Source organism: Lathyrus oleraceus, chromosome 3, assembly GCF_024323335.1.
Source record: "Lathyrus oleraceus cultivar Zhongwan6 chromosome 3, CAAS_Psat_ZW6_1.0, whole genome shotgun sequence".
Taxonomy (NCBI): Eukaryota; Viridiplantae; Streptophyta; class Magnoliopsida; order Fabales; family Fabaceae; genus Lathyrus; species Lathyrus oleraceus.
In genome coordinates, this window is record NC_066581.1 from 192,562,434 (window position 1) to 192,634,522 (window position 72,089).

General features: G+C 35.2%; 1 protein-coding gene across 2 annotated transcripts; it reads left to right on the forward strand.

Annotated features, from left to right (window-relative positions):
* Positions 1 to 25,843: 25,843 nt before the first annotated feature.
* LOC127126202 (uncharacterized) lies at positions 25,844 to 35,596 on the forward strand. Of its 2 annotated transcripts, none has more exons than XM_051055088.1 (12): positions 25,844 to 25,984; positions 26,068 to 26,293; positions 26,449 to 26,708; positions 28,120 to 28,273; positions 28,525 to 28,634; positions 28,731 to 28,818; positions 29,442 to 29,768; positions 29,845 to 29,919; positions 30,682 to 31,220; positions 34,063 to 34,171; positions 34,261 to 34,440; positions 35,162 to 35,596. In XM_051055088.1, exons 2-12 carry the CDS (start codon positions 26,126 to 26,128, stop codon positions 35,336 to 35,338), a joined length of 2,187 nt encoding a protein of 728 aa, XP_050911045.1. In that variant the 5' UTR covers positions 25,844 to 25,984; positions 26,068 to 26,125; the 3' UTR covers positions 35,339 to 35,596. The 2 variants fall into 2 exon arrangements, with proteins under 2 accessions (XP_050911045.1, XP_050911046.1); XM_051055089.1 differs by having other exon boundaries at positions 26,079 to 26,293.
* The last annotated feature ends 36,493 nt before the right edge of the window (positions 35,597 to 72,089 follow it).

Genomic DNA, 72,089 nt, shown 5'->3' on the forward strand with positions numbered 1-72,089 from the left:
CAGGCATGGGCCGTGGTGGATTCAGGTGTTGCTCCCGGTTGGGGGCGTCTGTTGGAATTACCAGTGAAAGAAGATAAGTTCGGGATTGGGTATCAGCCAGCTCTAACTTCTACAACTTCAACACTTCAGACTCATCAGGGGCCGATCACTTTCTCCAGTGCTGGCATCATTCAGTATGGTCAAGTCTCTGCAGTCAACGAAGAAGAGGGGGATAGTGATTGTGACATTGACAATTGGGTGCGTCCGAGGATCCCGGATGAAGTCATCAACAATTGGTCTTCTGAAGAGATTATCCAAGTCACTCTTCTTGAAGAGTAATTTTCTTTGTTTATTCATGCATATCCAAGTCTTACGTTCCGCCCAGGGCGTAATGACTCATTGTAGGGCCCACCTATGTGACACTTGCATTTTTTATCATAAATAAAGGACGTCTTTTTGCATTCAAATATTTCGTTCCCTGTCTTTCTATTTTTGCAGTTTTTCAAAATAAAAAATGGCAATGTTTTGTTTAGTTTTCACTTCTTGTTCACACTCATAAGCACATACCATCACTCATGCAGATGCACAACACCGGATCCTATTGATAACGGTTCTGCTATGGCTCGTTTCGACTTTGAAAATCCAATCTTTCAAGCTGAAGAAGAGGGTGATGAAGACTGTGAACTCCCTGAAGAGCTTACCAGGTTATTAAAACAAGAGGAAAGGGTTATTCAACCGCATCAAGAGTCTGTTGAAGTGATTAATCTCGGCACCGAGGACGCCAAGAGAGAAATCAAGATAGGGGCTGCTTTGGGAGGTGATGTGAAGAAAGGGCTGATTGAATTGCTGCAAGAATACGTTGACATCTTCGCCTGGTCTTATCAGGACATGCCTGGGCTGGACACAGACATCGTGGTGCACCGCTTGCCTCTCAAAGAAGGTTGTCCTCCGGTCAAGCAGAAGCTCAGAAGAACAAGACCAGAGATGGCTGTCAAGATAAAGGAAGAAGTGCAAAAGCAGTTGGATGCAGGGTTTCTAGCAGTCACCAATTATCCGCCATGGGTTGCGAACATCGTCCCAGTACCTAAGAAGGACGGAAAGGTACGGATGTGTGTCGACTACCGGGATCTGAACAGAGCTAGCCCTAAAGATGATTTCCCATTACCTCACATCGACGTTTTGGTGGATAATACAGCTCAGTTCTCGGTATTCTCCTTCATGGATGGCTTTTATGGCTATAACCAAATCAAGATGGCACCAGAAGACATGGAAAAGACAACTTTCATAACCCCATGGGGCACCTTCTGCTACAAGGTGATGCCGTTTGGTCTGAAAAATGCCGGAGCAACATATCAGCGAGCGATGGTGACTTTGTTCCATGATATGATTCATCATGAAATCGAGGTTTATGTGGATGATATGATTGCCAAATCTCAGACAGAAGAAGAACATTTGGTGAATTTGCAGAAACTGTTTGAGCGTTTGAGGAAATTCAAACTGAGACTTAATCCGAACAAGTGCACTTTCGGAGTGAGATCGGGAAAATTGTTGGGTTTTATTGTTAGCGAAAAAGGGATTGAGGTGGATCCTGACAAAGTAAAAGCGATACAGGAAATGCCAGAGCCAAGAACAGAGAAGCAAGTTCGTAGTTTCTTAGGGAGGTTGAACTACATTGCAAGGTTCATCTCTCACCTAACAACCACGTGTGAGCCAATTTTCAAATTGCTGAGGAAGGATCAGGCTATCAGGTGGAATGAAGATTGTCAAAGGGCTTTCGAGAAGATAAAAGAGTATCTACAGAAACCTCCGATCCTTATACCTCCAGTTCCTGGGAGACCTCTGATAATGTACCTATCAGTGACCGAGAACTCGATGGGGTGTGTATTGGGACAGCATGACGAGTCTGGTCGAAAAGAGCATGCCATATACTACCTTAGCAAAAAGTTTACCGACTGTGAAATCAAATATTCGCAGCCTGAGAAAACTTGCTGTGCTTTGGCCTGGGCTGCTCGCCGACTGAGACAGTATATGTTGAACCATACTACCTTGTTGATTTCTAAGATGGATCCAGTGAAATACATATTCGAGAAGCCAGCTCTCACCGGAAGGGTCGCTCGTTGGCAAATGATTTTAACAGAGTATGATATTCAGTACACGTCACAGAAGGCCATCAAAGGGAGTATTTTGTCAGACTACCTTGCCGAGCAACCGATTGATGATTATGAGCCGATGAAGTTTGAATTCCCTGATGAAGACATCATGTTCCTCAAGATGAAAGACTGTGAAGAGCCAGTTGTTAAGGAGGGACCTGATCCAAATGAAAAGTGGACTTTGTTGTTTGATGGGGCTGTCAATGCTAGAGGTAGTGGAATTGGCGCTGTCATTACTACTCCGAAGGGTGCCCACATGCCTTTCACCGCTCGTTTGACTTTTGAGTGCACAAATAATGAAGCTGAGTACGAGGCCTGTATCTTGGGTATTGAGCAAGCCATTGATCTGAGAATCAAGACTCTGGACATCTTCGGAGATTCAGCTCTGGTGATCAATCAAGTGAATGGTGATTGGAATACTCTCCAGCCCACTCTGGTCCCCTACAGATATTACACGAGAAGACTTTTGACTTTCTTCACAATGGTAAAATTGTATCATATACCTCGTGATGAGAACCAGATGGCAGACGCACTTGCTACTCTATCCTCCATGATCAAGGTAATTCGTTGGAACCATGCTCCCAGGATCGATGTGATGCGCCTTGACAGGGCCGCGTATGTGTTTGCTGCTGAACTGGTAGTCGATGACAAGCCCTGGTATCACGATATCAAGTGCTTTCTGAAGAATCAAGAGTACCCTACAGGGGCATCCAACAATGACAGAAAGACTTTGAGAAGATTGGCAGGCAGTTTCTTCTTGAACAAAGACGATGTGTTGTATAAGAGGAACTTCGACATGGTTTTGCTCAGATGCGTGGACAGACATGAGGCGGACATGTTAATGCAGGAAGTTCATGAAGGTTCCTTCGGTACTCATGCCGGTGGACATGCAATGGCTAAGAAATTGTTGAGAGCGGGTTATTATTGGATGACCATGGAATCAGATTGTTTCAAGTATGCTCGGAAGTGTCATAAATGCCAGATTTATGCTGATAAGGTGCATGTACCGCCGAATCCTCTGAATGTGATGTCTTCGCCGTGGCCGTTTGCCATGTGGGGCATTGACATGATTGGAAAGATTGAGCCGACTGCTTCCAATGGGCATCGCTTCATCCTTGTTGCCATCGACTATTTCACCAAGTGGATCGAGGCAGCGTCGTTCGCGAATGTCACCAGACATGTGGTTGCCCGTTTCATCAAGAAAGAAATCATTTGTCGCTATGGGATTCCCGAAAGAATCATTACTGATAATGGTTCTAATCTCAACAACAAAATGATGAAGGAGTTGTGTCAGAACTTCAACATTCAGCATCACAATTCTTCCCCTTACCGCCCTAAGATGAACGGCGCTGTTGAGGCGGCAAATAAGAACATAAAGAAGATTGTGCAGAAGATGGTCGTCACGTACAGAGATTGGCATGAGATGCTACCTTTCGCCTTGCATGGGTACCGCACTTCAGTACGTACATCGACCGGGGCAACCCCTTACTCCCTTGTGTATGGTATGGAAGCAGTCCTACCTGTTGAAGTGGAGATTCCTTCCCTAAGAGTCTTGTTGGATGTCAAGCTAGACGAAGCTGAATGGATTCGGACAAGGTTCAATGAGTTGAGTCTTATCGAAGAGAAGCGAATGGCAGCCATTTGTCATGGGCAGTTGTATCAGAGTCGGATGAAGAGAGCCTTTGATCAGAAAGTGCGTCCTCGTTGTTTCCAAGTCGGAGATTTAGTTTTGAAAAGGATCCTTCCTCCTCAGACAGATCGCAGGGACAAGTGGACTCCTAACTATGATGGACCGTATATCGTCACCAAGGTTTTTGATGGTGGGGCTTTAATGCTTGCAACTATGGATGGTGAAAACTTCACTTCCCCTGTGAACTCAGACGCAGTTAAAAAATACTTCGCATAAAATAGACCCGCTGGACAGTAAAAAGAATAGTCCAGGCAAAAAATGGGCATCCCGGCGAACCAAGAAAATGAAAAGGTTCGGGCAAAAATTAGGGACAAAAATAAAAAAAAAAAAGATCGTACACCCGGTAAGTTGAAAACCTGAAAAGGCAACTTAGGCAAAAATGGGTATCCCGGTGGATTGAAAACCCGAAAAGGGCGATCCAGGCAAAAGTTAGGGATTAAGCGAATGACTGCGTTCTGAGTAGTTCTAAATCTCATCTCGTGCCAATGACTGAAAATTTTTGAAGGATAGGAAACAGTCCAATCACTCTTTCAGAAGGCTGATTATCTGGAGGATCTTGAAGACGAGCAAGTCATAGCAGAATTGGAACCCAATAGAAATCCATTTCACATTGCCATTAGATTAATTTCTGTTTTTATCTATTGTGCGATTACCTCTTTCCAGGGATTGCTTCCTAATGTAAATGCCTATTCAGAGGCCATTCAATCAATAAAATCATGTTATTCAGTATATCTCTGTTTTCATTTTCATTTTACTGTTTTGTTTGCAAAAATGACGTTCGAATTTTTGATAAACATTGCATCATGACACATAAGGGCTTTACAGGTACAGGCTTAATAAACATTTAAAATTGCTGTAAATTTTAAGTGCTTTGGATCGTCTATTCAGAACAGATACCCTTGGGGCATTTCCTTAAAATCCCCTGCAGATGATCGTGAATATCTTCCCCAGTGAAGTCGCCAACAGACAAATTCGGTGTCTTATCCCTGCAGAGCTGATCAGAGCGTTGGATTCCCCAATCCCCAGCAGGTTCTCACCATTGTACTTCCTCAAGCGTTTGTTTCAAGACATACACTCCCCAGTAGAGTTGACAGTGTCAGACTATATATCCCCAGCGGAGTTGACAGTGCCAGACTGTATCTTCCCAGCAGAAGTGACTGCTCCTTAGAGTTCGATGCCAGATCGATAATCCCAATGCCAGATCCATGGTTTCTTTCCTTGAAGCAGAACCTCGGTACCGTATCAGTGTTTGCTCCCCCTGCTGAGTCATCTCTCGCAAATCGTGGTTGCCAGAACCATTGTAGCTTTCCTCAGCAGCAGGCTTCCAATGCCATTCTTTCCCCGATCAGAGTCTCGGTATGGCCAGAACACCGCATGGCTAGTCATCTCCCCACAGAGTTCTTTGCGCTGTGCATCTACAACAGCCTTGCCAGGGTCCAGAAGATGGTGATCATTTCTCCAGCAGATCCCTTGCCTCAGCTTGGCATTCTACCCAACATTTCGCATCCCTGCATATAGAATCATATTGCATTGCATCCTTCCAAATCGCGTAGCATTTCCATTTTCATGGAGCATTACGCCATTGAAAAATTCAAACATACGCATGTAAGCATAAAACATTCTCGGTATCCCAAGTGATAAGCTAGAAGTTGTTTCCAGTACTCAGACTGAAGATTGTTCATGACTTACCTTTGTTATCCTCAGCAAGTGTCATTGGCCCATGCGCCGCCTCTATTATCATTCCCTATTTCTGCCAATGCTGACAGGCATGAAGTTTTCCGGTATCCAGACCGAAGTGGCATTCAGGCCAGTTTTCCGGTATCCAGACCGAAGTGGCATTCAGGCCAGTGTTCCGATGTTCAGATCGAAGAAGTTTCCGACGTTCAGGTCGATGCAACTTATGGCATTCAGACCAGTTTTCCGGTATCCAGACCGAAGTGGCATTCAGGCCAGTTTTCCGGTATCCAGACCGAAGTGGCATTCAGGCCAGTGTTTCGATGTTCAGATCGAAGAAGTTTCCGACGTTCAGGTCGATGCAACTTGTGGCATTCAGGCCAGTTTTCCGGTATTCAGATCGAAGTGGCATTCAGGTCAATTTTCCGATATTCAGATCGAAGTGGCATTCAGGCCAATTTTCCGATGTTCAGATCGAAGAAGGTTCCGACGTTCAGGTCGATGCGACTTGTGGCATTCAGGCCCATTTTCCGATGTTCAGATCGAAATCCTTTCCAGTATTCAGACTGATGAGCGGCATTCAAGCCATGGTTATTTCTGTGTTACCATTTATTTTGGTATCCAGTTTAACATTCTTTTTCGATATTCAAACTGACTCTCACCGTACCAGATGAATTCTTCTTTCAAGACCACCTCTTTGCTGATTCTGACAGACATTGTTACTTCACTTCACTTCAGTGCAAATTTTTGGGCTTTTATTGTATTCAATCCCTTGATACCTCGAAAGTACGAAAGCAACTGCCATCTTCTTTCCGGGTCTCCAGTTGATTGAATAGGGGCAGCTGTAATACCCCAAAATTTACCCTTTATTTTTCCTAAAAAAAACGAAAACAAACGAAAAAAAAAACGAAAAAAAAAATAAATAATAATAATAATTTAATTAATTAATTAATTAATTAATTAAATAAATAAATAAAATATAACAAATTATTTTGGACTTGGGTCTCCCTCATTTGAGCCCATTACCCATGAAAATCAGTCTATAAATACTGAAGTTTCAGTAGAGGAAAACACACTTGGAGTTACACTTGGAGTTACACTGGGAGATTCACTGGAGAAAGAAGGAAGAGAAGCAAAACCCTGAGGAAAAGATAGTGAGAGAAAAGCCAACAGAGTTCAGAGCAACCTCCAAACCCTGAAAGGAACTCAACTTATAAACCTCACGGGCGCAACTCAATCAAGCTCTCCAATCAGGTTTGCCCTATATCCATCATCTTTATGCCTTTTATTTGAATGCTCTAAATGTATGAGGTATTATGGGTGAATTTGATACCTTTTTGTGAGCCTTTTGTGAATTTTGATGGAATTATTCATGTGGTTACATTTTGATTTAGGGGCAACTCTGGGTTACCCTATTTTGTTTATTCTAACCTGTCTTGTGTTTCCATGGCATTGTTTTCTCTTGATTTCATCCTACTACTCTAACCCTTTGTCGAGTTTTGTGAGGGCTCACATGGCTTTCGCAGAGACACTCGCGTGGTTTCCCACTTTATTTGTGGGATACCCCCTGGAGTTTTATTCTGATTATTCGTGTTGACTGATTTCCTTTGACGGTCCAGCTGGAGACATTTCAGGGTTTCTTACCCCTTTAACTGCTATAGCTTCGGATCTTTATCCGTGTGGTAATTTTTTCCCTTTCTCATACTTTATCGCTTTCTTAGCTGGAAGACCTCGATAGGAGGCAATGTTTGAGCCCCTTGGTGGCATTTTACTTTGAGATACATGTTTTGTGTTTTGTATTCATATCCCTGCAGGTAGCGCGGTTCCTTCGTCAAGGACTGCCTTTTTGCCCTCGAGCATCCCAAACCCTAAAACCCAAAGCAACACGTTTACTCCTTCTACTACAGGCGAGTAAGTCTCCAAAGGTCGAGCATCCGGTAGATTGCGTAGTAACGTTGTTCGTCCAAAACCCAATCCATAACCCCGTAGTTAGCCGAACTACGGCTTGCTCTTATTCTCATTCCAGATGAGATACGTAGGCATAAGACGCGATGTCTTAGCGAGCACACATCCCCCAACCCATAGGTCAGCCGAGCTACGAAGACTTTGATTCTCATATTCAAATGAGATACGTATGCAGTGGATGCAACATCCGCGCGAGTCATTTTCATTTAACCCCTTTTTTGTTTTTTTTGGCAAACAGCATAAGATAAACCCACACCCTTTAGACGAAAACTACAAAAGTGGATCCCGTAGAGTACTACGGATGCGTAGGGGTGCTAATACCTTCCCTTCGCATAACCGACTCCCGAACCCAAGATTTGGTTGCGAGACCTTGTCTTTTCCTTTCCTTTTTCAGGTTTACTTCGAGCGTTTCCTTTCCCTCCTTTGGGATGAATAACGCACGGTGGCGACTCTTCTGTCATTCTCTTTCGCCGGTTGTTTTTTTCGCACACTGTATTTTTCAGGTTGCGACATGGTCCCCCTGTTATAATGATGTGTGTTCTGGATGCTTGGATGCTTGGATGTTTTGGGTGCTTTGATGTTTACTGTTTGTTGTTTGTAGTTTTTTTCTGGCAGTCCTGTTTGATGCCATGATGTAATTTTTGGGCTCTTTATGAGTTCTCTGGATTTCTGATTATCTCAGCTAATGTAGCTGTGTATAATTATGGTAATGTACCTGACATTTCTCCCCCTAAGTCTGTTTATAATTTTGGGCTCTTTATGAGTTCTCTGGATTTCTGATTATCTCAGCTAATGTACCTGACATTTTGTTTTAACATTTTATATGTTATAACATCCTTTGTGACATTCTCTGCTGGACTAATGTACCTGACATTTCATTGTAATTCTTGTTTTATATCATTGTTGTGATTGAGGGGGAGTGAGTAGGGTCTCATATCTAAGAGTTCTTAGGTAGAAGTCACACGGATAGAGATTAGGTGAAAAGACTGTAACTTGAAGTTGTTTACTGAGAGTCTTTGAACTAATTCTATTTAGTGGATTTTCTTCCTGGCTTGGTAGCCCCCAGACGTAGGTGAGTTTGCACCGAACTGGGTTAACAATTGCTTGTGTCTCTTGCATTACTGTTCTTTATCTTTTATCCTGTTTGTATTGTTCAGATATTAGTGTCGTGACGTTACCTTCGACATCTCATATTTGATACCAGAATTTCAATAACTAAGGGTTTTGTAAATATGCCAGCCCATTTATGATCAATATCAATGAATTGAATATCTATTGCACCCTTCTGAACATAATCTCTTACACAATGATGTTTTATTTAAATATGCTTGGTTCTAGAATGTTGAACTGGATTCTTTGTTAGACAAATAGAAACAATATTATCATAAAATATAGGAATAATGTTTCCATAAATATGATAATCCTCTAGTTGATATTTCATCCAGAGTAGTAGTGTACAACATTTTGCAACTGAGATGTTTCTGCTTCTGCTGTAGATAGAGCAATAGTTGTTTGTCTCTTACTAGCCTGAGATATTAGATTTTCACCAATGAATTAACAATTTTCACTAGTAGATTTTCTCTCAATTATATTCCTAACATAATTAGTATCACGGAATCCAACTAGCTTATAAGCTAGGGATTTTTTATAAAGAAGTCTCAAATTTGTTATTCCTTTTAGATACCTTAAGATTCTCTTAACAACAGTTAAATGAGTCTCCCTAGGATCTAATTGAAATCTTGCATACAGGTAGACAATGAACAATATATCAGGCCTATAAGCTATAAGGTAAAGTAATGAACCGATCACACCTCTATATATCTTCTGGTCTACCTTGGTGTTACTTTCCTCTTTGTTCAGACAACATTTTGGATCCATAGGAGTTGACAAATCTTGTAGTCTTCAAGATTAAACTTCTTCAGAAGATCCTTTGTGTACTTGGACTGATGAACATGAGTTCTATTTTTACTTTGGTTGATTTAAATTCCTAAGAAGAACTTCAATTCTCCCATCATGCTCATCTCACTTGTCCCATTAACTCTCCCATTTTTACTTTAGTTTATTTGAATTCCTAAGAATTCCTAATAAATTGTTTGAATATAATAATCTTAGGAATTTACATTCTTGTTTTTTTCATTCTTGTACTCTTGGTAAACATGTTAAATTTCCATTCCTTCCTTCTCATAATCACAATTTGTTGTCATTTGATATTTTACATAGCGATGTGTGGACATCTCCCATTTTAAGCATGTTAGGTGATAAATAATATATTCCATTTTTTGATAATTACTCAAAAAAAAAGTGGACATTTACCATATTAAAAAATCTCAAGTATTCATGTTTTGAAAAGCTTCGCGCTTACATAAACATACAATTTCAATGAGAAATCAAAATCATTCAATGTGACAATGGTAGTGAATATGTAAATAGTAATTTTCAAAAAATAATTGTGAAACCAATGGAATATATATTTGTTTATCTTGCCCTTATACATTTTCTCAAAACAGAAAATTCAAACAAAAAAATACGTTCCATTAAAAATATTATTTAAACATTATTAGTTCATGCATCATTATCACTATCTTTTTGGCACCATGCTCTAGAAATGACCACATATCTTCTAAGCATTTTACCAAGCAGAACCATCAATTTTGAGTCACCTCTTAAAATATTTTATCACAAAGACCCTTCATTTTCCCACTTACGCGTTTTTGGATGTTTATGTATCCTATATTTCCATCCACCAAAATACATAAACTTCAACCTCACTCCACACCATGTGTCTTTCTAGGATACCTATCACATCATAGAGGCTACAAATATCTAGATCTATCCTCGAATAAATGACTTGTCTCCTTACATCATAGACCACATCTTGACTCAAACTTAATTTGGCCCAAATTCAAGTCCATCGGCTCATCAACCACATCGGTCCACCCAACCAAATTCAGATCCATCACAAACTCTCCCAATCCAACACACATCACCAAGGCCACTTACCCCACATTTATGTACACTACATACAAGCACACCTTCCCATGACACACATCTTTCCTACTCCTAATTACACCATCACACCAATAAACAAACCAACAATCTATTTCTCCCATTTTCCAACCCTCTTTATAATTAGACACCAAACTGGTAACAGGAAGTTAATACAATATTTATAAACCCAACCAAAAATATTATGGCTTACACACTCAAGTTACCAAATCGCATCTCCCTAAAAACCTCTTATCTGCACTTGAATACCCAAATTGGAAAATGGTCATGAATGATGAATATTATGCTCTAATTAAAAATAAGATATGGGATTTAGTACCACAACCTCCTAATGTTAATATTATTCATTCTACGTGGATTTTTATCCATAAAGAAAAATTTAACAGCTATTTTTAGATGCATAAAGTTTGCCTTATATGTGATGGTGTAGGTCAACAGGTTGGCATTGCTTGTGGAGAAGCTTTTAGTCCAATTTTTAAGCCAACTACTATTTGAACTGTCCTTAGTATTGTTGTTTCAAAATCATGGAAAATTCATCAGTTGGATGTCAAGAACACTTTTCTACACGGTGAACTAAAATAAACATTATACATGCATCAATCATTAGGATTTAAGGACACGACAAATCCTCATCATGCGTGTCTTCTACGCAAATCTTTATATGGGCTCAAACAAACTCCTCAAACTTGATACAAGCCCTTTGTTGATTATGTTTCTTCCATTGGTTTTTCTCAAAGCAACTGTGATCACTCTTTCTTCATCTAGAATAAAGGAACTGATATAGCATACATCTTATTATATGTTGATGATATTATTCTTACTACTTCTTCAATTACTCTGAGGCAATCTATCATATATCTACTTAGTTCATAATTTTCCATGAAATGTCTAGGACCCCTGAACTTCTTCTTGTGCATTACGGTTACACACCACAAAAAAGGTTTATTTCTCTCATAAAAGAAGTATGCCAAAAAAATCCTTATACTTATTGGTATGTCATCCTACAAACCCATGCCTCACACCAATTGATACAAAATCAAAGGAGAGTGCCACAGATTGCACTCCTTATGAGGATTCATCATTATATCATAGCCTTTCAAGTGTTGTTTAGTATCTCACTTTCACTCGACCATACATCTCATATGAATTACAACAAATATGTCTCTTCATGCACAACCCCATGCAAGCTCACATGCATGCTCTTAGATGCATTTTGCGATATATTCAGGGTACACGTCATTATAGTTTGCATCTTTATCCTTCATCTACTACCTTCTTAATATCTTATATAAGTGATGATTTGGGAGGGTGCCTTGAAACCAGGCATTCTACCTCTGGTTATTATGTGCTTCTTGGTGATAACCTACTCTCTTGATCATCCAAAAAACAACCCACATTATCCTATTCTAGTGTTGAAGCTGAGTACCATGACATCGCCAACATGGTTTCTAAGTCATGATGGTTGTGAAATCTTCTTCTTGAGTTGAACTGCTCAATTCCCAAAGCCATTTTATTTTATTGTGACAACGTCAATGCCATCTATCTCTTTGACAACCCAATTTAACATCAACGAATGAAACACATGGAAATGGATATTCATTTTGTTCATGAAAAAGTTGCTCATGGTTAGGTATGTATTCTTCATGTTCCCTTTATCAAATTGCAAACATCTTCACCAAACATCTTCCTTTGATACTTTTTCAAGACTTCAGAGTCAGTTTCAGTGTCAGTCAAACTCTTGCTTCGACTACGGGGGAGTAATAGACAATAGAGTACAACATACTATGTCTATAATTAGTGTACAATAATTTGATGTAAAATTATAGTTATTATACATTATTAGTTTCCTAAATAGGTTTGGTAAATCACTGTATATGTAGCATATTAATAATATTCAAGGAATCACATTCTTACAATATTCTATTATGTTTATGTGTTTTTGTCAATTGTTTTGCTATAATACCAAATTTTTCACATAAACCATGCATTTTTACCATTTTTTAATTCTTGGTATCAAATTAATACCTAATTTTTTTACATAAACCATGCATTTTAGGAATATTTTATATAATTCAAATTATTATATGCATTTTTAACGTATTTTTCTAAAAATTTGCTATAAACACTATAAGTTTTTACATGATTATTTAAAATAGTCGTTAAAAATGCATATTGCATACCATATATTTACATATTGTTGGTAAAAATTCATGTATCATATCATATATTTTAAAATTTCCGGTAAGTTTATAATTTTAGTTACTGAAGTTTTCAAATTTTCGGTACTAGTATGCTTGTGGTCGATTTTTTTAAAAATTTGGTAGGTCAATAGTGTTTTTTTAATTTAATTTTTTGGTCTTTTTTGTGTGTGTTTAGTGAAGAGAATAGAAAGAGATGGAAAATTCATACCTATATTAAGCGAGATACATGTTATAGACAGCTCTGGTGGAAGTAGCGAAGATGATGAAGACATTCATATGTAGACTAGGGCAGGTAGAGTAGTTCCCACAATTCTCAATGCAGGAGGATATAACAGTCTCATGAACCATGTACTCTCTAGTGTAGAGGAGTTAGATCTGGTCGATCCAGACATCATGGTGATCAATCAAATGTTGCAATTACTGATGATGTTAAGGCAAATATGATTGTTCAGGATCATACGAAGGTGATGATTCAACTGATACAGATGTGCCTCTTCATGTTCATACAAAGGTGTTGATTCAGATTGACACATAGGTGCCTTTTTAGGATGATACATATGAGAGCTTCCCTCGAGGGCCCTCTGACCTTACCTTGCTCACTGACTACTCTGATTATGTGGCATTTAGATTATGACAGGGATATGTATAAATACTTTAATTTAAGTTATTTTTATTTGTCATTGGTTAATTTAAAATAACTGATGATTTATGATTTGTTTTTTATAGGACTACACTCCATTGAAGGTCCCCACCCATGGGGCGAAGTTGAATAAATTCTCGGTATTATAGATGATAAATAAGGTTTTGGCAATTGTTGTTGATGTTGTCATGCTGCAGTTGGTTGATTGTTCGCTCACCATGTTTGATGCTCCCTTGAAATCTGCTTTTGTTAAGCGTTGGAATAAGGAGACATCTTCCTTTCATCTTTCCTTTGGTGAGATGATGATTATCATGGATAATGTCTCCAGCCTCTTTCATCTCACCATTGTTGGTTCCACCCCTCATCCGCTGATGAACCAACAAGTTGCATGTATGGTTGTTGAGAAATACTTGGGGTGATACACAAGGGTTTACATTTCCATCTCTCTTGGCTCCAGGATATTTACGAGTCACTTGTGTTATATTCTATGCATGAGACGACCTTAGGGTATACATAATGCATCGTGTTGGATATTATCAGAAATTGGATCGAACTCTAGTATGGTCGAAGGGTAATGGTTCGATAATCCGACAAGATCATTAGAATGTCGTCAAAGTTTGTTCACATGTTGTAGTCGAAGTTTGCTAGGATTGTTAGCATGTTGAATTGGGTCTGTTTTTTATGCCCAATTGTTTAAGTTAACTTGTTCTCTAAGTTATCTTGTGTAATGAGCCTGCGTGTAAAAGTCCATTAGTTTAGTGTGTTAGTTTTCTTATAAATAGCATACTAATCTCTCATCATTGCATAATATAAATCCTAATTAGGGGGAGAGAGGTTATTTATCATTCTGTAACACTTGTAATCTTGTTTCAAAGAGAAAGTAAAGAATAGTCGTTTATAACCAACTAGTTGTGTTCTTCTTGCTTCTCTTTTTTTCTACCTTTGTGGGTTTCTTACCGATAAAGAAACTGATTATACTTTCTTATTTTAGTATCATTTTCATAACAAATTGGTGCAGTGAGAAAGGAAAAGATGTCGTCAACAAAGTATGAGATTGAAAAGTTCACCGGAGTGAACGATTTTGGTCTGTGGCACTTGAGAATGAAAGCCCTACTAGTTCAACAAGATTGTTTAGAAGCGTTGAAGAGAGTCGAAGCCATGGATGATGCGTTAACGGACAAAGAAAAAATGACTATGGTAGAGAAAGCCCGCAACGTCATCTTATTAAGCCTTGGTGATAAGGTTCTTCGACAGGTTCGAAAGAAACGACGACATCAGAGTTACGGATGAAGCTCAAAAGTTTGTACATGACCAAATCGTTGGCCAATCGCCTCTACCTGAAGCAAGCTCTATATTCATTCAAGATGAGTGAAGACAAAGTTCTGGCTGAGTAGTTGGATATGTGTCGCTACACGTAAACTGAATTAATGACACAGAGTCGCCATCAGATTTTATTTATTCCATAAAAAAGAGAAAAGGGAAATAATCGATAAAACCCTCTAAAGAAAATGAAAATTGGTCTCGTAACCAAATAAGGGTTCGGAAGTCGGTGATGCAAGGGAAAGGTATTAGCATCTCTCACATCCATCGTACTCGATGGGAACCATCTGAGTTATCTATGTGGCATGGGTGTTTATCTATCTTAATGCTTACTTACCGTCTAGAAAAAGGGAAAATGGGAGAATGGTTGGTTTTTTATTATTGTGCTTGCCAAGGATTTGGGCCCTTGGGTCTACGTATCATTCATCGTGAGATGAAGAATCAAAGCTCCATAGTTCGGAGTGGATAATGTTTGTTTGTTGGTTGTTTTTAGTGAACAATGTTAACGTTCACATTATAGCATTTAAACGTTACTTGTATGCTCACGGATGGGAGACTTAAGCATTTATTTGTTTGCGGTAGAACGGAAGAAACATGTCCTTTTGTGAAAAGATTTTTGGAATGATGCCTTAAGGCGTAAAAAGAGTTTGATGAGTTGATGTTGATTTTAAGTTTTGAAAAGAGATAATTTTTTATTAGAATTGCACTATAGATTATGAGCAGAGGTGAATATTTCACACAACCAAGTCAAGCGTCTTGTGTTCAAAATACTCAGAGTAAGGGTAGGAAAGTCGCACTCTTACTCATTATTCATCACTTAAGACTCGTAGCGAACAATTATATTCGTATTTTTATTGTATTTTTAATTTGATTAAGAAAATGCCGCTTGACATTGGATTAATGGTTTATTGTTTATTGGTTTTAAATGGTGAGAGATACACATGGATATTACAAGAGAACAATGCGAGAAATAAAGGGTCTCATTGTAAGGTAGCCCAAGGGAAAGCCTTATGAGTGCAAAATGGCCTAAGCTAACAAGTGGATAATGGGCATAAGAACATGTCTCCTTAGGGTAGTACCATGAATGTCATTCTTGCAATAAAAGATTACAAGTCCAAAGAAACTCCAAGTCAAAGCAATAGGTCAAATATAGTAATCCAAGGTCCAAATGCCAAGGCCCTAATAAGTCATATGAGTCCAATATTAGGTCACAAATGATGCATCTTTTTAGTCTTTTAATTTTATCATGTTTTTGTTCTTTTTGACTATGTAATGCAATAAAGAAAATGAAAGGCATAAAGTAAAGGATGTACGAACAAATGATAATGGGCATGAAAATAAAGTGCTTGAAAATAAATAGCAAGAAAGTAAATTGACAAGAAATAAATGACAATAAGATTAGGTCAACAATTCAATGGTTAGTGACAAAAGATAGTGGTGAGGGGTTAAGTTACAAAAGATGATCACCTAGGGATCATCTATCCATAAATCAAAGAACTCAAAATATGGCACATTAAGGGATAACGTATTATTGACTCAAAGTGTAAAAATTGATTCAATGATCATTTATCAACATGTTTGAATCAAAGAAGATTGAATCGATCGAAACGTTTATCTATCAGTGATTTGAAGTGTGGAAGATTTCATCACCCAAGTAATCACTAATTAAAATCAAAAGATAAAAGTTAAACATCAAATTCCAAATGTTAGTGGTTAATGATCAAAGGAAAGATTTAATTGAGTCGGGATACTTTAGCATTATGTTAAGCAATCGTAAATGGACTTATGTAGAAGTCACACCTATCTGAGGTCGGTCAATAACAATGTATGTGCTAAGCATGTTAGAGGTCTAACACAAAGTTAGCCTCTTGAAAAAATGCAATACAATAAAAAGGAAATGCAAGCTCAAGCAACAAAAAGGTCTCATCTATCATCAAGATATTTAACAATATGATCAACCAAAGACAACATATCAACACCTCAAAGTGTCAAGAATGATCCATTGATCATTCATCAACATGTTTTAAGTATTGAGGGTTTAATCAACCTTAGGATAAAAAATTAATGATATTAAAGATTGTCATCAACCATATAATCATAAACAAAGGGGTAAATAATCCAAAATAAACAAGAAACGATGATAATAATAATAATAATAATAATAATAATAATAGTAATAATAATAATAATAAAGCAAATACACCAAATAAAATTTAATTAAGGTGTGAAAAGAAAAGAAAAGAAAAGAAAAGAAAAAAGTGTGATTAACAATGATAAATGAAAAATAATAATAACAAGAAATCCCAAAAAAGTGCAAATCAAACAAACCCACTTGTCTCAAACTTGATTCAAAACTCTGTCAAAAAACAACCCATGAATAAACACCCAATGTTAAAAACAAAAACAGAACCAAAATGTTAATGAGTTTGAGTTACAATCATTACCAAATGTGTGATGTCAAAACTAGGTTATTATGATGTTGAGTTTGAAAATGAAGCAAGGGATTTGGATGAGGGTGGCTATGGTTGAAACTTAATGGAAGAGGCTGAGTTGTGAGCGTGGAAAATGGAAGTATTAGGAGGAAATGAAATGAGAAAAAAGTTATGGGTGGTTGCTTTAGAAAGGATGAGTTGTATGAGTTTGGGTTTAGGTTTTTAGAGAGGGTTTGAGTGTGTTTTGACAGAATTTCTAGGGGCTCTTGGCTTGTAAAAATAAGGGGGGATGGTGCTCTATTTATAGGGGAAGCAAATTGGTTGAAGTGTGTAAAATGATATTCACTTTGTGTAAAAAAAACAAAATTACTGTTGTTGTTCACGCAGGTGTAACCGGTTACCAGGATTTGGATAACCGGTTACACAAACTGAAAATGGTTTTGGAAGTCTGTGTAGCGCAGTTGTAACCGGTTACATATACATAAAATACCCATGGACGCATGTTTAAAAGAGGGTGTAACCGGTTACCATAATTTGGGTAATCGGTTACACAGAACCAAAATTGAATTTTTGCTATGTTGTGTTTTTTTAGAGTGATTGGAATGTCAATGCTTATGTTGATGAAATGATGAATGTATGCATATGTAGTAGGGTGAATTTTGGGGTATGACAATATGTTCAGCATGCTGATTCTTGATCTTGAAAATATCGATGTCAAGATCAAGGATGAAGATCAAGCATTGTTGTTGTTGTGTGCTTTTCCCAGATCACATGCTCATTTCAAAGAAACTCTCTTATATGGAAGAGAGTCTCTGACCTTTGAATAAGTTCAATTAGCCTTGTATTATAAGGATTTGAACAAATGAAAGGAGCACAAGCCATCTTCGACTGGTGAAATCCTATCGGTTAAGGCGAAATTCACAAAGTGAGATGGCAAGTTTGACAAGAAGAGGGCTAAAAGTCAGCAGAAGTCTTATAGTGGTAATGCATTTAGTATTCGATGTTATCACTGTAAGAAGAAGGGTCATACAAGAAAAGTGTGTCGTGAATGCCTGAAATACCATGGAGGTAAGGATAATGGTAACACAACCATTGTTCAAGATGATTTCAACTCATATAACATTCTTGTGGTTTCAAGCGGAGACTCAAGTAAAGAGTGAATTATGGATTCATGTTGCACTTGGCACATGACGTCAAACAAAGACTTGTTCGAGGAACTATGTGATCAAGATGGTGGGTTTTTATTGCTTAGAAACAATAAAGCTTGCAAGATTGTAGGTGTTGGATCTGTGATATTCAAGCTCTATGATAAGTCAATAAGGTTGTTGATTGAAGTCAGGTACGTACCTGATTTGAAGTGAAATTTGATTTCTGTTGGTGAATTCAATAAGAAAGGATATGTTTTCCAAGGAGAGAAAAGTATTCTAAAGGCCGTGGAGGGGTCGAAGGAAGCCTTAAGAGGGTGAAGAAACAAGACTTGTATATCCTTGAGGCTGAAGTTGTCAGTGGTTCTACAAATGTGGCATCCACGAAACCTTTGTCAAAGACATAAACTTAGCACATGAGATTTGGCCATGTCAGTGAAAGGGGTCTGGTTGAATTGGGGAAACAAAATCTACTTGGTGGAGACAAGGTCTAAAATCTGAAGTTTTGTGAACCCTGTGTACTTGGAAAATATTGCAAAGTGGAGTTCAATAAAGGCAAACAAAGAACACATGGATCCCTTGATTATATCAATGATGATCTTTAGGGGCCTGCAAGGTGTCCATCACATTCAAGAGAAAGGTATTTTCTATCCATAGTTTATGATTATTCCAGAAATTTATGGGTATTCATCCAAAAGATTAAGGATGAAACTTTTGAGAACTTCAAAAGTTAGAAGACTCTGGTCGAAAATTAGACTAAAAGAAAGGTCAAAAGATTGAGAACCGACAATGGCCTTGAATTTTGCAATGAGACGTTCGACAGTTTTTGCGCAACCTCTGGTATTGTAAGGCACAAAACTATTGCAGGTACTCCCCAACAAAATGGTTTGGCTGAAAGGTTTAATCGAACCATTTTGGAAAGAGTTAGATGCATGTTGACTAGTGATGTGTTAAAGAAGGTGTTTTTTTGGCAGAGGCTATTTCGACAAAAACATATATGATAAACAGATGTCCTTCGACTATGTTAGATATGAAAACACCTGAAGAAGTTTGGTCAGGGCACCCATCAGATCTCGTCAAACATAGAGTATTTGGCTGCAGCCTATGCTCATATTAGGCAAGACAAGGTCGAACCTAGAGCTCTGAGATGCATGTCCATAGGACTCTAAAGGATTCAAAGCTTATATGCTATGGTGGCTAGAGCCAGGTCATATGAGGTGTATCATCAGTCGAGATGTAGTTTTCAATGAGGCTGAGATGAATTTCAAGAAAACTGATGACGTTAGTCGAAGTGCACAAATATTTGAAAAAGAGCTAGAACATGAAGAGATTCCTATTGAGGTGGAGCATGTCGATGTTGAATTGTGTATCCCATATCAGGTCAAAGAAGAAGCACAAGATGCTGAAGATATTGAGAAAGTTGAGGAAATTGTCGATGACTACCTATTGGTAAGAGATAGGTCGAGAAGAGTCATCAAGCCACCTTAAAGACTTGGGTATGCAGATCTCATAACTTATGCCTTAATCTCTACAAGTTAGGTTCTAGATGAAGAACCTATGGACTATAAGGAAGTTATAAGGAGTCGAAATAAGACTGAATGACTGAAGGCCATGGATGATGAGATGGAGTCTCTTCATGATAACAACACTTGGGAACTGATCAAGAAACTTGATGGAGCCAGGTTAGTCAGTTGTAAGTGGATTTTCAAAGTTAAGGAAGGAATCAAATGAGTGATATCGAAGAGATACAGGGCAATATTGCTCGCAAGGGGTTTCACTTAGAAATAAGGTGTCAACTTCAATGATCTGTTCTCTCATGTTGCGAAGCATAGCTCCATTCGGATGTTACTTGCCATGGTGGCATAGTTCGACCTAGAGCTTGAACAGATGGATGTGAAAATTGCTTTCTTGTATGGAGATCTAGATGAAACAATCTTGATGAGGCAGCCTAAAGGATATGCATAAAAGGGAAAGGAAGATTATATGTGCAATCTGAATAGATATTTATATGGGCCAAAACAATCTCCTCAATAGTGGAATAAGAGATTCGACAAGTTCATGGCACAAATAGGTTTCATTAAAAGTCAGTTCGACCACTGTGTTTACTTCAGATTTTGACATGGAAATTCATTTGTTATTTTGTTGCTTTATGTGGATGATATTCTCATAGAAAGCAACAATGTCGAGGATGTAATGAAGGTGAAGGCTAAACTCAATAAGAAGTTCAATATAAAGGATCTGGGAGCTGCATCCAGGATTCTTGGGATTGACATCCGAAGAGACAGAAAACAATCAAAATTATGCTTATCAAGAGACATACATATGGAAGATTCTCGACAAATTTAGTATGTAGAATTCAAAGCCTATTGTGACTTTGACAAACCCTCAATTCAAGCTAAGTACAAATCAGTGTCCCAATACTAAGATCGAAAGGGCTTATATGAATAGCATCCCATATGCTAACATAATAGGTTCTTTGATGTATGTTATGACTTGTACTATACCCGAGATGGCATATGCAGTAGGTCTTGTAAGCAGGTACATGGTGAATCCTGGAAAGGCTCATTGGCAAGCATTGAAGTGGATTCTAAGGTACATAAATGGGTCTTTGAGCATAGTTCTGCTTTATGGTGGAACATGTAGTGAAAATAGTAAAGCAGAAATTGAAGGGTATGTCAACTCTGATTATGCAGGTTGTATGGATTCTAGAAAATCTATTTCTCGATATGTGTTCACTATATTTGGCATATCAATTAGTTAGAAAGCAACACTTCAGAAGGTTATTGCCTTATCAACCACTGAATCAGAATATATCGCCCTCACTGAAGTTGTGAAAGAAGCATTATGGCTTGAAGTTTTTTCTAAGAAGCTAAAACTTTAAGGTCGACTTATCACTGTTAAATGTGATAGTCAAAGTGTTATACACCTGTCGAATAATTCATACTATCATGAGGGAACCAAGCACGTCGATGTGAGGCGGCATTTCATCAGAGGGGTAATCGAGCGTAGATAAGTCTAAGTGCTGAAGGTTTCAACATGTCATAATGATGCTCATATGATCACCAAGACATTACCAAGTTGCAAGTTTTTCCACTGTATGCAGCTGATAAAGCTGCATGAAGAAAGCTAGTTTGTTACTTTGATGTTATATAGTTTGTTCCAAGGTGGAGATTTGTGAGATATTGAATCAAACTCTAGTATGGTCGAATGGTAGCTTCTTGGTTCGACAATTCGACAAGATCATTAGCATGTCGTTGAAGTCTGTTCATATGATGTAGTCGAAGTATGCTAGGATTGTTAGCATATCGAATTGGGCATGTTTGTTATGCCCAATTATTTAAGTTAGCTTGTTCTCTAAGTTAGCTTGTGTAATGGGTCTGTCTGTAAAAGTCCATTAGTCTAGTGTGTTAGTCTTTTTATAAATAGCATACTAGTCTCTCATCATTGCATAATGTAATTCTTAATTAGGTTGAGAGAGGTTATTTGTTATTCTGTAACACTTGTAATCTTATTTTAAAGAGAAAGTAAAGAATAAAAATTTATAACCAACTTATTGTGTTCTTCTTGCTTCCCTTTTTTTACCCTTGTGGGTTTCTTGCCGATCAAGAAATCGATTATATTTTGTTATTTCAATATCGTTTTTACAATAGATATAACATTTTGGTGGATAAGTCTCATGTATACATCAATGCAAGTACATAACCCTATTTTTTGACTTTGAGTCTTTTCATTGAGCATGTGGTTGTGCTACTGTGATGATAATATAAGATGCCCTTGAAGAGGTGACTTCCTTTGAGACAAGAGAACTTGTCAGTTACATAAGTATATTTCATGTATGATAATTTCTTATGCTTTATTTATTTTGCGACTATTTATTAAATATATTTAGTGTATCTAATTTGTCAAATACTTATATATATATATATATATATATATATATATATATATATATATATATATAAAATAGTGTTAGATATATGAGCTTTTCGTATCCTTTTATGACATGGGTGATCATGGTCTTATCACATTTTGCTCCCCACGGGCCACCATATGGAGCTTGACGCATTATCATTCAAACGATCCTTATGAGTACATGAGGATGATCGATGCTCTGACCCTGAATGATGTCATATGGACATGCTATACAAACTAGGGATGTCAACTTCCATCCATTAATGGGGATCCCTGCGTGGATTTCTCTATGTGAGACCCAAACGATGGGGAATTTCCCCCCGCGGGGATAGGGAACAAAGTTCCCCCTAAGGCACTTTGAGGACGGGGACGACGAACATATCCTCTGCCCCATGGAGTCTTTGTCCCGCCTAAAATACCATAATATTCTTAATTAATATATATTTTTAAATTTCTATATAAGTTTATTTGTCATTATATATAACTTATTTTATAAACAAATTTAAAAACATATATAATGTTAGTAAAAGAGAGAAATCTAAACGACTATTTTAAAAAAATTTAAGTTTGAAAGTTTGGTCGTCATGACTCTCAAAAGTATAGATTAATTATTGTTAAAATAATATATTTATCATAGATTATTAGTTTCTTAACTTCTTGTGGTTAGCTTTTGAGTTTTTTTCTATTAATTTTCTTAAAAAGAATAAATAAAAAAATATGTTTATGGATCTCCACGTAAACCTAAAAATCCGTGGGGATCCAGGGGACGGGGACGTGGGACAAAAAACCCTATGGCGGGGATTCGAGACGGTGATAGGGAATATATGCGAGAGTGGGGGTTGAGACAAAAATGTATCCCCCGCCCCGTCCTGCCCTATTGACATCCCTAATGGAACCATATAGTGCATCGAGAGTGCGACGCGACTGTCTTTTTTTGGGTTATCTGCGATGATAAAATGTTGTTGTTGCATATTTACTTGAGAGGTGTTTGTGCCAATTTGGATATGTTCAGGGTATTCCTATATCAGTCCTTGTTGTATCATTTGGGGTCATTGATAAATGGTTGGTCTGTGCTATTAGAGAAAATGCAATAAAGGTGTCTTTTCTTGGACAATGTGGATGATTATTTAGAGTGGTACTTAAGAATATCACACTTTAATATCATCCTAACTGTTGAGCCTGAAGATGATAATGGACCTTTGCATATGAAGGACATTCAGATGACATGCCATTACCTCCACCTGGATTGACTGATCAACAACAACAAATGCATATGATAACACTTATTTTTAGTAACCTCGTGAGTTTGATAAACCTATATGGTGAAGTTTATGTCGAGCTATCGCAAATAGAACACAATGCATATGGTGGATAATTTAAATTTTATATGCAATTCATTATTTGTTGTCTCTTACATTATTTTGGGTTGTTATGACTATTTTGTGTTGTACTAAATTATTTTATTTTACTGAGACTTTAACTTAACATTGTATTAAATAAAAATTAATATTACATTACCGCGTCATGAACATAACCTAACATAACATAAAATAACATCAACATAACATGGATATAACTTAACCATTGATAGATTACTCAGAATGCTTCATAATCTTTAGAATATCGTCAGTAGATCTTACAGACTTCACATCCATCTCAATTGGATCCTTTGTTTAGTAATAGTGAAATGTATTCCACATAACTTTTAGATCGTCATATGTCTTCAGCTCAAACTTATTGAATCTAATCTTCCCTTGATTATCAATCGATAGTGAACAATACTCAATCTTAATCGGTCTTCAACTATATATGTAGTGCAAGAGACTATCCAATTTGAATTTCAAATATATAAGAGGAGTGTCCTCTATGACCCTAAATTTAAAAGAAGGACTCACACCGTTGAAGTAAACAAATGCAAAATACCAAAGTTGAGACATTACGAGGTGTTTTGTTAGGAACATATGAGACATATTTATACAAGTTTTAAATCATTATGAACTATATAAAAGTCACCGCAATCATAATCCTATAAAAATATCAGTATAATCACAATCATACAAAAGTATTACTACTAGATTTTTAATGATGGAGAAAATATCTCGTATATACCACATTTTTAAAATTTTCCATACATGGTAATTCAAATAATCCAGTAAAAGCTCATGCCAGATTTTTTTAAAACCTAGTAAAAATCATTTTTTTGGCATCAAATTTTTAACAAGACTATCGAATTTTTTCAATTTTTACTGGTTGGTTTCTTGATAGTAACTTTTTCGTGAAAGTGTAAATTTTGAGAGAAGTAAATAAGAATAGGAGTATTTTGAACATTTTTGAAATATGTGGGGTGCAGGATCTGGTCAATAGGTGCCAGATAGAAATTTTCCATGAATTGGCGGTGATTTCCGGCCCACAGTTGAACTACACCGAAAGGAATAGAAGTCGCAACGCAATACGACTGGTAGGTACTGGAACTCTGCACTCTATGTATTGTAGCTTCTCATTCATTCCCATAGAAAACCAAGATTCGTGATCCGCGATTGATTCTGTTGAAGAACGAATATGAACAATTCTTAACAGTAAGCTTCCATTAACCTCTTCGATTTCTATGCAATTATCATATATATATATATATATGCTGATTTTCGATTCTCGTCGTTTAGTATCAATTTCAATTTCAATTTGAATTATTCTCGCAGCATTATCGGTTCATGCAATTTGTTACGAAGGTTACTTAGGGTTTTTGATAATCATGTTGTTAACCGGTGTGAAAAACTATGTGATTCTAGATTTTCGAAATTAAGCTTTTGTAAGTAGAAATTCAGGATCTCTGGAACTTACAAATGCTAAATTGTTATTTATATTTAAAAAAAATTGTAGATTAGGTTTAATTGTAGCTTTTGTATGTTTTGCAGTGCTATGAACATGAAGGAAAAGAATACTAGCTCTGTTCTCAAGCGTATTTTAGTGAATTGTACTTCTCAGGTTTGTAGAGACGTGCTTTTGGTTTTTGGATGATATATGAAATTTAGTGTCTTGTGTAAAGCCTTTTCATCATATATTCATATTCATAAATCTTTGGTACCTGTAAATGGTTTACTTGATTTTGTCATTTATCACTTGCGATAACTAAGTTTGATTTATTTACTTAGAGGCATTAAACATGCAATTACGATTGAGGTTTCGGGTTGTTGGATAGTGGGGGGAATGTGTTTTATGATATATCTTTCTTTCCATTTAGACTTTCTCATATATTCTGTCTGTCTTATTATGCAAATTGATGTGGCTAATTCTCATTCGATAGGCCAAAGCTTATGGGAGTTGTGTTGCAGCTAAGGTTCCAGACATTGAGCGTGATGTGTGTTTAAAGGAGTTTCTGGTGTTAAAAAGTTGTATGCAAAATACGGTATCATATTCTATAATTATTTTGACATAAAGTTTATGTTTTTACTCTGGCTTGGCATTTCAGTTGTAAAGCTATTTCTTATGTTTTATTATGGGGAAATAGAACCACAAGCAACATTCTAGAAAGACTGAAGTGAAATGTTTTTGTAAACTTCATTTAATTGGATCATGACTTTCGAGATTTACAAACTGTTTCAGATTTTTTTCCATGTTTGTTTCTTTATAAAGTTATTGATCTATTTTGTTGTGTCCATTGTATAGCTGTTACTTTATTTTGGCATATCTATTAAATAACTAATGTTTAAAATTACATATTGCTCCAAACAGCTCAAAAAGAAGGTTTAAGTGAACATCCATCTCCTTCCTTGTTCCGGACCACTGAACAAACACGATTATTTATTGATGGTTATAGAATTTTTCAGTTATCAGTCTAAAAGAGGAAGGTTCTAAAACTTTTTGCGGGCAAAGGTTTAACCTTTAACACTCATATCTCCTGTTAATCATAGATACATTAACCTTTTATTATCCTAGAGTCTAAATAACTTTAGCAGCTTTGCTGCAGTTTGTTTCATATCCCTGGTACTTGTCGTATAAATAAGAACCAGCAAGATGTCTGGAAAAGCAACAACCTCAACGCCTAATATAGGTCTGAGGGGATCTAGTGGTCTTTCACATGCATACATTCAGTATCCACCGCTTCGATGTAATGTTCCTGAATCAAGGGGCTTATTTTATGATGATGGAAATAAGTTGCTACTCTCCCCAACTGCTGACCAGGTAACATGATATGTTTCATATATTTGTTTTGCAGTGAAAAATTATTTGTGTTATGTGCACCTTTTTGATTTTATTAAAACAATGTGTTATCTATCTATTTCTCTATGTAAATAAATGTTCAACTGTCAAATCATATATATTTTTGTAATGTTTAGGTCTTTTCATGGAAAGTCAGTCTCTTTGATCCTCTCATTGGTCCCACCACTGACTCAATAAGTGAAGGCCCTATTATAGCTATTCGGTATTCTTTAGACACAAAGGTTTTAGCAATCCAGCGATCAGGCCATGAGATACAATTTTGGGATAGAGAAACTGCGGAAACGTTTAGCCATAAGTGCACGACAGAATCAGAAAGTATACTTGGATTTTTTTGGACAGACAGTCAACAGTGCGATATTGTTATTGTTAAGACCACGTATGGTTGCCTCTTTTATCATCTCATCATTTATTACAGTTATGTTGGTTAGTAATGCATTTTTTTTAATGTCCTTATGTTAAGTTCAGATGAGATCCAGCAAAAGCTAGTAAGGATGTTTCCAGTATGTAAATTCAGTCCTATAATAAGATTTTAAAGAATTATTAAATAATTTGGAGTCTTATATTATAAGGTTTGTAAGAATCATCATTGGATCAAGCATATTCATTGATCTACTTGGCTGGTGCTTAATTCCGTCTTTAGATATTTATGAAACTCTCGTCATGGACTTGTCACTCTGTAGTGTTCTTTAGTATTTGTGGTAGGGGTCCAGCAACTTCGAGCCAGTCTGGATGCTTTAATTCTTTGAAGAATGCTATTTTTTTTTGCAGTTTTGATGCACATTTTTACTTGCTTATATAAGGAATGCAATAACATAAAATGCTGTTATGCCTTTATTTCCAAAATCATTTTTGAGAAGAAACAATCTGAATCAAACAATTTGAAGAAAGGCATTGCAATTATGGAATTCTTTTCTATAAATATTAAGGGGAAAATGGAAATAATTTTCTACCCCAAGGAACAAACTTAAATAGGAAATACTTATCTTATTAGGTTAAGGTTTTCTTCAGTCATACTTATACACAGCCATGGTGAAATGTGACTTTGAGGCTTTGTTATTTATACAATAGGTATGGGGTGGTTGTTCTTGAATTTATGTTTCATAACTAGAGTTTATATTGTTTTCTGATCATCAGTGTGTTTTATACACCAGAGTGTTTGATATTGACCAACTTCTGTTTTTTCTAGTTCTCTTCTCACATTAATATCTGTGGCACTTGATTCTCTCCTACTTCTCTTCCCCTCACTTTATGTTTATTTTTCGTCATCTTGGATGAACATTTATTTACTTTTTAGTTTTTTGGGAAGAACATATTGCAAGGTAAAGAGAAGCTACAAATCTAAAATTATTTATTAAAGGAATAAGTATTGCAGCTCCTTGTCCATGAGGTTTCAACTCATTGATGAAAGTTCAACATCGTAATCTCTAGGGACAGAGTTCAAATCCCTTTAGGGACAATTGTAAAATGACTATTAGTGCTACTTTAATTAATAATAATCTTCTCTATCTCCAATTTTTTATTTCAAAAAAGTCTCGCAGTTCCTTATGATGTCTGTCAAAATAACCTGCTAAAATGTTTTGTTGGCTGCGCAAAATAATGATGCTAAAAGACAAACTAATCCTACTAGAGTTATCAATTCATGAGCTTTTACATATGACTTCTGGCACAATGATATTGTATTCTAAACTATTGCAAATATGACACTACTCCTTGAGTATTTTGCCTCCCTCCTCCTTTTTCCTTTTTTGTTTCTTGAGTAAAAGATACTTATTCCATTTTTTTTACAGTGGTCTAGACTTGTGTGCATATAAGTCAGAGTCAAAATCACTCCAATTAGTGGAAACAAAGAAACTGAATGTTAGTTGGTATGTTTACACACATGAAAGCCGCCTGGTTCTTCTTGCTTCTGGAATGCAGTGCAAGACATTCCATGGATTTCAGGTATTGAAATTATTTTTGCTTCTCTTTTTTCTTGTAATTTTAGTACAATAAGATATTGCATCATAGAGGATTAGTAATTTGTTTTGTTTTGATCAAAGTAAAATATTATCGTTATTGTTCAGAAAAGAATACCATGTATCAATGCGGCTACTTTAATAGTCCTTCTCACGACTCTTCAGTATCAAAATAGATTTTATCTGATAGTGTTCCTGTATTAATTCATTTGACTGATACAGAAAAACATTGGTTAGATTTCATCTGCAGATGTTGTTCGCTTACCAAGGTTTGAGATGGTTATGGCCAAATCTGAGGCTAATAGTAAGCCCGTTTTAGCAGCTGAAGACATCTTTATTGTTACTGTGTATGTACCACTTATTTACTTCTTCAACCTTAGACCTTTGTAATTAACATAGAGTTGATAGTAAGCCTGTCGATTTTTTTTAACAATCAATCACAGTTATGGTAGGATATACTGCTTGCAAGTTGATAGAGTTGCAATGCTACTCCATTCCTATAGGCTATATCGTGATGCAGTGATACAGCAGGTTGGTTTTGCTCAAATTTCTTATTGATTTAAAAATTACGTTCAACCTAAAGTTCTGTTTCATAATAACATAGGTGAAAGCTTCTTTGAACATATGCCAATTTTCTATTAAGTATATGCTCCCCTTCTATTTTACTCTGGGGAAACTCTAATGTCACTTATAATACACGATGTTAAACAGATATAATGAATATTTGTGATCATTTACAAACTTGGATTATTTTTTCATTTGATAAAACATTTTTTACTGACAGAAAATTTAGATACAACTAAGTAAAAGTTCATTGTATGGTTTCATGAGTAGCAAACAATCTGAAGTAATTTAATAAGTAATGGAGAATTAGATCTTTGTAATTTCAGAAATTTGAAAATTGGTAACGGTAAGATTGATTGAATTTATCTTAATACTATTATGTTTCTTCTGATCAATTAAAATTAATTTCTAACTTCAAATTTTACACATGTTTTACCTCCCTATTGTAATTCTTAAAAGTCTCTAAATCTGTTTTAATTAGACACACAAATAAAACAAGTCCATATGGGATTTGTAATTATATCCTGGGTTATGGATGATAACAGTGGTTATGTCATTCATTGAAGTTTATGCTCATGTCATATTTGCAGGGATCTTTACCAATTTATTCCAGCAGGATTGCTGTGAGTGTGGTCGACAATGTACTTCTTATTCATCAAGTTGATGCAAAGGTTGTTATACTTTATGATCTCTTTGCAGATTCTCGAGCACCAATATCCGCACCACTTCCTTTATTGTTAAGGGGTTTCCCCAGGTCCAGTTCTTCATCTCAATTTAGTGGTAGTGAAAGTTCAGATGTTAATGCTGTGAGTGGCCATGAAGCAGTTACATATGCGGATACATGGAATTTCCTAGTCCCTGATTTTGTGTGCGATGTGGCCAATAAGCTGTTATGGAAATTCAATATAGACTTAGAAGTAAGTTTTTTATTCATTTCGGTAACAATGCCTAATTTGGTGGTGCTTTTGTGAAATGAATAACCTTATTTTGTAGGCAATTTCTGCCAGTAACTCAGATGTCCCATCAGTATTAGACTTCCTGCAGCGGCGAAAGTTGGAAGCTAACAAGGTATGTTCAACCTATCTATCCCAACTTCATTACAATAATGCTTCTAATTGATTAATTCTTCAAGATGCAATAGTTCAGCAATTTCTGTTGGCTGTTTCTTTTTTTAATTTAAACTAAGTTTACCAGCAGTCAGTCAGTTTGTACCAGTCCGGTTCCTTCCAAGAATTCGAGAGTCTTGGATCTCTCCCTTCCCAAATGTTGGAGAGTTGGGTCTCTCCTAAGAACCATTGAATTACTTCCCGGTGATCAACTTGAACATAAATTTAATAAAATGTAACTGCCCCCAATTATATAATAACTGCCACTAACTGCTCCTAATTAATATAATAATAGCCACTTAAACATAACTTCTACTAAATGAAAAGTCTAACAATACTCCTCCCTAAAGTTTCACCTTGTCCTCAAGGTGAAAGAAATAAGAGAAAATGTATTCTCCCGGATCCCATAACATGAAGTAGTAGAAAATATTGTTTTTTTATGGGATACTGTGGATGCCTTGTAAATTTATTACTAAACATGATAATATTGATTCCCTGTTATTCTCTCTTGGGGCATTGCACTGTGAGTCTGGAATGTGATTCTGCCATAACCCTCCATCTACATTGACTGTAAAAGAAGTTGTTTTATATTGATATTGATTGAAATGTCTTTTTAATTGATTCTGAATTACAATCACTAATAGTATTCGTTTGTTTTTAAACTTTGAACTAATCAATTGATGATTAATTAAAATCTCAACTTTCTTTGTTTCTGCCTTTTCAGGCTAAACAATTGTGCTTGGATATAACACAGACACTTATTCTAGAGCACAGACCTGTGCATGTGGTTGCCAAGGCTATAAATGTACTAGTTACCTCGTTCTCCCATTCAATTAAAACTTGTAGCTTACTGAAGGGGCTGAAACCAGAGATGACAGTAAACTCTGGTGCACAAAATGCTGACGCTGATGTATCTGCTATAGAAAGAGATGCAATTGGGAAATCAATCATACATGAATCTACCACTAGAGTTGACGGCGGAACTTTGTATTCTGAGGATGAATCACAGTTTGCAAATCTTAAACACAGTTCAAAGGAGGCCCGTGTTGGGGGTAGTGTAAACAATGAGAACTCTCCTCGTAATGAAGCTCATAGTTCCTATGCTATGCAATCATCTTTACTGTCTGCGCAAGAGGAATCCCAACTTACTTCAGCAGCAATTTCACCAGATGAGATGTACAACTTTGTCTTTTCTCCTGTTGATGAAGAGATGGTGGGAGACCCTTCTTACTTGGTTGCTATAATTATTGAGTTTCTTCACAGGTTTGCCAAAACTACTCTTTTTTTTGCTAAAAGTCTGTTTTGACTCTCCAACATTCCATAGATTCGTACTCTAGTTTCTAATGGAGTTTAGTTTAGTCCACTAATAATGTGTGACAATGAGATATATGATTTCAACTATTTACAAAAACCATTGAAAACTTGAACTACAACTGTGCCTTAAGCCCTTAACAATCCAATGATGTTGTGCTTTCTAACCGATGGTATAAATAGTATATGTTGTTTTCCATTGCAAGGGACCTAGTTTAGAGTCAATTCCCGTAAGATCAACTTTTAATTGTTTCTGTTACCAATCTTCTTTCACGGGTAGATTTGAAGATCCCTATTTAAACAAATGGTACTAACCATGGTCTCTATTATTTGTAGGCTTGTTATTAAGAATTTTAATCTTGATCCATCCTTTTCCCTTTCAATTTCCGATGCCTACAAGGTGGCTTTCAAAATTCCTACAAAAGACACTAGATATGTCGTTCACTACAAAAAACACACAAGATAGTATCATAGTAGGCTGGAACCCTAAAAATTTCTAGCAGGATATTTGAGTGGCCCCCATATCAAGATTATGTAATCAAGATAAGTAATCTATGTAACACAAAAATGCTAAAAAAAAACTCAACCTTGAGACATTCATTTTTAATAATCTACATCTAAAGTTAGAATGCCCCTACCTCTTGGGCAGAGTGGTCTTTAACTCATGTCTTGGAAACACTTTTAAAGAGCAAAAAATACAGTATTATCATTATGCCAAAATATTTAGCTAGATAAGGCACCTAAAGATTATTGTCTGAACCAACAATAATCTGCAGCATACCTTGGGTATTACTCCCTCCGTCACTAATTATAAGCACTAAAAGAAAAAATTGTCCCTAAATATAAGCCTCCTTTCAAGTTACTAGATGCATTTAATATATTTTTTTCTAAACACAACCTAATTAATACTACTACTTTGCTTCATAATATGAAAAGTCAATATTAAATACATCTATATACAAAGGGTAGTTTCCTAATATTTATACATAATGTGCACATTAATTACATTACTAACTTTTTTTTAATACATATGAAAAATGTCGATAGATGTTTATTATTGGGAAAAACTTAAGTCCCACATTGTTTAAAGATAGAGCCTAATAAAGGTTTATATAGAGCGACACCCCCCACGTTACAAGCTGGTTTTGTAGGGACGAATTAGGTCAAACTTTAATTTTATCATAGTATCATAGCCTATCATTCGGGCCACCCACCATTTATATGCACACCAATTCCAATAGTGTTTGGCGTAAAAGGGTTATTGGAAAAACCAAGTCCCATATATCGATATTTCAGACCACCTGCCATTTATATTCACGCACCAAGCCCTATAGTGTCGGGCATGAGGGGATGAGGGGTTGTGTTGGAAAAATCTGAGTTCCACATTGGTTAAAAATAGAGTCTAAAAAAAGTTTCTATTGAGTGACACTCTTCACCTTACAAGTCGGTTTTGTAGGGATGAGTTAAGTCAAACTCTAATTCTAATATGATATCAGAGTCTATCGATCGGATTAAGAGACACACACCATTTGTATCCACGAACCAAATCCAATAGTGTTGGGCGTGAGGGGGTATATTGGAAAAAATTCAAGTCCCACATTGGTTAAAGATAGAGCCTAATAAAGGTTTATATAGAGTGGCACTCCTCAACTTATTAGTCGGTTTTGTATGGATGGGTTATGGCAACACCTAATTCTATCATGGTATCACGAGCCTATCAATTTAGGCCACTCACCATTTATATGCGCACCAAGTCCAGTAATGCTTGACATAAGGGGGTGTTTTGGAAAAACAAGTCTCATATATCGACAATTCGAGTCACCCACCGTTTATACCACACGAACCAAGCCCAATCGTGTTGGGCGTGAGGAGGTGTATTGGGAAAAAACTCAATTTTTACATTGGTTAAAGATAGAGTCTAATAAAGATTTATATCGAGCGACATCCCTCACCTTACAAGCCGGTTTTGTAGGGATGAATTAGGTTATAAAATGGGACGAACGAAGTAATAATATGAAATAAATACAAAGAATGGGTCAAAGTACATTACACTTTTTCATTTCAAAACTTGTAATAGATATTAATAATAATTGCAAGGTAAACAAGAAAGATGGATCCAAGCTGAGAAGGTGGACCAAAGAGACCGTTAGTGTCTAAGTTACTAGTGAGGTGTTTATAGTAATAAGGTGGACGCAAAGAGACCAATAGTGTAAGTTATTACTTATTAGTGAGGTGTTTTAGTAATTGTAGGGTATCTAAGTTAGTTATTTTATTAATAATTTATAATATAGATTTTATGAACAATATCTTACTAAAGATATTATTCAATAAAATCTCATTAGTATTATATAAAAATAAGTTTTAGGGTTTTAGAGAATATGAAGGAATAGTTTTTTGTTTGAGTCAAAGTAGGATTCCTCTCTGCATCAGAGCAAAGTAGTTAGAGAAACCCTCTACTACTATTATCGTTCTATTAACAGTAAAGTATTATTTATCTAAAAGTGCATTTGTTTTTGCCGTTTCTTTTCATCTAATATCTCTTTTTTCGGTTACAGTTCCATTGGTCTGTATCGAAAGATCAAATTAATTTCTCAAACTTCTCAAATTAATTTCTCAAACTTCTATAACTAATGACTTGACTTGAGATATTATGCTTATTAGGTGTATTGGATGAGGTATCTACTTGAAATGATAGACAGAAATTTGGGAACATTAACATGCTAATTTCTTATCTGATCATAAGTTTTACTTCCACTCGTAATCAACTCTCAATGCTCTTTATTTATCGTTGCAGTGCAAATTTGGAAAAAATTCGTGTGCTCCCAAATCTATATGTATTGATAATTCAACTTCTGGTGCGGAATGAACGTTATGCTGAATTGGGGTTGTTTATTGTAAATAAGGTTACCAATTTCTCTGTATAGTATTTTCGTGAAGATAGAAGGCCTTTTATATGTTAAATTATAGTTAAACTTAATACTTTTTGTTGCAGATTTTGGAGCCCTCTAAGGAAGTTGCACTGCAACTCCTGGAGTCTGGACGTCAGAACACCCAAACTAGGAAGCTTGGTCTGGATATGCTGAGACAGCTTGGCTTACATAATGATTATGTATTGTTGCTAGTGCAAGATGGATACTACCTTGAAGCTCTGCGATATGCACGAAAGTACAAGGTAATTTCTACTTTACTCGATCCTGTTCTGGATAGCAATTTTGCAGTGTTTTAAATACTAAAAGTAACAGGGAGATGATGGAAATCTGAGGAATATGTGCTCTACAGTTTTCTTATGATTCTGTAGGCTTTATTGCTGTAGAAATTTCATTCATCTGATTGTCTGTCTCTGCTGATGAGCTTTTATCCCAGCTTCCGAAGAAAGCCCTTTGCAGAAAATAGGATTAAAATGCAACTAAAAATAATTAAGACCATCTTTATAACCTATTAAAATTATGAATCAATATATTTAAATTACTTTTTACGAACTTAAAATATGAATAGTCCGTGCTGGAATAAAACTCCTTTGATCTATGAATGGCCCTCTTTAGCCAACATTCCCTGCAAGGCTGCAACCTCAGAATAATATATGGAAATGTGTTCTTTCCGCTTCGCATGAATACCCACTAGCATACTGATCAGACAATATATATTTTGACAAGTGAGTTTCCATGACCAAAGGCTTCGGCACATTGGCTTCCCCACATTTGAAGTTCTTTCAATGAGCAACTATTTATGACCATAAACTGAAATGTATAATTTGCTGAAGCCTGCCATCAAGACCTGCTTCAACTAGATGTCTTGTGTGTGTATATCGAATCGTGAAAGTAAAACAAGATTTGTGTTTATGATTTTGTTTAGTTTATAACTCCCAAGCTAACTATTGTGAGAATTATTTTCAGGTGGATACCATCCGACCATCATTGTTTTTAGAAGCAGCTTTTGTATCCAATGACTCCCAACATCTTGCTGCAGTTCTAAGATTCCTTACGGATTTCCTTCCTACCTTCAAAAACACCTCAGAGCATAATAGATACTACCGCATACTGAACGAGATGAACTCTTCCACTACCGTTTAGAGGTTTTGCAAGAAAAAATTCTGAGAATTTGAGTCATTGTCATGGGTAAACCCCTGTTCAAGTCGGGTTCTCTCGTTATGATGTTCAATATATTTGCTAATAGTTTCATGTTGTATCTTAAATAAAAGTATCTCTTCGTAACAAGTTTAGTTTAATTGAGACAGATCTAATTGAAATCTTCTTGGAAATAAGTTTTAATTCCCTTGAGCTTGTGGATGAATTGATTGGTCTGTCCTTCAAAATACATGTTTTGTAATAGCTATTTGCGTAAATTGTAGTGTTTATTTATAAAATATAAATAAGGAACTAAAAGAAGGATGAAAAACATCTTATTATGGGACTTGTTAAACGATGTGCTAAATAAATTTACATGTCTAAAAGACTATAATATATTTTTATCTAAAAGGCTAAATAATATTGAGTTTGGAGAATCAAGGTAAGGAATCAGGTACGTCAAGTGTGAAAATGACAAATGAAGAAAACAATCATGTTTTGACAGAATGACGAGTTCATTATTTATTGTTTGATTAGAAATGGAATGATTATTGAAGAAATAGAAAATTCTGTTTAGGAGAAACATTGATATAAATGAGACACTGCTGTATCAAACTTTGTATCATTTAAAATAATTTTAAAATATTGTATTCATCTTTTTTAATAAATAAAGTCCCCAATCTCTTTGATAAATGAAGAGAATCTAAACAGTTAAGATAATTTATACATGTAGCTAGAGGTTTAATATATAATTCTGGCATATAAAAATTAATAGATAACTTAATTGTGCTCGAAATTTTCAAGAATTTTGAGGAAAAGCTAGAAAAGTTTTGACTTGAATTTCTCATCCTAAGCTAGAAAAATATGTTACTTTTAGTATTTAAAATTTGATACCGGGTAGCAGTTAGAAGAAAACAAGGATGAAATTGTTGGAACAATTAGTGTTTTCAGAAAGAATGAATATATTGTGAAAAAGAGAAATTTTATTATAAAATTGTTATGTTTATTTACATCATCACAAATCTTTATATAGACAACCATAACAACAAATTTATTAAATGTAGTGTTCGACTATGTCGAATACACACTTACAACATTCGACGTCCACATTTGTATTCGACTTCGTCGAATACAACTAACTCCTACTAAACTATCTTCGACTATGTTGTTTATAACTACTTCGGCTAGGTCAAATACAACGTTGTCGAATATAGACTTTCCTATTAAACAATGAATTACTAGCTTCTAACATACCACCTAATTCATGTTTTCAAGACTTCTCATCCCAATGTTTTTCTACAACTCATCAAACTTGACTTTCTTCCGGATTTTGGTGAGTATATCAGTTAGTTGTCATTCTGACTTGCAATGCTTAAGCTCAAACTTTTCTTTATTTACTTGATCTCTAAGGAAATTATACCTCATCTCTATGTGCTTACTTATACCATGATACACATGATGATTTTTCAGGTCGATAGCTGACTTGTTATCTACAAACAACTTCATTTTCTTAGGTTCTATGATCTTGAGCTCTTCGAGCAACATATACGTACTCAACTTCACAAGAGGATAATACCACAAGGTTTTGCTTTCTTGAGCTCCATGAGATTAGATCACCTCAAATCATGAATATGTAGTCTGCAATACTCTTCTTCACTTCTTGATGTCTACTCAAATCTGAATATGTGTAGCCATGTATCTCTGCATTTGTGCTTGTATTCTTCTGCCTTAGCATTAACTCACCATGGTCGATTGTTCCCTTTTTGTATATTAACACTCTCTTTGTTGTAGTGAGATTACATTCTCACGGCTTCTCCGTAAATCTGCTCAACAACCTAACACTTTAACAAATGTCGGGTCTGGTATTACATAGATACCTTAAGGATCCAATAATTTTCTTATACAATGTTGCACTTACAAACTCATCATTTGTATCCTTTCTCAATTTTTCTACAATCTTTAATGATGTGACAACTGCATTATAATTGCTCATCTTGAACTTTTTCAAGATGTTTTGAGTATCCTTCTTCTAGTGCAATACCATTTTTTCACTTATGTCTTTAAACTCCATCCCTAAGAAATATGACAAGTTTTCTAGGTCGGACATTTCAAATTCTTGCATCAGTTAAGACATGACTACTTTTATTTCTGCCTCATTTGCATTTGTGACCAGCAAGCCATCCATATACAAGCATATAATGACTCAACTGAGTCTGCTTGCATCGTTGACATACATTTCATGCTCGGAGACACGCTTTGTGAAATCTGCCTTGATCAGGAAGTCGTTTATCCTTTTATTCAAACCTCTTGGGGCTTGCTTTAAGCCATATAAAGTCTTCCTTAATCTATACACCTTTTTCTCTTGCCCTTTGATTTCGAATCCTGGTGGTTGACTGACATAAACCTCTTCTTCCAATGATCCATTCAGAAATACTGACTTTACATCTAATTGATGTATCTTCCATCCTTGGTATGATATAGTCTACATAACAATCCTAATGGTTTCCAGCCTCGCAATAGGTGCATAAACTTCGGCAAAGTCAATATCATATTTTTATAGAAAACCTCTTGCTAATAGTCGTGCCTTATGCTTGGCAATTTCACCATTTGGCCTTAGTAGACCCACTTCACATTAATTGGATTTTTGATTGACTTTTCAACAAGCTCCCATGTCTTGTTCTTCTCGATCACCCTGAGTTCTTCTTGCATGGCTCCCAACCAATTTGAACCATTCATGGCTTGATCCAAATCAATTGGTTCTGATTCAACCATCATCATTACTTCTCCTACGAAATCACCATCTGCATCAATTGCTTGGTATGAGAATCTCTCATTTCCAGCTAGCCTTGTTGACTCGATTCTTGTTCTAGCAGATCTTCTGACATTCTGCTCAAGTGGTTCTTCATTTCGAGTGGATGTGACTTCAGTTTGTTAGTCTTCTTCAAGCACAATTGTGATTATATCTTGCTCATGTCGAACTGACCCCTGAGTCCAATTTCACCTTTGCTTTCACCCACCATAACATCCATACTAACCACTAGTTTATCATCATTTGGTGAATACAACTTACATGCATCAATCGAACGATAACATATGAACACCATGGAATGACTTCGGTCATTTGGCTTCTTCCTCAATTGCTCAGGTACATGCCTGAAACACACTGATTCAAATATTCTAATATGAATAACATTTTTCTTTAGTCATGTCCAAGACTCATAAGGTGTCTTGTCGACTATCCTCTTGGTTGGATATATGTTTAGAATGTATACTGGTGTCGAAGTTACTTCACCTCAAAATCACTTTAGCATTTCTTTAGCTTTCGACATACTCATGGTCATGTTCAGTATACTTTTATTTCTTATCTTAGCTATACCATTATGATGATGTGTATATGGTGCAATAATCTCATACTTTATACATTCCTCATTGCAAAATCTTACAAATTCCATAGAAGTGTATTCACCTTCACCATCAGTTCACAGTTTCATTAACATGTATTCACTTTGTTTCTCGACATGCAATTTAAACTTCTTGAACTGTGTAAATACCTCACTCTTCCTTTCAATAAGATAAATCCACACACACACACACACGCGTGCACGCGCGCGCGCACACACATACACACGCACACGCACACACACACACGCACACACATACACACACACACACACACACACACACACACATATATATATATATATATATATATATATATGTGTGTGTGTGTGTGTGTGTGTGTGTGTGTGTGTGTGTGATGAATTCATCTATGAAAGTTATGAAATAACAATTACCTTCATTTGATCTTACTTCAAAAGGTCCACAGACATCAGAGTGAACAAGCTCTAGCTTTTGTTTTGACTTTATAGACAAATCAGGTTTGAATGATTTCCTATACTGCTTTGCTTTGCAGCACTCCTCACACACCTACCTTGGTTATTTCACTTAAGGCAAGCCATATACCATCTTCTTCAGGTTAAGAATACCTAGACCTCTGAAGTTTAGATGCCCATACATGTGATGGCATAGTCAGTTCTTGTCTTCTACAATAGTCGAAACAAGCCATTGATGATCAACTATGTTGATATCAATCTTGAAGGTTTTATTATCTACCAATGGTGTTTTCAGGATCATCCTTCCTTCACCATTATACAATTTCATCTGATTTTCTTCCAACTTCATGTTATACCCTTTTGTAAGTAATTGATTTATGCTTATCAAATTACTTTTAATCGAAGTTACATACAATACATCAATAATAGTGACCCTATGACCATCTCTTTTAACCACATGTATATTTCCTTTTCCACTTGATGTGACGTGCCAATCATCTGTAAACCTGATCACGTTCTTAATCGATTCATCTAACTTGGTGAAACACAATTTCTATTACCAGTCATGTGGTTACTGCATCCTGAATCCAGATACCACATATTGGTTTGTTCATTCTTTGACTGAGTATTGGCCATGATTAGCATATCATCGGAGTCGCTTTCTCCAGCATGTGAATATTTCATTTCTTCATTATCTTTTGCTATTGATTCCTTCTTTCTTCGATAATCTCGAGCATAATGACCAAATCCTTGACAGTTGTAATGCTGCACCTCCTTCATATCAAATTTCTTCCTCAATTACTTGTTGATTATTCCTTTCTTGATCAAATCAAAGTAATTCTTAGAATTCTTGCTTGAATTCTGATCATTCATAAGATTCTTTCTCTACTTCTCCTTTTCTTTTCCAGACTTCTTGGTGAATCTTGCTTGTAGTACATGTTCAACCACTTTCTCTCTTTCTGAGTTTCTTTGCTTCAATCTCATCTCATGAGCCTCTAATGAAGCTTCAAGTTCTTCCAATTTCATCTCAGCTATGTTCTTGGACTCTTTGATAGGCACTACAATGATAAAGCTTGCAGTCATAGATCTTAACACCTTCTCGATCTTCTGCAAATTATTGATTAATTCACCACATGCCTTTATCTGGTTGGCGAGTAACACTAATCTTGAGAAGAAATCAACAATCGATTCATCTTCGTTCATCTTTGTTATCTCAAACTACTTTCTCAGTGTCTGCAACTTCATCCTCTCAACCTCTTCATTTCCACCATACATGTTCTTTAACTTGTCTCACACTTCTTTGGACGTTTCTTCTTCAAATATCTTCTCTAACACATTAGGATCCACACATTGATGAATCAAGAAAAGAACTTTTACATCTTTCTTCCTTTGTTCCTTGTACACAATATTTTGAACATCATTTGCATTCACTTCTAACGCGGGTACTCTATCACTCGCGGTATCAGCTGCATCTTGAAATCTGAAGATGACCTTCATTTGTGCAATCCATCTCTCGTAGTTCTCACCTTTGAAAACTGATAGATTTGTAGGAAATTACATTGATGTTATGTTGTTATTTTTCCATTACCGATTGACGTAATCTTAACCAGGATTATTGATATCAATTTGTTGGAATAATTAGTGTTTTCAAGAAGAATGAAGAAGAAAAGAGAAAATAAGAGAGAGAGAGAGAGAAACTATATTATGAAAAGAGAAATTTTATTATAAAGTTGTTGTGTTTATTTACATCATCACATGTCTTTATATAGACAACGATTACAAAAAATTCTCTAAGTGCAGTATTCGACTATGTCGAATATAGTCGAATACATGCTTACAACATTTTACATCCACATGTTCTATTCGACTTTGTCGAGTACAGCTAACTCCTACTCAATTATCTTTGACTATGTTGTCTACAATTACTTGGATTAGGTCGAATACAACATTGTTAAATACATACTTTCCTATTAAACAATGAATTACTAACTTCTAACATAAATAATACATTTTTAGAGGAGTTAGAAGATGTATATGTGAAAATATCTCTGGAATTTGAATCACAGTCACAAGGACCTCCAACTTGGTGTGTCAATTTCATAAATCTCTTCATGACTTTAAAGTGGCTTTACAAATTGACAAAAGTTGCCAAACAATATGGTTTTGTTCAATGTGAAATAGATCATATTATGTTTGTCAAATAGTGTGAATGGAAAAATAATTTTATTTATTATCTATTTGATGATATCATAATTGTGAAAATATGACAATGAACAAGTGAACAAGCTAAATAACCTTCTAGCTAAGGAATTCAAAGTCAAGAACTTATGTGAGCTCGAGTAATTTCTAAGGATAGAAATCTCATAGACAAAAAAAATGAAATTTTGATTTCTCAATTATGCATTAATTACTTCAAGATACTTCAAGAAACAAGTATGCTTGGAGAATGTATCTTTTAAAAAAGACCAAAATTAAAGTCTAGTTAGACAACTAATCTATTTAACTCATATTAGACATATACCGGTTTTGTTGTAAGTATGGTTGATCGTTATATCCACGTACCAAAGCTAAAAGTGTTGGGTGTGAGCGAGTTTATATCAAATGACTTACAAGTCGATTTTGTAAGATTGTGTAAGATCTACTCAATATTTTTTACTATAATTAAAGTTAACATTTTTAAGAAGATAGATTTTATTGATTATTAAGATAGACTATTTTGTTTTCATCCTCTCTAATAAAATATAACATGCATTTATTACCATATATATATATTTTCTATGAGAATAATATGTGAATTTAGAGTATTAAGGTAAGAAAACCGACAAGACAACTAAGAAAATGGCAAATTAACAAAGCAACTTTGTTTTTCAAAGAACGGTTTTATATTTTCTATTTGATTAGAGATTATTCTCGGACACAAAAATGAAGTGATTCTCTCCATCTATTAAAGAAATAGAAATTTCTATCTAGAAAAAACATTGATATAAATGACATACTGTATCATTTAAAATATTTTAAAATTATTCAAACTATTGTAAACGAAATTACTACCTCTGTTTTTTATTATATGTCACTTTGGAAAAATATTTTGTACCATAATATAATTCGTTTTATCATACCAATGAATTATTAATGTTATTTTTTTTATTATACCCTTAAATATTTATTATTCTCTCTCATATCAATTATGTCAATTTATCTTTCCAATATAATTAATGAAGGACAATTTTGTAAAATCCTTAATAATTTATCTTTTTCATACCATAATTATTACATTTCTCAATACGTATGAAAAGTCAAAAATGACTTATAATAAAAAACTGAGGGAATATCTTTCTATGACTTAAGCCCTGCATACTCTAATTTTTTTTATGATAATTAAAATTAGAGTTATATTGACGAGTATTTTAGAGGCATCCTTAAAGATTTAAAAAATATATATTTTTAAAAAATAATTATTTCAATTTTTAATGCATTCATTCGCGCATTTAAAAAAATTAAGATCTTTAAAAAGTGTGTATAAAACACTCGTTAGCATTTTCCTTAAAATTAACATGATTTCTTATTTGTAAGACAGAATCTTGGATGTCCTCTTTAATTGAATATAGTTTATGCATTTATCATCATTTTAAGAAAATATAAAGTATATTAATAATATTTGAATTTAAAGTATTAAAGCAAGAAATTCGACACGACAACTAAGAAAATGACAAAAGAACAAAACAATTTTGTTTTTTAGAGAACAATTTCATTATTTTCTGCTTGATTAGAATTTATTCTCGGACACAAAAATGGAGTGATTCTATCCATCTCTTGAAGAAATGAAAATTTCTGTTTAGGAAAAACATTGATACAAATGACATACTTAGGGATGATAAAACGGGTCCACCTCACCGGGCATGATCGTTTCGCCCGCATTTTCGTAATGCAGGATAAAGTTTTAGGTCTGTACTCTCTAATATGTTTGCTCTGTCTCGCCTCATTTTTTTGTGGATTTTTGCGAGCGCGTGTATTAACATAATTATTTTCAATTTTTAAGTATAAAAAATGTAATGCTCGTGAACCCGCTCTTCAAAATATTCCACCTAAAGGATATTTCTTTAAAGATTTTGGTGAGATACTTCAAGGCAAATGCAAAATCGATAGACTGGAAGGTAATTTAAATTCTATTATAACTTATATATTTGCAAACACATTCAATAATGAACCTTACTTTAATGTAGATATTATTGGTGCTGTTAGTGAGACAAACCATATCCAATCCAACACTCCGGGGAAGAAAGTTGTTGTTTCTGTTGTGCTGAAAGATTTGAAGTAATGCGCATTGTTTTCATAACTTATGTGTTTGATAAATTTATATATTTTGCATCACTGAATCCCATCATATAATATTGTTTATTTATATTGCAAAATAGGGGTAATTGCATAAATTTCAATTTATGGGAAATCTATGAATCAAAATTTTTGGCTTACTACAATGATCCTAAAAACAATGGAGCTATTGTAATTCTGCTCACTCATGCAATGGTAAAAGATGGCCAAGGTATTACATTATCAGACTTTATAAATACATAGCTGATTTGTATTTTTCATTATACGTTCAATAATTTTTATATTAATTATACAATTTACAGTGTCAAATGCATGGAGTGGTTCCAAATTGTTGATAAATGAAGACATCCCTGAAATTCAAGATTTTATGTCTAAGTATGGATTTTATTTATTTATTTATATTCAGATTATTATACATAATTTTTAATTTCAAAAACAATCTTATTTCTATAGGCTGCCTACTAATGAACAGAAGGAGAAGCCTACTCAATCTGCAAAATCTCTTTCTAATTGGTCTGGTGGTTCTCAGTATTCGCCAGTAGAAAGGTTTGTTCATAATGCGAAATGTATGTCCTTAAGTCAGTTCTGCAAAATCAAACATGTAAGTTGAATACTATAGAGCCGAATTTATCTTTACTATTACAATTATATTGTTTGCTTTTTGAAATTAATATCATTTTTGATTTGCTTTTAGGAAACTTTATGTGTTACTGTAGCAACCACATTGAAATTTGCTGTCTCAAAGTATGGATGGTTTTATTATGGCTGCACAAGGTGTTCTTCGAAGGCACCTAATCCTGAAAAAGCTTATGAATGTTCATGTGGGCAAAAAGTCGAACAGCCTATACCAAGGTACATATAATCTAGATGAATTGCAAATAAATTTGGTAATGGATTTGTTATTAATCATATTATTTTCTTCGTTTAAAATACTATAGGTACAAGATTGAGATATATGTTAGCAATGGTGAATCAAAATATCGATTTGTATTCTGGGATTCCGAATGTGCTGCTATACTTGGAATGACTGCTGAATTTATGCATAACTCTATGGTGGAGGTACATTGTTATACATAAGTTAAAATGTTAATAGTTTATCGAGTTGTAAAGTTCAGATTATCACTCATGGTTGATATTTTATTTTTCCATTAGAATGGAGAAGATGATCCAATGGTTTATCCTGATGAGCTTGAAATGCTGTTGAATAAGAAAATGGCTTTTAGAGTTAAGGTGCAACCAACGTTTTCCCAAGCGTCTGTTTGGAAGCTTTGTGATGATGAAGCCTTTGTTAAAGAGATTGAAAATGACTACATAGTAGAAGACGTATAATATTCACTTAATTCATGTATTATTTAAACATTTAACAAGTATAATAAATATTCGATGTTTCAATGTGCAGAATCAGTCTAAAACTGAATATGCAAAGTTGGTCCCTAACAAAGAAAATTTGGAAACTTCCGCAATAAGTATCTTCATTTGTTAACATAATAATTTTCTATGATAAATATTGTATTATTATAATTCATTTTATATCTGACAATTAATTTTTTATATTGCAAGCAAACATTATCTGCATCTGGTGAAAATGATCCAGAATCAATCATTCTAATGACTCCGGTTAAGGATGTTGTAATTGCTGACAAGGGTGAAGAAGTTGATTTTGAAGCGTCTGGCGCTACGCAATTATCAGGCACCAAACCATCTAAGAAATTAAAGATAGAACCATCTTCTTAATTAGAATTTTCGGAAATTTGATATTGAAATATATTTTATGAACTTTTTAGCACCAAAATGAGTTTAAGTATGAAGTTGTTAAGAACATGATATGTTTTGGTTGTAGGATGTGTTCTTACTTTTTTGAAGTGTTTATTTTGTGGGATTACAATTGACATTTATATTTCATGTATGGTTTAAAGGATGATAATGAGTATTTAATTCATGTGTGTGAAATTATTCAAAATCCTATGTTGTTATGTTGAACATTGTGTTTTGTGTGTTCTTTCAACTACAAAATTTATATGAGTATCATATCTTCAAATGTTAATAAGTATTTTAGATTGATAATAAAATACGTTGTCATCTTATGAAATATGTGTATACGACTAAATTATAAATAGATTATTGCATGTCATGTTTGGTTTCAGCATGCCTAATGGTGTTAGAAATTAAAAAAACAATTACATAAAAATGTTTATTATATATCAATATATCAATAAATTGTAAAAATATTATTGTATTATATTTTTTGATTATTTCCTTAATATAGTATTAAAAAAAATTAAGCAAATTATATTACTATAAATTAATAATGTTTTACTTTATTATGTCCCAAACTGGAAAAAGTTATTTGTGGAAATTTTTTGAACCCATTTATTGATCATTTAACATCCATTACATTAAAAAAAAACTCTTATGCAATAAATTTGTGTACGTTGATCCAACCATATATATATATATATATATATATATATATATATATATATATATATATATATATATATATAAACAAAAAAATATATTATATTTTAATTTTTTTAAAATAAATTATTGCACTTGCGCGACCCGTGCGAACGCACGGGTCCTTTACTAGTTTTCCTTAAAATTAACATGATTTCTTATTTGTAAGACAGAATCTTGGATGTCCTCATTAATTGAATATAGTTTATGCATTTATCATCATTTTAAGAAAATATAAAGTATATTAATAATATTTGAATTTAAAGTATTAAAGCAAGAAATTCGACACGACAACTAAGAAAATGACAAAAGAACAAAACAATTTTGTTTTTTAGAGAATAATTTCATTATTTTCTGCTTGATTAGAATTTATTCTCGGACACAAAAATGGAGTGATTCTATCCATCTCTTGAAGAAATGAAAATTTCTGTTTAGGAAAAACATTGATACAAATGACATACTTAGGGATGATAAAACGGGTCCACCTCACCGGACATGATCGTTTCGCCCGCATTTTCGTAATGCAGGACAAAGTTTTAGGTCTGCACTCTCTAATATGTTTGCTCTGTCTCGCCTCATTTTTTTGTGGATTTTTGCGAGCGCGTGTATTAATATAATTATTTTCAATTTTTAAGTATAAAAAATGTAATGCTCGTGAACCCGCTCTTCCTTACTTTCATTTTTTTTTTGGGGCGGATCAGGATTTTAGGTTTGCGCTGTCAACAATGTATGTCCCGTCCCGCTACAGTTTTTTTGCGCGCTTTGCGCGACGGGCCTAAACGGACCGGGCATGATCTTTTGTCACCCTTAGACATACTATTGTATCAAACTTTATTGAAAATATTTTTAAATTATTCAAAACTATTTTATGCTAAACTAGTTTTTTATAGGGTTAAATATACGATACCCCCTACAATATTAGTGAAATTCGGTTTAGCTCTGTAAAAAAAAATTAGATCTCCCTCTTGAAATGTTAAGATTATATGTCTTTTGTCCCCTAAGCACAAAAGTTACCATCTGTAATATATATATTTTTATTTATCCCTCAGTGTTCAAATTATACATTTAAGGGAGAAAACAAAAAAAAAGTATTATAGGGGTAAAGCGAAACTCGTTTATATTGCATAAATGTCGTATATTTAACATTTTTCTATATGACCCAACCCGCATATTTTAATATTTTTTTATTGTAATTAAAATTAACATGGAAATTAATTTTAGTTTATGCCTAGTCTAATAGAATATAGTTTATTCATTTATCATCATTTAAAGAAAATATAAAGTATATTTCTACTACAATATATGAATTTGAAATGTTAAGATAAGAGATTTGACAAGACAATTAAGAAAAAGACAAATGAACAAAGTAATTTTATTTTTTAAAGAAAGATTTTATTATTTTCTGATTGATTAGAAATTATTTTACGACACAATAGACTGATGTTTTTCCTCTATTGAAGAAATGGAAAAAAAATTCTTTGAAAAAACATTGATACAAATGACATATTGTTGGATTAAATTGTATATCATTTAACATATTTTTAAATTATTCAAAACCATTGTACCAAATTATCTTTCTATGACCCAATCCACACACTCTAATTTTTTTATCGTAATTATTTTTATTTTTTTATTATAATCAAAATTAAAATGGAGATTGATTATTCTAATTTATAAGATAGAAGTTTCACTTTATACCATCTCTAATAGATTATAGTTTATGTATTTATCATCATTTTAAGAAAAAATATAATATATTTTTACGAAAATAATATGTGAATTTGGAGTATCGGTAAGAAATAAATCAGACACTGCAACTAAGAAAATAAAAATAAGCAAAGCAATTTTGTTTTCTAGAGAACGATTTTGTTTTATTTTCTTTATTAGAAATTATTTTCCAACACAAAATGAAGTGGTTATTTCCATCTATTGAAAAAATTTAGATTTTTATCTAGAAAAAACATTGATACAAATGACATGTTGTATCAAATTTTATATCATTTTAAATATTTTTAAATTATTGAAATTGTATATCAATTTTTTTTAATGATCCAACCCAAATACCTTTAATATTCTCTTTTATTGTAATTAAAATCAACATGGCGATTGATTTTCCTGATTTGTGACATAGAAACTTTAGTTTATGCTCTCTCTAATAGAATATAGTTTAGTATTTATCATCATTTTAAGAAAATATATATATTTCTATGACAATAATATGTGAATTTGTAGTATTAAGAAATCTGACACGACAAATCAAAAATAATAAATGAATCAAGCAAATCTATTTTTTAGAGAACGATTTTATTATCTTTTATTTGATTAGAAATTATTCTCCTGTGATTTAAATGGAAATTTTAGTCTAATACAAATGACATATTGTTGTATCAAGTTTTGTATAAAAGTATTTTTTTTTTGATAAATTAAAGAAAAATCTCAACTAACAAATAATAACAAAATCTCATTAATATCTATTATATAACTTTTTTTTCTCTCCAGATATATAGATTATTATGTAACTGAACTAAAAATATGTGAAGATCAAATGAGTTTAAATTTTGGCGTGGTAGAGTGAGTTTCTGATACATCAGAACAATGGTGAAATTACAAAGTTAGTACTATAACATTTAAGTTAGTAAATGAATGCAAAAGTAATTTAAGCATGTAAATGAAAGAATATCATAAATGTGTGCACACTTGATTTTATATAGTGTGAATTTTTAGAGTCGTCTCCGTGTGATTTGAAACCTCATGTGAGGGTGTTCGATTGATTATATCTCACATAGACAATCTTTCAAGGACGAGGATTAAGTGCAAAATTCTTATTGTGAGCATTCTGAATCCTCGACAGATTACCTTGACATATATGTTCTTGAATTGAGCTTCGAAAATCTTTTAATGCACCATATGTTTTACTAGTACACCACGTGAAAATACTTAAATGCCCCTAGATTCCGGAGATGCATCTCCCGGACGTACCTTGAAACATTAAATGATTCGAAGATTCATCTCCATAATATTTTAAAAGTCATACACGATACACTAACTCTAAAAGGCATTTGACACGGATTTTGTACTGGAGACGTATCATTGTTTGTTTTACGGGGATGCATCTCTGTAACATACCAGAACACTGCATGTTATGTTCAGATGAATATTTATAAACGTTATGTACCATGTTTGTGACGAGATTCAAACCATACAATTGATATGCAAAAAATGATGTATATAAATCCAGATGGTCCAAAAATATCATATATAAATAAAGTCGAAATACACGATAAAATAGCATGAGGTGAAAATAAAATAAAATCCATAATGAATCCAAAGTACAACTATTATATACCACTGCACTACTGCGTATGTCAGACTACATCTCCTTTGCTTCGTCTGTCTCCTATGCCTCCTCGGCCATCAATCCCCCCGTCCTCCGACGCTATCTCAGGTACATCAATGTCCCTCGTGCCTCCGTCATGATGGCATCTAGGACCTGCCTCACATCAGACCCATCAGGGAAGATACATATGTCTACGCCTGCTGCGTAATCTCCATTATATGACGACATCTATGCAAGACATCCTCAACATGATCTGACTATGTCTGCTTCTCCTCTAGTATCTCTTGATGAGGTGGCTTTAGTGGATCTCTTGGAGCAACTTGCACCATATACATATACGACACCCTGAAGAACCCCCTGATGTACCCATCAACGTAGCTCCAATCGCTTTTAGCTATGGTATTATGTGCCTCCTCCAATACCAGATGACTCTCATAATCATCAAACATGGCATCCATATGTATATGTTGAAGGAGAATTGCGATCCAAAATGCAGCGGAAATTAAAATTTTCTCCTTTAGAGATCCTTACGAATGGTCATGATTAGTGATAGAATATTTACCTCTTGTGACGATTGAAACCTTTGGTGCAGATCTCTTGTGACGATCAAAACCTTTGATGCAGATCCACGGAGCGATCACGAACGTTGAACGATGACAACGTCTCTACTCAGTCCACACGAACGGGTTCCTTCAATCTCAGTGCTAGCTGGTACGAATGAAGGCTTTGAGTGAGAGAGAGAGAGAGAGTGAGAAAACGAAAGTAATGCAACCGCAATGAATGCTTCTGCACAAGGGTTCTATTTATAGAACCACTTGTGTGGGCTTCAAGCTAAAAGGCCCACTTAAGTGTATTTTGGCCCATATCTTATAATATGCCCAAAATCACTTAAGCCCATGGTACCTTACCATATTTCGTATTCTACTCAAGTATACCGTACCTTATGATGTTCTATAATTCACTTAAGGGCACCGTACCTTACGGTATTCCTTAGTTACTCTATCTCTCATCAATCCTTCCTTTGTGTGTGACCCTGTAGGTTTTCGTGACGTTGGCAATTACATTAAATCACGCATTTAACATAATAAACAGTGAGAGGTATCTAGCAACACATCACTGCTACCCAAGACACGAAAATGTCATGTGATCTGACAATTCCTTCTGTGATAATACTTATGTGTATAATTACCCTTTTGCCCTTATGTCTATATTGAACACAAGGCATAAACCGTGTCATCCTTGTCCAGTTCAATATTGGGCTCATAGACATTTATCCTGTTATGCAGGATGGGCAAATTCCATCTAGGTCACTCATGTCCCTTAGCATGCTTCGTGGAGTACCCATCAACTGTCTTTATGGTTATCCAGTTACGGACAACGTTGGATCAGCAATAAAGCACTCGACTCCACATCTAGGGTCCATAGTGGTTTCAGGTCGAAGAGTGGTATACACCATTATCACCATGAGAATAACTTATGACACTTTGCATAACTTTCTATATAGTATTCTCATAGCGGGTCAATCCGGTATAAATATTACTCCTAATATTCATACCTATGTTTAAGACTTGATAACTCTTTATCCATGATCCATGAGATGTGATCATCAGTCTACAAACATAATAGTCTTAATGCTTTAATGTTATCCCATTTCACACTAAAGCTCGACTACGGATACTTTAAGAATAGTGTCCTTATGTTTAATGTGTTCTCATGATTAAGTCACACTTAATACATTAAACGGACTATCTATTACAGGGACTTTATTAATCAACCATAATAAAGAAAAGCCTTTTATTATTCGATACAAGTACCAAAAGTATTGGCCTCTAGGGCTTACACCAACATATGTGTCAAAGTAGGAGGAGTAGAGACAACAAGATATCTAGGAATGGTTTGAGTGTAGCCGAACTACCGCATCACACGCTCGGGAATATGAGGAGCAATGAGACGTGATCCGCAAGCCAACCATCCCGAGTATAACACTATCTCATCAAATGGTTATGTCTCATGGTGATCGACATAGCTTTTGAAGTGCATGTTCTCGGCAACCAAGTGGTCAAGATACACTTTGAGCGACTCTATCATCCAGTTCCCTTTGAGCAGCGCAAATGCAGTAGCACGCGGCATAACCTCGGCGTAACTCGGTACACTCGCCCAGCCGAAGATGTGTGGAAAATGCTGGAGGATCCAAGCCTGAAACGTTTGAAATACACGAATCACCAGTAATGGCATTGTAAAGATGAAATGAAAATAACATAAAAAAATTAAAAGACCAATAAATATTACCATCAGTAATGTGATGTTGCATATGACCTACTTCGTCTTCCACTTATAGCCCTCAGATAACTTTGAGTACAAGTAGACCAAAAAACGGTCCCCAGTTCTACTCATGGATCCGCTCGTAATCCTCGAAGTATTGTAGGTAGATGACATATGTATAAGTGGCACTCTTGTCCATAAAAATCGCAGTGTCAAGTAAATATAGCAAGTATGCTTTCATAACATGCACTTTGTGGAACCCAGTCTGCTCGTCATCACCTCTAGCTTGCTTTTCTCAATCGAGCTCATATGTATATATCTTTTTTTAGGAATTGAAACCTATCATGAGCCCCCTGGTTATATCCATATCCGCCATCACATATGTTGGGTCAACTCCCAAATGATCTACCATCATCTCGAGTGCCTTGTTTTTTCTAATGCTCTCATGATCTAGAAGTTTCCCCCTGATCGAAAGATGTAGCAAACATAATACATCGTTGAGTGTGTTAGACATCCCATCAAACGGGAGATGAAATGACGAGGTCTCAGTGTGTCATCTCTCCATGAATGCATTAAGCATCCCATGGTTGACCGTAATATAATCGGCCATGCACAAGTCTTTCATCCCAGATAGGGACAAATCTACCTAAAACCACTTTTCATTAGGCCGAGGCAAGCTAGTAATCTTCCGTTTGTGGCTAATAATCTTCAACGGATCACGGTCCTGTAAAATAATAAACCAATGTCAGAAACTTGTAAATTAAAATAAACGTAAATTAAAAGAATAAATCCAACTAATGATATCTCTCAATCTCAGATATGTTTGGCAGTATGGTATGGGTACATATGAAGTAATGACAACTCCACAGGGCCTTCTCCAAATGGCTATGGCTTAGTAGCCTCACCATTTGGAGATGGCACTGGCTTAACAACATCAGTAGTATGGGTGGCACTGGCTCAGAAGCATCATCCATCGGAGGTGGCACTGGTGCCTCCGGTACCACCTATGACTCGGGTACCACTGGCATTTGAATAGGTGAAACCTGACGCCTGCGGGAGGATGGAGGGAGTGATGCGTCGGTAGATGAAACTCGTCTCCTATAGAAAGAAGAAGATGAAGAAGCATGAGCCCTAGAAGTAGATATCTCTGCATGGCCAGAGTGAACATTAGCCTCTGAAAACTAACTCTTCTCCCACTAAACTGATGCATGTTGTGAAATCCTCTTGTGCCTTAGCCTATTGTGTCTATTAGTCATAATGTTTGTAAGTTAAAGTAAACTAGACAATTAGTGCAAGTAAGCAACACTACAAACAAGAAAACCAAAAATAATACAGACTGCTAATTTGTGGAGATGCATCTCCGGGTAATATGAATCCAAATGTTGAAAATTTTTGGAGATGCATCTCTGAAATTTTTTACAACTCTTCAGTTCATCAATGGAGGCAATGCAAAAATGCAAACCTCAAAATAAACGGTTTGATCGCGATTTTCAACAAACAAACATGTTTTACAACATGTATAAACTATCATTCTTGCATTTTTTACTCATTTGATACCCAAATCATCATGTTCTACTCATTTACGCAAAAACTCAAAAAACTTATCAAAACTTCAAAAACTTATAATTTTTCATTTTGCTTCAATGTTGAATGATGTTTCTGATGTTTATTGAAGATCCTTTGAGTTTGGTAGTTTGATTTTGGACTTGGTGGTGGAAAAAAATTGAGAGTTTGAAGAGGTTTTGAGATTTTTCAAAAATGAGGAAGAAGAAGGGTTCTGACGCGATTTAAGTTTCAATACATTTCGGAGATGCATCTCCAAAACAAATTTGAAGATGCATCTCCAAAATATTTTAACATTAATTCAAAATTGAATGCGTTCGAAGATACATTTTTAAAACCTAGAGATATTTAAATATTTTCACGTGATATCTAAATAATATATATGATGTATTAAAAAATTCTCTCGAAGTTCATTATAATTGGACTTTACTTACCTCGGGACATGTGGTCCGCCCAGCTCATAGGTGTAGACCAAATATTTTCTTATATTGTATTGTTGAAATATGAATTATGATCATCATTGTAAAATTAATAACTTAACATATGCTTTAATTAATATATATTAATTATACATTAACTGCTACCAGAATCATTTAGTTATTTTTTTAAAAATGGGGTCTGGTGAGGTATGTGGGTCAACTGCATAATGCAACTCGATAACCAACATACATAACAAACCAAAACAACTAGGATTTTCTAACTATAATGATTCTGAGAAAAGTTTTAAAATATTATTAATTTAATTAAACAAATTAAAGCTGCTGGAGCTGTATTATATAATGATTCCATGCTTTTGGAATTTTACATTTGTATGTTTGTTATTATATTATATTCATTTTTTAAATAAGGGACACCAAACATGGATTCTTTAAAGACATCAACTAATACAGTAAAAGATGATGTAAGAGAGTTTTCGCTTGAAATGCCCCACTTTTGAAAAAATTGTACCAATATATCCCATTCTGAGAAAAAAAATCTCAGTCTACCCCTTTTTTAGCTGGACCTTGTCACTTGGTTTGACGAGGAATTGAAGAAATTTGTTTGGTGAGTACGCTCGTCGCTTGAAGTGACGAGGGATTAAAGGATTTCGTTTTTTTATTTATTTATATTTTAAATAGTATATTAAATAGTAATAATAATTAATGTAATTGTTTTTTAAATATTAATTCTATATTTAATTAAATATTAATTCTATATTTAATGATAATAAGGAAATTGTGATATTATTATTAAATAGTAAATAATTATATTTGAAATAGTAAATAATTATAGTTTTTAATTGATTTAATTATTTAATTGTAGTTATAGTTTTTAATTGATTTAATTGATATAATTGTGATAATTATAGTTTTTAATTGATATAATTGTGATAATTTTTAATTGATATAATGTTTATCACAATTATATCAATTAAAAACTATAATTATCACAATTATATCAATTAAATCAATTAAAAACTATAACTACAATTAAATAATTAAATCAATTAAAAACTATAATTATTTACTATTTCAAATATAATTATTTACTATTTAATAATAATATCACAATTTCCTTATTACCATAAAATATAAAATTAATATTTAATGAAATATAGAATTAATATTTAAAAAACAATTATATTAATTATTATTATTATTTAATATACTATTTAAAATATAAATGAAAAAAAACGAAATCCTTTAATCCCTCGTCACTTCAAGTGACGAGCGTACTCACCAAAAAAATTTCTTCAATCCCTCGTCAAACCAAGTGACGGGGCCCAGCTAAAAAAGGAGTAGACTGAGATTTTTTTTTCAGAATGGGGTATATTGGGACAATTTTTTCAAAATAGGGACAAGACAGGAAATTACTCAATGTAAGAACCATGCACGGTTGATATTCTCTTTTTTCTACTTGCTGTCTCAACACAAATATATATTTTAACTTGTTGGATAAATAAAATATAAAATAATGACAAATTATAAAAGTCTAATAGAGTGACTGGAAAGGATAATTCAACTGTTGTTCGGTTAATTGAGTTAAAGGACTTTAAACGATTAGCATGTGATTTAGTCCATAATGAAAATATTTAATTAGATAAATTTTGTTGGTTAAATACTATTTTCTTCTTTTATCTTTATTTTGGAATTCATTTTTATCTTTAAACTTTAAAATATCCATTTGATTCCTTATTTTTTTCAAACGGTGTCACGTTTGTTATTTTTGGTAGCTCTATTAGTCAAAGTCAAACGTATTAGTCATGTCATGTACACTTGACACTAACATGTAGATTAAATTAAAATAACACTATACGTCTGATTGATTAAAGTGAAATGTTCAGGTGAAGTTAGTGTCTCATATTCATTTTTTCACTCATAAAATCCTAACAAAAGAAAAACTCTTGGAGAAGACGTTGGAGACAATGACTGCATATGTGAAATCGAAGGTGAGAAAATCATTTTCTAGAGAACACAAGTTGAAGATTCAGTTTTTGCGCAGGTTAGTAATTTATAGCCCATTTCTAATTTAGGTTTTAGGGTTTTTTCGTGTCCAATTATTATCTGTTTTAGGTTTTAAGATTTTTCATTTTTAACTCTTATTTGTTTTAGGTTTTAGGTTTTTTCGTTTTCATTTTTAGGTTTTAGTGTTTATGCGTAGCTCTATGTTACGTTTGAGTTTTAGGTTTTAGAGTTATCCTGATTTTCTGTTCCCTTTCTTATTATAATTTTGCTGGACATAGGTAGAAATGAAAGAACGCCTTAATTTATTTATTCATCATGGTGATTCATGTTATTTCCTTTGAATTTTTGGTGTTGCTGCAAAACTAAGAACAAATGGAGTTGAAACAGAGAAATTAATTTGCACGATAAACTTCCAAAGCATGTAGTTTTAAACTAAGCTTAAGGAAGAATTCACCCCACCAATCTTTCTATGTTGGATGCAAAAGGAGTTACCGGCGAATTTCCTGCAGGATACTTTGGAATCCTAAAGAGAATTGCACAATCTCTCTAAGCGTATCTGTTGATAATATTTTACAGAAGAATGTTTCTTTCAATTGCTCTCATGCATTAGAAAAGAGAAAGATGATTTAGAATGAGAAATTAATTGAGATTGGTTTTTTGTGTGTGTTCCCACCGTGACCATAACCTGTAATTTATATTGAAAATCACGTATGTTATGAAACAGTAGCAACTCTTAGAAAAGGCATAGCACTATTCCAATTGCAACTTAGTAACAACGTTTCGCATAAGAATAGCAAATATTTGTTTATACGTTGCAACTACTCCTAATTGAAAGAAAACCAATTAAATGGCACTTTAGACCAGTAATAATTACTATAGACCATGCAATTGAAATATGAAAACTTTGAATATAATATTTATATTTATATTATTAATTCAAATAATATAATCATACAATTAATTATTATTTTGGAAATTTTCTCACAATCCCCCACCATTTTCAAAATAACTAAATCTCATAATTCTGGAAAAATCATGGTTTCAGATATTGGTATCTCACGATTTAAACCAATACTTAGTAAGATATGGGTTTCACTCATCCCGAATAGACATTGGTAGACAAGCTTTGAACCAACTACTCGTTAGAACAAGTGTGCAAAACTTACACATGAAATCTCGATACTATCAAAAGAATTGTAAATATGACACATTTGATAAGACCCTATGTCATGTATCCTTTTCATGAGAATTTAAGACTCAAGCCCTTGAACTCTATGAAGCAGCCTACTTCATTCTCATATAGGTAGACTATATCAGAAAAGCTCCCATAATAAGCATTCCAGCAAACATATGCTATATATCTATTAAGAGAATAATCTCATCCTATCACTTTTACTTTTATGGTCTGAGTACTTTTTGCCCATTGGGATGTTTCTATTGTTAAGTACTTCAATCACTCTAATAATATACTTTCATCATTGAACTCAAGACTTGATTTTAATCAAGTGTGAGTTGAGTTTTCACTATTGGTGATCAATAAGATATGGGCTTGAGACCCATCCCCAATGATGTCTTCAACACCATGTCTTTTATCAGACCTTTCGTCAAAGGATCTGCAAGATTATTATTAGTTCTTACGTATATTATGGAGATTACTCCATTTGAAATTAAATCTTTCACATAGCTATGTCTTATACCAATATGTCTAGATTTTCCATTATATACTTGGCTATATGCTTTAGATAGTGTGGATTGACTATCACAATGTATGGATACAGGTGCTATTGGCTTTGGCCAAATAGGTATCTCATACAACAAGTTTCTTAGCCATTCAGCCTCTTTACTACCTGCAGCCAGAGCAATAAATTCTGCAGCCATGGTGGAGTCGGCAATGCAAGTCTGTTTCTTTGAACCCCAAGAAACCGCACCTCCACCAAGATTGAAGATCCATCCACTAGTGGATGCATGATCTTCTATATATGTTACCCAACTGGCATCTGTATACCCTTCTAAAATCGAAGGATATCCACTATATGTTAAAGTGTAGTTAATCGTCCCTTTCAAGTATTTTAATACTCTATTAATAGCATGCCAATGATCTTTACTTGGATTACTTGTATACCGACTTAACCTACCAACAACATATACTATATCAGGTCTAGTACATGTCATAGCATACATCAAGCATCCGATTACCTTTGAATATTCAAGTTGTGCCACTGGACACCCTTTATGTGGTTGCAAATTAACATTTTGATCAAATGGGGTAGAAACGGATTTGCAATCCAAATGATCAAATTTCTTAAGCACCTTTTCAATATAGTGAGATTGGGATAAGCCAATATGTTCACCATCTCTTATGATTTTAATCCCTAAAATCACATCTGCTTCACCTAAGTCTTTCATATCAAAATTTTTGGATAAGAAAGCTTTAGTCGTTTCTACCTCTTTTAATTCAGTACCAAAGATTAACATATCATCCACATATAAACAAATCATAACTCCTTTTTCATTGTTGAATTTACTATAAATACATTTGTCAGATTCATTTATTTTGTATCCATTGGCCAACATAACTTGGTCAAATTTTTGATGCCATTGTTTGGGCGCTTGTTTTAACCCATATAAAGACTTAGTTAATTTACACACTTTATATTCTTGGCCTTTGATAACAAACCCTTCAGGTTGTTTCATATACACCTCTTCATCCAATTCTCCATTTAGGAAAGCAGTTTTAACATCCATTTGATGAATGACAAATTTATAGATGGAAGCGAGTGCCATAAGCACTCTAATTGATGCAATTCTTGCAACAGGTGCATAAGTATCAAAATAATCAATTCCTTCTTTTTGTGTAAATCCTTTAGCGACAAGTCTAGCTTTGAATTTTTCAATGGTACCATTAACTTTCATTTTTCTTTTAAAGATCCATTTACAACCTATGGGTTTTGACCCTGGTGGGAGATCTACTAATTTCCAGGTTTTATTACCCATAATCGAGTCCATTTCCTCTTGGATGGCTTCCTTCCAAAAGGCTGAATCTTGAGATTTTATTGCCTCTTCAAATGTTTCTGGATCATTCTCTAGGTTATAGCAAATTGGTCCATAACGATTTATAGAATCATTATTTCCTTCTACAAGAAACACGAAGAAGTCTGATCCATAATTTTTTACTTTTCGGATTCTTTTACTTTTTCTAGGTTTTGAACATCCCAACATATCATTATTTGATACATTATTTTCTAGACTTTGAACATCATAATGAACATTGTCTTTACAATTTTGAATTGAGGTAAATCTACTTTCTTGAAAAATTGCATCTCGTGACTCAATCACGGTATTAATAGGATATGAGTCATTGGATTCAATAACCATGAATCTATATGCTTTGCTGTTTTCAGCATAGCCCAGAAATACACATTCAATTCCTTTTTCTCCCAATTTCTTTCTTTTTGGTTCAGGCACCTTAACAATTGCTCTACAACCCCAAACTTTTAAATATTTAAGATTTGGTTTTCTTTTCTTCCAGAGTTCATATGGGGTTATCTTGTTCCTTTTATTAGGAACTCTATTCAGTATATAACATACAGTTAGCATGGCTTCACCCCAATATCCTTTGGATAAACCAGAATATGATAACATGGCATTCACCATTTCTTCCAACACCCTATTTTTCCTTTCTGCTATCCCATTTTGTTGTGGGGAATAGGGTGCAGTTATTTGATGTATAATACCAGTGGACTCAAAATAATTAGGATGATAGAATTCTCCCCCTCTATCACTCCTAAAACATTTAATAAAAGTTTCATGTTGGAGTTCTACTTGAGCTTTAAAAATTTGAATTTTTCTAAAACTTCATCTTTAGAGTGCATTAAATAAACATAACAAAATCTAGTGCAATCATCAATGAAAGTGACAAAATATTTTTTACCACCAATAGTAGGCCAACCATGTAAATCACATACATCAGAATGAATTAAATCTAATACTTTAGAATTTCTTTCAACTCTCTTAAAAGGTTGTCTTGTAATTTTAGTTAACATGCATGTGGTACAAGAATTTAAGTTTATATCAAAGTTAGGAATTAAACTTGATTTCATCATGTCTTTTAATTTACTAAAATTAACATGTCCTAGTCGCATATGCCATAAATCACAAGACTCAACAGTATAAGTAGAAATCACATTATTATTATTATTATTAACAATATTACACATGAACATATTCTCACAAAGATAACCTTTCCCCACAAACATTCCCCCTTTGGAGAGAATAAATTTATCTCCCTCAAATACAGATTTGAAACCATACTTATTAAGTAAAGGTACAGAAATCAAGTTTTTCCTAACTTCAGGAACATAGAATACATCTTTAAGAGTGAGTATTTTTCCAGATGTGAATTCAATCTCTACCGATCCTTTTCCTTTGACTTGGACAGTAGAAGCATTTCCTATGTACAAAACACTACCATCTTCTACATTAATGGTCTCGAATAGTTCTTTATTTTTGCACACATGACGGGTAGCACCAGAGTCTATCCACCAAGAATTAACATCTTCTATCATGTTGATTTCAGAAATAACAACAACAAGATTTTCTTTTATTGCACTTGAATTCTTATCTTTGTTCTTTTTCTTTAAGAACCTGCACTCATGTTTAAAGTGTCATGGATTTCCACAATGATAACAATTTCCTTTCTTTTTCTTTAGGTTGTTATAACCTTTGTGGTTTTCATGAGAATTTTTGAAATCTCGTTTTCTTTTATTGGAATGTTTGCTTGAATTTCCTTCCTCCATCACATGGACCTTCTCTTGAGTAAATTGGCTTTTAGTATCTTCTTGTTTTCGATACTCTTCTTCTAAACGAAGGTGATTACCCAATTGTTCAAGAGAAATATCCTCCTTCTTATGCTTCATGGTTCTTTTAAAATCTTTCCAAGAAGGAGGAAGTTTATCTATTATGGAGGATACAATTATAGTTTCATCCATGTGCATATTATGTTGTTTGTAATTATTGAGAATACGTTCAATTTCATACATTTGTTCCATAACAGACCTACCATCTATCATTTTATAATTATTAAATTGAGAAACAAGAAACTTCTTACTTGTAGCGTCCTCTTGCATGTATCTTGATTCCAATTTCTCCCATAACTCTTTTGCGGAGTTACTGCTCTGATAAATGTCGAACAACAAATCGCACATACCGTTGAGGATGTGTCCCATGCATATATAATCATCATTGTCCCACTTTTGTCTCTCTCTAGTTTCAGCAATTGTTTCATCTTTTTTTTCTTCCGGTTTTGGAATGTTAAGGACATACACCACCTTCAGTGTTGTGAGAAGAAATTTCATTTTTTTTCTGCCAACGAATAAAATTCCCTCCATCGAATTTCTCTAATTTCACAAAGTCAGAAGTCATCTCTTTTAGTGAAGCAGCCATTGAATAGGAAAATTGTTCCTTAAGATTGTTATTTCCTTTGAATTTTTGGTGTTGCTGCAAAACTAAGAACAAATGGAGTTGAAACAGAGAAATTAATTTGCACAATAAACTTCCAAAGCGTGTAGTTTTACACTAAGCTTAAGGAACAATTCATCCCACCAATCTTTCTATGTTGGATGCAAAAGGAGTTACCGGCGAATTTCCTGCAGGATACTTTGGAATCTATAAAGAGAATTGCACAATCTCTCTAAGCGTATCTGTTGATAATATTTTACAGAAGAATGTTTCTTTCAATTGTTCTCATGCATTAGAGAAGAGAAAGATGATTTAGAATGAGAAATTAATTGAGATTGGTTTTTTGTGTGTGTTCCCACCGTGACCATATAACCTGTAATTTATATTGAAAATCACGTCTGTTATGAAACAGTAGCAACTCTTAGAAAATGCATGGCACTATTTCAATTGCAACTTAGTAACAACGTTTCGCATAAGAATAGCAAATATTTGTTTATACATTGCAACTACTCCTAATTGAAAGGAAACCAATTAAATGGCACTTTAGACCAGTAATAATTACTATAGACCATGCAATTGAAATATGAAAACTTTGAATATAATATTTATATTTATATTATTAATTCAAATAATATAATCATACAATTAATTATTATTTTGGAAATTTTCTCACAATTCATTTTTTGGATAATGAACTACCTGTTGGGTGAGAACATGGATACAAAGAGGTCTAGAATGGGGGATATGGTTAAATAGACCATTTTCCCTTAAGACAATTTCCAAATGATTTTAGGTCCCATAAACAAAATCATAGATTTTAAGAAGCGTGGAAGAAAAATACCAAAATAAGAGAGCGTGTAAGCATCTAAATGAATTAAACGAAGTGAGATAATACAACATGTCACTAAGGACTTAATTGCTTTTAATGCAAGTCAATCACAAGACAATTAAAGCTGCTTTGAAGAAAGCAATTTAAAAACTTCGCATAGATGTTCTATCAAGTCATAATTGGATTCATGATGATTATATAATATTGGTATACCACAAATCTAAGCTTATACATGAAATCTATATAAGCAAAATATATCATATGTGGCATATAACCAATGCAATTATGCAATAGCAATATTAATGGATGCTAGAAAAAGAAAGGAGTTAGGGGAAGGATAAAAGATACACAAAGATACATAGTGGTTTAGTGTTTGTCCTCGCTTTGCCTACTCCATTCTTCAATTGTGTTAATTAACCACTGGAAAATAATCACGATCTTCCATAATTTAGATAAGATTGATACAAGCATTTTGGTTATAACGAACTATCACACGAGAATTCCTTCTGTTGATTTAGACACTAAAACTGCTAACAAAAATAAGATCCCTGAAGATCCTGATCCAATAACCTTGATATCCATATTATCCTGCTCCAAGTATTCGTGTGTGACAATCCCCCTGGTCCCACCAATTTCTTGTCTGAGCGATTTCCATTAACTGAGTGTATATTGGACAACTCCCAACTTTATATACGAGCAATCTTTCTCCAATGGCACCAAAGAAGGACAATTTCCAACTCCGTCTTACGGACCGTTGATACTTGGTATCGCCAAAGTCTTCCTTGGAGTATATTGAGAAACTCCATTCTTGATCAGTAACAAGGAAAGCCAAATTGCATTCAAGAAATGACACCTTCATTTGTTACAAACAACAAACTTCAAATAAAAACATTATATACCCTAGTGTACCACTAGTCTCCTTTAACCACTCAATCTTTAGAGATGAAGGTCCTCAATAATGGAACAAACTAGGGATGAAGATGATGAACAATTCCAGAATATATCATAAACCAAACTAAAAGCACAAGGTGTTAGTCAAGGATTTTGATGAATGTGAATGAAGAACACACACAAAGTTCTCTCAAATTTCTAGGAAAATGGGTCTTGATTTTCAATTTTTATCATGAGCTTGATTAATCATGATGAACAAACAAGATTAATCAACTCACTCTCTCTAATTCATAAGTAACAACAATAAGTTGCACAAGAATAAGATGCAACAAAAAGAAAGTGAATTTGACATGATTACACTCAAGAAGTTGTTCTATAGAAGAAGAGAAATATTCATGGTGATGGGATATACACACTAAGAAGGGAAGACAAAATTACATCTTTGTATATATGGGTTTCACCCATATGTTTCACTCACTTGTTACTTTCATCAAAGAAACAACTATTTAAATCAAGGATGAAAAATGGGTCTTGTGAAGTTTTTATTCGAATCAAGGAGAAATTGTGATTCAAATCAATTTGAGCAAAGCCCAACTATGGCTTCAAAAGGACAGTTGATTCAAATCAATTTTTACACTTGATTCGGATCACATAAGGTTGTGATTTGAATCATGTTTATTTTATTATTCGAATCAAATGGTCCAGAGGCAATCCCCAATTTTCTTACAGCTTATGATTCAAATTATGATTTACATTTGATTTGAATCAAGCAACACCTATTGAAACGAAAAAGTAGCAACTTGCTAGGCTAAAAAAAGCAATATCATGGATCAAAACTAACTTTTATTAAATTGAGAAAAGAGGGTTCTTAGTGGTACATATTATAATAGTTGAAGCGATTACAATACAAATGAAATATTAATATTGTACAAGCACACGAATAATATACGATAGGCAAATTACAAATACGCAAACAAAATAAGACAACTAAGTTTAATTTGACAAGAACAACAAAACACAAACGTGATACCGGTGCACTTTCACTATCTGTATATGAAGAAGGAATAATTTCTAAATTAAAAATTGATTTTGACAAGTGGAGTTATTTTGAGTTTGTAGGTATAGTCAAGGAACTAAGTTATAGGAAAATAAATACAATATGGTACAAAGACCCAACATTTGGGATGAATGTTTTGATTGATGACAAAGGTGCATTAGATATTGCAAATCTTTGTAAGGTGCTGTCATACGGTGAACTGATTTTGTGTGTTTTTGCTTTGGAAAGCAAATGTCGCGGTTAGCAAGAGTCGCCACCGACTTTTCTTTTATCCAATAAGGAAAGGTGGAAAAGAACAGGAAAGACCTTAATTTAGATTTTGGGTTCGGGAGGTACATTATACAAAGGGAAGGTGTTAGCACCCTTTGTATCCATGGTTATCCATGGGCTCTTAATTGCTTGATCACTTATATTTTGTCTGAAAAAGTGTTCGTGAATTGCTTAAAAAAGGTTTTGAAAAGAGAGTTTAACTTTGTAATGATTCTCGTATGAATGTATACAAAGTATTTATCTCATTTGTTTTTGAAAACAATTTAGAAAAATATAGCTTGGTCATGATTCTAGTATGAATGTATACCAAGTGGTGATTTTCTAGGATTTGCAAAGTGTGAGGGATGGAAAATGTGTTAGGTTATGATCCAGCAATTGAGAGTTATACCTCCCTAGGGTCTTTATGGGCGTTTCCAGTTCTTATGAGGGTAAAATTGTCCTTACTATTGAGAAGTAAGTAATTTTAGCCTTTGGATGTAAAAGGGTCATCGTAGGGTCGTCGATTGGTCATTGAAGGCAACAGTTGTAAGGATACCTTAGCATTCGAAGGGACGATCATCATTTAACCGTAGGCTACACCGAAGAGTCATCGAGGGACGAAAATCATATATTCGAGGCAACATCCGAGGGACTATGATTTATTTTATGATGATTTAATCGAAGGGTCTTTGCTAAGTGTGTCCCTACATTCGCGGGACATGACCGTTGTACCGTAATACCGTAAAGCAACAGAGAGAGGTCCAAGATCACATATTCAAAGGCCGTATTTTACAATCAATTAGGTAATTAGGAGGAATCCCCACATTAAAATTAATACATTAAGATCAATTAAGCAATTTAGGGTGGATCTTTGCCATAAAATTAATACATTAAAATCAATTGAGCAATTCCGGGTGAATCTCCACAAGGGTATCCCGCAAATAAAGCGGGATACCTAACAAGCAATCTTTTCCTGGGGGGTATGTGAACCTTGACAAAACTCAACAAAACATGTCAGAATACCAAATCAGGGTGCAATCGAGGATTACACCACAAAAAAAGATCTCAACAGTAAATAAGGTCGGGTAAATGATGCATGGCTATGATAAAACATGAGTGAAAAATCAGAACAGAAAAATCAGCTACTGTCGCGTTCGCTCCTGCCTCGCCTAGCGAAGGCTTAGCGAGTACTCGCTGCATGCTCGCTTAGCGAGGTGCTAGCGAGCGGCTGCGGATTCTGGTTTTGATATCAGTACAATTTCAACCAATTTTATGCCTTATGGCTTTCATTACAGCAATTATATGGTTAATCATTTAAGGTATTCAGATACATACTAAAATTCATATGCCAAACTCAAGATATTTTCATAAATTTAATCATAATGCCATATGCGAATTAAGAACATAAAGCAGTAATAGCAATGTAAACCTGTTTGCAATTGAATTGCAACTTTGAATCGACAAATCGAATTAAATTGGGCAGAAGTAAACCTTGATGCCGCCGAGTTCCTTCAGGGTTTGCCTCCCGTGAGTGTTAGGGTTTGCTTGCTAGGGTTCTCCTTTCTCCGTTTTTCGTCAGTTTTCCTCCTCTCTTTTCTGACTGAAGCTTGGCTATTTATAATGCTCTTGTTGTGACCTAATGGGCTCAGAATGAAGCCCAGAAATTCTGATATTCGCAAGCTTCGCTAGGCGAAGGAGTTGCTCGCCTAGCGAGCAAGCTAGTTTGGGCTTTTACTGGATCTGGTGCTTCGCTGGGGCGAGTGTCATAACGAGGGGTTCGCTAGGCGAAGGAATTGCTCGCCTAGCGAGCGAGCTAGTTTGGGTCCTTTTTCTGGAGTGGGTCCGTTGTGAGCTGGCCTTTTGTTCCTTTAAGGTCAGTGCCTTGCAGAATAAGTCGGAGTGCTTCGAGAAATGTTTTGCAAGATTAATGGGCAACTTTTGGGGTATGACAGCTGCCCCTGTTCAATATTCTTGAACCGAGAGAGTTAGGATGGCAAGTATGTCGTTCGTGGTCTGGAGGTGGAAGATTATTGAACACTAGAATGCCCCAAAAATTTGCACTTGTCAACTAGTCTTGATGGAGATGGGCTTAAAGATGCCATCCAGGAAGTTTGATGATGAGAGTTTCAGATTGCGTCGTACGTTAGACGATATCTGAAGACATGGGTGTCATACCGGGTCGTACGCTAGACCGTATAGTGAGTCCTCCATTATGCTGTCGACTTTGCTGGGGAGTCAGAGTGTGTTATACGCTGCTGGGGATAAGGGATCAGAATGGATCATACGCTAGACCGTATCCGAATGGCAGAGCGAGTTGTTCATTAGGCGGATGACTTCACTGGGGATGAAAGATCAGAATGGATCGTACGCTAGATCGTATCTGAGTTGCAAGATGAGTTGTCCATCAGGCCGTATCTGAGAGGGGTAGTCGTATGCTAGGCTACACGTCAGAATGTACCGTACACTAGGTAGCATCTGAGGAGCTGAAGGTCTAACTGGGTCGTACATTAGACCGTATTTGAGCATAATGAGGGTCAGAAGGGATCGTACGTTAGATCGCATCTGAGTTGAAGGAGTCATATGTTGAGCTGAATCAGAATGAACCGTACGTTAGACTGTATCTGATCGTATTTGTAGATGTTGTATTTGCAATAAATGGCCGGGATGGGCTTAAAGATACCATCCTTAGGAGGATAATTAACCTGAAAAATAAAGTTAGCTTCATGCCATGTCATGATGCAAGAGATGTTTTATGCTTTCGACAATAAATGCGAACAATGTATGTATGCGTATGCCGTGAAATGATGTAATGAATGAATTATGCATCTGAAAAGTTCTTCCTGAGGACTCCAATGGGGAAATAAATCTCAGTCTTCTGGTTGGAGATACTGGTATCGGTGATCCTTTCTTAGCTGGGGATACTTGATTCTTGTCTGATGGTAGAAATATTCGACAGAGCCTGGCTGGGGATGGAAGAGATGACCAATTTGTCTAGTAATGCCAATTGCTTCTGGGGAATAACTGGCCTTGCTGGGGGATAGAATCAGCAACGGATTCATTGGAAAGCATGGTTAGCCCTTCTTCTCGATCCTGAAGTCTTGTAGTAATCGTTATTTCTATCTTATGCATTTTTGGTACGCGACGATCATATTCAAATGCACATATCAATTCAAATTAAATCAATGGACGTTTATGCAAACAAAACAGAAAAAGTAAAACAAAAGCATCTTTTTGGAAATAAAATTGTATTGATTTTGAAAGAGGGCCTATAAACAGGCAATTGGTGTACAAAGAGACAGAAATCCTAGTAAGAGGAAATTGTCGAGAACATAAAGAAAAAGCTATGAAGGAAAAGTCCTATCGATTCTAATTCTGCTACTGTCATTATGTCTTCAAGCATCTCATCTTCTGCTGTCGGATAGAAGTGATTGGCTTGTTCAGTCCTTTGAACTTGGATGAAGCTGTCTGAGAACGGGACATAGTCATACGCTTTCAATCCCTAATTTTTGCCTGGACCGCCTTTTCAGGTTTTCAGTCCACCAGGATACCCTTTTTTGCCCAAGCCGCCTTTTCAGGTTTTCGACTTGCCAGGTGTACATTTTTTATATGTTTATCCCTAATTTTTGCCCGAACCCTTTTGGTTTGCCGGGATGCCCTTACTTTTGCCTAGGTACGTCGACCTAGCGGGTCTCTTTTACGCGTAGTATTTTTTGACTATGTCCGCGTTCACCGGATGCGGGAAATCTTCACCATCCATCGTAGCAAGTATCATGGCTCCACCGGAGAATACCTTCTTAACTACAAATGGCCCTTCGTATGTGGGAGTCCATTTGCCCCTGGGATCACCTTGTGATAGAATGATACGCTTGATCATCAAGTCGCCAATTTGATACACCTGTCTCTTGACCTTTTTGTTAAATGCCTGGGTCATGCGCTTCTGATATATCTGCCCATGACAAATAGCCGCGAGTCTCTTTTCATCAATCAAATTTATCTGATCGAGTCGAGTCTGAATCCATTCATCCTCATCTAAGCTTGTCTCTTTCATGATTCTTAGAAAGGGAATCTGAACTTCCACCGGTAAGACGGCTTCCATTCCGTAGACTAGAGAGAAAGGAGTTGCCCCTGTCGAAGTGCGTACCGAAGTGCGATAACCATGAAGAGCAAATGGTAACATCTCATGCCAGTCTTTGTACGTTACTGTCATCTTTTGTATGATCTTCTTGATATTCTTATTAGCAGCCTCCACGACGCCGTTCATCTTTGGCCGGTACGGAGAAGAGTTATGGTGCTTTATCTTGAACTGCGTGCAGAGTTCAGTAATCATTTTGTTGTTCAAATTGGTGCCGTTGTCAGTGATAACTCTTTCAGGGATGCCATATCGACAAATGAGATTATTCTTGATGAATCGTGCCACCACATTCTTAGTGACAGAAGCAAATGAGGCTGCCTTTACCCACTTTGTAAAATAATCAATAGCAACAAGAATGAAACGATGTCCATTAGAAGCAGTAGGTTTAATCTCTCCAATCATATCAATGCCCCACATTGCAAAGGGCCAAGGGGCCGTCAACACGTTTAATGGAGCAGGAGGTACATGTATTTTATCCGCATAGATCTGGCACTTGTGACAAGTTCTGGCATGATGGTGGCAATCAGCTTCCATGGTAGACCAATAATACCCTGATCTCAGAATCTTCTTGGCCATTGTATGTCCACTAGAGTGAGTCCCAAAAATACCGTCATGCATGTCTTCCATAATCTTTTCTGCTTCCTTTTTATCCACACAGCGAAGCAAAGTCGAGTCATGATTACGTTTGTATAATACTCCATTACTCAAAAAGAATTTAGCGGAGAACCTCCTCAGGAATTTTCTGTCATTGATGGACGCCCCTTCAGGGTATTCCCGAGCTTCTAAATACCTTTTTACTTCGTGGAACCACGGTTTCTCTTCTACTTCATCAGCGTTAAGTTCATAACAATATGCTGGTTCATCTAGTCGTTCAATGGTGATCCTGGGAGCTTCATTGTCCCATCTGACTCTGAACATAGATGACATGGTGGCCAAGGCGTCTGCCAACTGATTCTCCTCTCGTGGAATATGTTCGAATGTAATCTCTTCAAAGTATGGGATTAATGTCAACACCCGCTCTCGATAAGGGATGAGATTCGGATGTTTAGTGTCCCATTCTCCTTTGATCTGACTGATTACTAAGGCTGAGTCTCCGTATACGCTTAAAAACTTGATTCTCAGGTCTATAGCAGCTCTGAGTCCCAAAATACATGCTTCATACTCGGCCATATTATTGGTACAATCGAAACATAGTCTAGCAGTGAAAGGCGTGTGACAACCCTTGGGGGAAACGATTACAACACCAACACCATTGCCCAACGCATTAGAAGATCCATCGAAAACCATAGTCCATCGGGATCCTAGTTCGGGTCCTTCATCCGGTCCAGGTTCTTCATAATCAGTAACAAGCATGACATCCTCATCTGGGAACTCAAAATTCATAGATTGGTAATCATCCACCGCCTGATGAGCCAAATGATCGGCCATCACGCTTCCTTTGATTGCTTTCTGGGTAGTATACTGGATATCATACTCTGTTAAAATCATCTGCCATCTCGCTATTCTTCCGGAGAGGGCAGGTTTCTCAAATATGTATTTGATGGGATCCATCTTAGAAATCAACAAAGTGGTATGGTTCAACATATACTGTCTTAGTCGGCGAGCAGCCCAGGCCAAAGCACAGCAAGTTCTCTCGAGCAGCGAGTACCTTGTTTCACAGTCGGTAAACTTTTTGCTCAGGTAGTATATGGCATGCTCTTTTCGACCAGACTCGTCATGTTGCCCCAACACACACCCCATTGAATTTTCTAACACGGTCAAATACATGATTAGAGGTCTTCCTTCAACTGGTGGTATCAGGATCGGAGGTTCCTGGAGATACTTCTTGATTTTGTCAAAAGCTTCTTGACATTCGTCATTCCATATCATCTCTTGATTCTTCCTCAGTAGTTTGAAGATGGGTTTGCAGGTAGCGGTCAAATGGGAGATAAACCGGGCAATGTAATTCAAACGTCCCAAGAAACCTCTGACTTCTTTATCTGTACGGGGCACTGGCATTTCTTGAATAGCTCTCACCTTGGCCGGGTCAACCTCAATTCCTTTACCACTGACAATAAATCCCAAGAGTTTACCGGATCTTACTCCAAAGGTGCATTTGTTCGGGTTCAATCTCAGCTTGTATTTCTTCAACCTCTCAAACAATTTGTACAAATGATCGATATGTTCTTCTTCAGTATTAGATCGGGCTATCATGTCATCCACATATACTTCTATTTCATGATGAATCATGTCATGGAACAAAACCACCATAGCACGCTGGTACGTTGCCCCGACGTTCTTTAAACCGAATGGCATTACTTTGTAACAGAAAGTGCCCCATTGCGTCACAAACGTAGTTTTCTCCATGTCTTCAGGTGCCATCTTAATCTGGTTGTAACCCGAGAATCCATCCATGAAGGAGAATACTTTGTGTTGAGCGGTATTGTCTACCAGAACATCAATGTGCGGGAGTGGAAAGTCATCTTTGGGACTCGCTTTATTCAGATCTCTGTAATCGACGCACATTCGTACCTTACCATCCTTCTTCGGTACTGGTACCACATTAGCAACCCATTGAGGATAAGAAGTAACAGCCAGAAAACCTGCATCAAATTGTTTCATAACCTCGGCTTTGATTTTCTCAGACATTTCAGGGCGCATGCGACGAACCTTTTGCTTAACAGGACGACACTCTTCCTTCGTTGGCAAACGATGCATTACTATATCAGTGTCCAATCCTGGCATGTCTTCATAAGACCAAGCAAAAATCTCCATATAGTCATGTAACATCTGAATCAATCTTTCTTTGATACTGTTTTCCAAGCCCGCTCCTATTTTGACTTCTCTCTTGTCCACTTCAGTACCCAGGTTTACAATTTCGATTGACTCTTCATGCGGCTGTATAGTCCTTTCTTCTTGCAGTAACAGTCTGGCAAGTTCTCCAGGTACTTCACAATCTTCCTCACTTCCATCCTCAGCTTGGTAGATCGGATTTTCAAAGGCATAATGAACAGTAGTAGAACTATTATCAACAGGATCCAGAGTGGGTGTGGATCTGCAATTTGTTACGTGAGTGTGTGTAAGAAAACATAGCTTTTTCGGAAGATAACAGGAAAGATAAAGAGCGCAATATTTGAATGCAAAAAGTCCATTGATTTATTGAATATGAATATGCTTATGAAAATGACAAAACCCTTAACAAATTAGCTATTGTGCCTCGGGCATAGACACAATGCTTTAAGAAGTTCAATTGTAAAAAACTAAAAAATTTGCAACACTAAAATAGACAATAACAATTACTCCTGACTAAAGGAAATCGGGATAGTGTCTTCAGCCTTCCAATTATTGAGTCCGTCACCAACTGTTGGGAAAATCCAGCTATCCAGGTCGCCATCGCTATCAGCATCTTCTACAGCATTAACCTGATCTTTGACCATCCTTTCAGAGTTAAATCCCAGACCAGACTTGTCAGACTTGTACGGTACGTTGATCAGTTGACCCCAACCAGTACGACCACCATTTTCAACCACGGCTTGAGCGTCCTTCAGAGAAATCATGGCAGGAGGAGCACGGATAACCTTGGGCACACAGGAAGTCGGCTTAAGGACAGGACTGGTCGGAGGAACTACTTCAAATGACTGAGAAGGAGTCTCCAAGAATTCGCCATCCATCTCAACGTATCTGAAGGCCTGCACACTACTGACAACGTACTCTTCTTCTCCACACACGGTGACAATCTTACCCTCTATTGGATATCTCAGCTTTCGATGGAGAGATGAAGCTACAACACTTGCCCCATGAATCCAAGGGCGTCCCAGCAAGCAGGAATAGGCAGGACTGATGTTCATCACGTGAAAGGTAGTGTTGAAGATTTGAGGTCCTATCTTGATAGGGAGAACCACTTCACCGTGAACGACGCTTTTTGCACCGTCGTA

Coding starts and splice junctions, on each gene's coding strand:
- LOC127126202 (XM_051055088.1), top strand. CDS start 26,126: ATGTCTGGAAAAGCAACAACCTCAACGCCTAATATAGGTCTGAGGGGA. Junction 28,274..28,524: donor AGACATTCCATGGATTTCAG/GTATTGAAATTA, acceptor AACATTGGTTAG/ATTTCATCTGCAGATGTTGT. Junction 29,769..29,844: donor AATTCAATATAGACTTAGAA/GTAAGTTTTTTA, acceptor CTTATTTTGTAG/GCAATTTCTGCCAGTAACTC.